Here is a 72,089-nt window from a genome sequence, read left to right as displayed (position 1 = left end):
TAGAACATAGCAGCATGGAAAACATCATGTCTGGTCTCAGTACCTAAGAAGGGCTGACCAAAAGACTTGAATGACTACCATACAGTGGTGCTGACCTCACTCATCTTGAAGACCCTAGAGAGGCTGGTGCTGGCTCACCTCTGATCCCCGGTCAGGTCAGCCCTCAATCCCCTGCAGTTTGTCTACCAGGACCACATTGGAGTTGACGATGCTGTCATCTACCTGCCAAATAGAGCCTACTACCATTTGGATAACAGGGCAGCACTGTGAGGATCATGTGTTTTGATTTCTCAAATGCCTTCAATACCATTGCCCTCATTGCTGGGGGAAAAACTCCATTCAATGCAGGTTGGTACTTCCATTGTATTGAATTGACTTTATTTCTTTCAGCCTTCACGTTCATGAGGAGTAAAAATCTTTATGTTACATCTCCGTCTAAATGCGCAATGTGCAATTTATAGTAATTTGTAATAAATAGTACGTACAACACAACAGTCAATACAGCATAGAAGCACAATTGCATCAGCGTGAATTAATCAGTCTGATGGCCTGGTGGAAGAAGCTGTCCTAGAGCCTGTTGGTGGCTTTAACGCTGTGGTACCATTTCCCGGATGGTAGCATCTGGAACAGTTTTTTGGTTGGGGTGACTTGGGACCCCAATGATCCTTCGGGCCCTTTTTACACAGCTGTCTCTGTAAATGTCCTGAACAGTGGGAAGTTCACATCTGCAGATGCTCTTGGCTGTCGGCATCACTCTCTGCAGAGTCCTGCGATTAAGGGAGGTACAGTTCCCATACCAGGCAGTGATGCAACCAGTCAGGATGTTCGCAATTGTGCCCCTGTAGAAATTTCTTAAGATTTAGGAACTCATGCCAAACTTCTCCAACCGTCGGAGGTGAAAGAGACGCTGTTGTGCTTTATTCACCACACAGCTGGTGTGTACAAACCACATGAGAGCCTCGGTAATGTATATGCTGAGGAACTTAAAGCTGTTTACTCTCTCAGCCCCAGATCCGTTGATGTCTATCGGGACTAGCCTGTCTCCATTCCTCCTGCAGTCCATAACCAACTCCTTTGTTTTTGCAACATTGATGGAGAGGTTGTTTTCTTGACACTACTGTGTCAGGGTGATGACTTCTTCTCTGTAGGCTGCCTCGTTATTATTTGAGATTAGGCCAATCAATGTAGTATTGTCAGCAAATTGAATTCGCAGATTGGAGCTATGGGTGGTGACACAGTCATGGGTATACAGGGAGTAAAGGAGGGAGCGAGGGGAGTGGGGAGTCCTAGATAATGGACTACATGACTGGCAGACCACAGTTTGTGTGGCTTCAGAGGTGTGTTTCAGACATGGCTATAAGCAGCACTGGGGACTGTATTGGCTCCCTTCCTGTTCACCCGGTATACCTCGGACTTTAGATACAACACTGAGTCATGTCATCTGCAGAAATTTTCTGATGACTCAGCAATAGTTGGGTGTATAAAGGGAGGTCGGGAGGATGAATACAAGGTCCTGCTGGGGGACTTTGTCAAATGGTGCAAGTTGCATTATCTGCAGCTCAACATCAGTCAGACAAAGGAGATAGTGATGAACTTTAGGAAGACTAAGCCTACACTGCTCCCTGTTACTATTGATGGTGAAGACGTGGATGTGGTCAGGACCTACAAGTACATAGGGGTGCACCTGAATGACAGACCTAAGTGGAGCATCAACACAGAGGCTGTGTACAAGAAGGGCCAGAGTCACTTCTACTTCCTGAGCAGACCGAGGTCCTTTGGAGTATGCAGACATGTTCCACCAATCTCTTGTCGCCAGTACAATCTTCTATGCGGTGGTGTGCTGGGGCAATAGCATCAACATGGGTAATATCAATAGGCTCAATAACTGATTAGAAAGGCTGCTCTGTTATCGAAGTCAAACTGGACACACCAGAGGCTGCAGTAGAACAAAGGATCCTCTGCAAGATCCTGGCAATTCTGGACAATGTTTCTCACCCTCTGCATGCCACCTTGGTTGAACAGAGGAGCACTTTTAGTAATAAACTAAGACAACTGTACTGCTCCAAAGAGCGCTAAGTGAGGTCATTCTTATCCTCGACCATTAGACTCTATAATGAGTCAACCTATAACAGGAAGATCCCTTCCTGTTTGAGATAACTTCTTTTTTTATTCTTTCTTACTTCTCTTCTAATATTTGTATATCTGTGCAAGTGTAATGCTACTGTGACACTAATTTTCTTTGGGATTAATGAAGTATCTATCTATCTATTTCAGCTTCCTTATAATGCATCAGATACAGTCATAACTACTAGCATAACAGCAATAACCAGCAAAGACTCAGATAACAAGCTTCACAATAATAAACCTCACCTAAGCGTTCACACACAATCACAAATAGATTCCTCTCTTACATGATGGTCTGCATTCCAGAGTGAAAGGAGTGCTCTATCATTGGCAATGGAATAGAAAGTGCAGGGGACTTAAGGGAGATCGAAAAGAAGTAAAGGCGTAGGGTTGCAGCACGTGGTAGTGGTAAGATGAACTGAAGTTGTGACTGAGGATGAGAATTTAGAAATGAATGTGCTGGAGAAAAGCAGCCAGGAGAGCTTAGGATGCAGTCACATCACCGCCGCACTGACAAGTAAAATTAAGCAGTATTCTGAGTTTAAAATGTAGAAGTCCATCTTGTTCACCATCAAAAACCCATTTGAAGGCTCATATGATTGCAAGATGAAGTATATTTCACATACCATTAGTTAGCACACTGATCTGTAAAAGAGACAACCAAGAAATTATAAGCCAGTGAGCTTTAAATCAGTGGTAGGGAAATTACTGGAGAAGATTCTTATGGATAGGACCTCCTCACATCTCTAAAAAGATAGACTTATAAGGATTAGTCAACATAGCTTTGTCCAGGGGAGCTCATGTCTTACAAATTTGATTGAAGTTTTTAGAGAAGATGACAAAGCTGACTGATGAGAGCAGTGCAGTGGATATAGTATACGTGGACTTTATGGTCCCTGCTAGTAGGCTAATAAAGAAATGGCAACTTGGATTAAAAATTGGCTTGGACATAGAACACTCAGGGTAGAGGTGGAGGTGGTGTTATTCTGAATGGAGGTCTGTAACCAGTGGTGTTCCACAGGATCAGTTTTGGGATCTCTGGATGAAAATCTAGATGGGCTAATAAGTAAGTTTGAAGATCATCCAAAAATTGGTGGAGTTGTGGATGCTGAGGAAGATTCAGCATGATATAGACCAATTAGACATGTAGGCAGAGAAATGGCAGATAGAGTTTAATCCAGACAAGTATAAAATACTGGACTTTAGGAGATCAAGTACAAAAGGAAAGTATACAGTAAATAGCAGAATCCTTAGGTGTATTGAAGTACAGAGGGATCTTGGGGAGTGGTATTGCTTGGAGTTCTGGATACCACATTACAGGAAATAAAAGAACCCTTAGGAACCAGTGATTACAATATGATTGAGTTCAACTTGAAATTTGATAGGGAGAAAGCAAAGTCTGATGTAGCAGTATTTCAGTGGAGTAAGGGAAATTACAGTGGTGTGAGAGAGAAGTAAATTGGAAGGAGCAGCTGGCAGGGATGTCAGCAGAGCAGCAATGGTGTGCGTTTCTGGGAAAAAGAATGAGGAAAGTGCAGGACATATGTATCCAAAAATGAAGAAATGGTAAAATAGTACAAACATGTTTAACAAGGGAAGTCAAAGCTATTGTAAAAGCAAAAGAAAGAGCATACAATAAAGCAAAAATTAGTGGGAAGTTAGAGAACTGGGAAGTTTTAAAAAACCTACAGAGAGCAACTAAAAAAATCATTAGAAGGGAAAAGATGAAATAGAAAAGCAAGGTAGTAAATAATATCAAAGTGGATAGTAAAGGTTTTTTCAAGTATGTTAAAAACAAAAGAGAAATGAGAGTGGATATAGGACCACTAAAAAAGGAGGCAAGAGAAATAATAGTGGGGGACAAGGAGATGGCTAATGAACTAAATGAGTATTTTGCATCAGTCTTCACTATGGAAGACACTAGCAGTATGCCTGATGTTGTAGTGTGTGTAGGAAGAGAAGTGGGTGCAGTTACTATTACAAGAGAGAAGGTGCTTAAAAAGCTGAAAGACCTAAAGGTACATAAGTCACCCGGACCAGATGAACTGCACCCTAGGGTTTTGAAAGAGGTAGTGTTAGAAATGATCTTTCAAAAATCATTGGATTCTGGGATGGTACCAGAGGACTGGAAATTTGCAAATGTCACTCCACTCTTTAAGAAAGGAGGAAGGCAGCAGAAAGGAAATTATAGACCAGTTAGCCTGACCTCAGTGGTTGGGAAGATGTTTAGAGTCAATTGTTAAGGATGAGGTGATGGAGTACTTGGTGACACAGGACAAGGTAGTACTAAGTCAGCATGGTTTCCTTCAGGGAAAATCCTGCCTGACGAACCTGTTGGAATTCTTTGAGGAGATTGCAAGTAGGATAAATAAAGGGGATGTAGTGGATGTTGTATATTGGACTTTCAGAAGGCCTTTGACAAGGTGCCACACATGAGTCTGTTTACCAGGTTAAGAGCCCATGGTATTACAGGAAAGTTTTCCAGGATGGTTAGAGCATTGGCTGTTTGGTAGGAGGCAGCAAATGGGAATAAAAGGATCCTTTTCTGGTTGGCTGCCAGTGACTAGTGGTGTTCTGCAGGGGTCGGTGTTGGGACTGCTTCTTTTTATGCTGTATATAAATGATGTAGATGATGGAATAGATGGCTTTCTTGCCAAGTTTGCAAACGATACAAAGATTGGTGAAGGGACAGATAGTTTTGACAAAACAGGTAGGATGCAGGAGGACTTAGACAGATTAGGAGACTGAGCAAGAAATACAATGAAATACAATGTTGGAAAATGCATGGTCATACACTTTGCTAGTAGAAATAAATGCGAGACTATTTTCTAAACGGGGAGTAAAACCAAAAATCTGCGATGCAAAGGGACTTGGGAGTCCTTGTGCAGAATACCCTAAAGGTTAGCTTGCAGGTTGAGTTGGTGGTGAGGAAGGCAAATGCAATGTTAGCATTCATTTCAAGAGGTCTAGAATACAAGAGCAAGGATGTGATGCTGAGGCTTTATAAGGCACGGGTGAGATCTCACCTTGAGTATTGAGAACAGTTTTGGACTGCTCATCTTAGAAAAGATATCCTGGCATTGGAAATGGTCCACAGGAGGTTCACAAGGATGATTCCAAGAATGAAAGGGTTATCATCTGAGTAATGTTTGGGTCTGTACTCACTGAAATTCAGAAGGATGAAGAGGGATCTCACTGAAACCTTTCGAATGCTGAAAGGCTTAGACAGAGTAGATGTGGAAAGCATGTTTCCCATGGTGGGAGAGTCTAGGACAAGAGGGCACAGCCTCAGGATGGAGGAGCGCCCTTTCAAAACAGAGATGCGGAGGAATTTCTTTAGCTAAAGGGTAGTGAATTTGTAAAATTTGTTGCCATATGCAGCTGTGGAAGCCAGGTTGTTGGGTGTATTTAAAGCAGAGATTGATAGGTTCTTGATTGGACATGGCATCAAAGGTTAAGAGGAGAAGGCCAAGAACTGGGGTTGAGGAGGAGAAAAAAAAAGGATCAGCCATGATTGAATGGCAAAGCAGACTCAATGGGCCAGATAGCCTAATTCTGCTCCAATGTCTTATGGCCTTATGTGAAGGCATTGGAGAGAATAAAGAAGAGTTTCATCAAGATATTGCCTGGATTACAAACTATGAGCTACCAAGGAGAGCTTGGACAGACTTGGATCCTTTTCTCTGGCACTTTGGAAGATGTGTCGACTTAATAGAAGTGTATAAAATTATGAGAGTAATTGACATGTTTGATAGATTCCTTTTCCCAAGGTGGGAATGTAAAATTCCAGAGGGCACCTTTCTCCTTTCCTATCAGATACCTTCTTCTTCAGCCCTTTACCTTTCCTACTTATTACCTCCCAGCTTTTCACTTCATTTCCACTCCCCCTCCACCAGCTACCTTTCCCCTTATCTGGCTTCACCTATCACCTAGCTTGTATTCTTTCCCCTCTCCACTTTTAAGTCAAGTCACTTTTTATGGTCATTTCAACCATAACTGCTGGTACAGAACATAGTAAAAATCAGACAACGTTTTCCAGGACCATGGTGCTACATGAAACAATACAAAAACTATACTGAACTATGTAAGAAAAAATAAAAACTACACTAGACTACAGACCTATCTAGGACTGCATAAAGTGCACAAAACAGTGCAGGCACTACAATAAATAATAATAAATAATAAACGAGACAGTAAGCACAGTAGAGGGTGTAGTAGGTTGGTGTCAAGCCAGGCTCTGGGTATTGAGGAGTCTGATGGTTTGGGGGAAGAAACTGTTACATAGTCTGGTCATGAGAGCCTTATTTCCTCGGTGCCTTTTTCCAGATGACAGGATGAGAAGAGTTTATATGAGGGGTGCGTGGGGTCCTTCATAATTCTTATTCTGGCTTCTTTCCCCTTTCTTTCCAGTTCTGATGAAGGTTCCCACCCCATAATATTGACTCTTGATTCCTTTCCATAGATACTGCCTGGCCAGCTGAGTTCAGCCAGCACTTCATGTGAAATACTGGAGGGTATATCTTTTAAATTTTGAGGGGGAAAGTTTAAAGGAGATTAATGAGACATATTTTACATGGAGAATGGTGGGTGCCTGGAATGCTTTGCTTATGGAAATGGTAGAAGTAAATACAATAGTAAAGTCTTAAAAGCATTTAGGCATATGAACAGGGTGGAAATAGAGGAATAAAGACAGTGACAAACACAAGAAAATCTGCAGATGCTGAAAATCCAAGCAACACACACAAAATGCTGGAGGAAATCAGCAGGCCAGGCAGCATCTATGGAAAAGAGTAAACAGTTGACGTTTCCTGCTGAGACCCTTCAACAGGACTGTACTGTATTTGGAAAAGGTAAAGGGCTGAAGAAGAAGGAATCTGATAGGAGAGAAGAGGGGTATCCTTTCGTGTTTGATACTTCCACCCTGGGATAAAGGCAATGTGCAGGTAGTTTGGATTGGCCTATTCTTATGCTGTTCTGTTCTATGTGTATTTTACTCTACTCTAAATTATAGACTCATAAATTCCTGAAAGTAGATGTGAGGCAAACCGTGTGTGTAATTCTCTTACTTTCTCTTGATTTTTTCTTTATTAATTAGTCGAGTGAATTATGCAAATTTTCAATCTAGAGGAATAGTTATCATATCAAGAAAACTATATTTGGTTGTGATGTGCTTGTGGAAAAGCCTTGAGTGGAAATCCTCAAGTGCTGAGGATTTGTTAGATCATACTGTCAATGTTTTCTTCTTCGCCACTTTATTTTGTAATGTAAATTTTGGCAGCTGCCTCACGAAGAATAAGTGTACTAAATCACACTGGCTCAGCAGTTTGTGGCTCAACATGCGTCGGACTTGTGTGCTCATGTGGACAAAGATGGAAGCAAAGCATAAATTAGATGTCAGGTGCTGGTGCATCTGATCTTCTGATCCACCACTGAAGTGTCCGCAGGGTTCAGGAGAGCAGAGGCATGCAGCAGAGAGGGTTTAATGCACTTTATATCCAGCCCTCAGCTTTATCCCAAGGAGGGCCAATAGATAGATAGATATACTTTATTAATCCCAAGGGAAATTTGGTTTCGTTACAGCCGCACCAACCAAGAATAGAGCGTAAATATAGCAATACAAAACCCCCCAACAATCAAACAACAAAGTGCAAACTATGCCAGATGGAAAATAAGTCCAGGACCAGTCTATTGGCTCAGGGTGTCTGGCCCTCCACGGGAGGAGCTGCACGTTCAATGGCCACAGGCAGGAACGACCTCCCGTGCCGCCAAGTGTTGTATCTCGGTGGAATGTGGCCGAAGTCCAACAGTAAAAAGTTCAATATCCAGTCTGCAAACACGTTTCTCGATTGTAATATACCCCGGATTGCACCATCTGTTGTTAACCAGATCAGTAAGCACCCAACTCCTTTACGCTTTAATGCACCAATGGCAACTTGTTTCATTTGTGTAACACACATAAAATGCTGGAGGAACTCAGCAGGCCAGGCAGGCAGCATCTATAGAAAAAAGTAGAGTCAACGTTTTGGGCCAAAACCCTCCAGTATTTTGTGTGTTTTGCTTAGATTTCCAGCTTCTCCAGTACTTCTCTTGTTTGTGATTTGATTCATTTGTACCAGGTTACCAACCCTATTGAGAAAGATAAGCGCTTGACTTATTTTGTTTCAATTTATTTTAACATTTTTAAGTTAAGTAAAAGTAAAACAGTTAAAAAGCCCTTGATAGCCACTGAGCTGTTAATCTGAACTCAGTCATATCCCCACTGGATCTGAATGATCTCCTCACTTGGCCATCTGCATGTTGAAAATGTATGTCAGCTGAGGTGAGAACTATGGGTAGAAGGTTTAGCAGGTGGCTGGGTCAAGTCCATCGGGCATAATACTAATTTTGTCAGAATGCTGTTATATCACTGTTGTCCATTTTAAAGGACCCATGGTGTTTTTTCCTAATATAGTTTAGTTCTCTCTATGTTGACTTTGCTTCATCTTGAAATTTTTACAACTATCCCCTTTTGGTACCTCTCAATATTTGTTTTGTCACCCTTTGCTTTATTTTTGTGTTTCTCTTAACTACTGGAATCAGCAATCTGTTTAGTTTTTTGAACTTATTTTAGTTTTCTTTTTTAGTTTTAAGTTGTCCCTTGTCTGTATCACTATCTGTGGATATTTTATTGACAGCATGAACAGTTGTCAGGTGTACAAGGCTTTGCAGGCTCCCACATAAAGCTCTCAGTAATTGTAGCAGGAAGTTCTTCTAATCCCTGGTGTCCACAGATGGCATGTGATAGTATGTGGAGTATCCTGCACATCAAGACACAAAGTTGGAAAATATTCTACTCCATTCATTCTCTTTAACCTCCAGATCTCTTCTTAATTATCAATTATTCCAGACAATCTTTAAATGTAAGATTTATAACTGATATCATTACTCTTCATGGAAGAATGGCTTGTGCTTCTTCGATATCATTTTGGAGAATGGCCTTCACATTAACCCTTCTCAAATGATTTTTTTCACTAGAAAACATAGATTTATATTGAGAAAGGAAAGTTTACAGGAGATATGTGAGGCAAGTATTTTACATAGAGAATAGCAGGTGGCTGGAATAGACTGCCAGGAATAGTAGTGAAATCAGATACAATAATCCTATTTAAGAAGCTTTTGGATACACACATAGATATACTGGGAATGCAGGGTTATGGAACATGTGCAAGCTGAAGAGATCTAGTTTAATTTGGCATTGTGTTTGGTGCCAACAATTCAGGCTGAAGGGCCTGTTCTTCTGCTGTACTGTTTAGAAAATAGTCAATCCATTTCGAAAATAGTCAACTCTTTCACTTCTTCTACCAAATTACATGATCATCCACTTCCCAACACAATATTCCATCTGCCATTTCTTTGCCCAGTCTCCTAATCTGTCTAAGTCTTTCTGTAGCCTCTCTACTTCCTCAAAACTACCTGCCCCTCCACCCATCTTCATATTGTCTGCAAACTTTGCAACAAAGCCAACAATTCCATCACCCAAATCATTGACATATAGCATAAAAAGAAGCCGTCCCAACACTGACCCCTGTGGAACACCACGTGCCACTGGCAGCCAGCCATAAAAGGCTCCCTTTATTCCCACTCTTTGCCTCCTGCCAATCAGCTACTGCTTTATCCATGCTAGCATCTTTCTTGTAATACCATGGGCTTGTAGCTTGTTAAGCAGCCTCACGTGTGGCACCTTGTCAGAGGCCTTCTGAAAATCCAAGAACACAACATCAACTGATTCTCCATTGTCTATCCTACTTGTTATTTCTTCAAAGAATTGCAACAGGTTTATCAGTCAAGATTATCCCTTGAGGAAACCATGCTGACTATGGCCTATTTTATCATGGGCCTCCAAGTACCCCAGAACAACATCCTTAACAATCGACACCAACATCTTCCCAACCACTTGGGTCAGACTAACTGGACTATAGTTTCCTTTCTTCTTCCTCTCTCCCCTCTTGAAGAGTGGAATGATACTTGCAATTTTCCAGTCTTCTGGAACCTTTCCAAAATGATCTTGAAAGATCATTACTTACGCCTCCACAATTTCTTCAGCTACCTCTTTCAGAACTCTGTGGTGAACACCATCTGGTCCAGGTGACTTGCCTACCTTTGGACCTTTCAGTTTCCCAAAGACTTTCTCTCTATTTATGGTAACTTCACATACTTCGTGGCTGTTGACACCTGGAATTTCCACCCTGCTGGTAGTGTCTTCCACCGTGAAGAATGGTGCAAAACACTTAATCAGTTCACTGCCATTTTGTTGTCCCCCATTACTACGTCTCCAGCATTATTTTCCAATGGTCTGATATCCACTCTCGCCTCTGTTCTACACTTCATGTATTGAAAGAAACTTTTGGTACCCTCTTTAATATTATTGACTAGCTTACCTTCATATTCTATCTTTATCTTCTTAATGACTTTTTTAGTAGCCTTCTGTTGGTTTTTAAAACATCCCAATCCTCTAACTTCCCACTAATTTTTGCTCTATTATATGTCCTCTCTTTGGCTTTTACATTGGTTTTGACTTCTCTTGTTAGCCACATTGTGTCATCTTGCCTTTAGAGTTCTTCTTCCTGTTTGGGATGTATATATTCTGTGCCTTCCGAGTTGCTTCCAGAAATTCTAGCCATTGCTGCTCTGCCGTCATCCTTGCCAGTGTTCTTTTCCAATTAATTTTGGCCAGCTCCTCCCTCATACCTCTATAATTCCCTTTATTCCACTGTAATATTGATACATCTGATGTTAGCTTCTCCTTCTGAAATTTCAGGGTGAACTCAATCATATTATGATCACTTGCCCCTAAGTGTTCATTTACCTTAAGTTCTCATCAATTCAGGTTCCTTACACAACACCCAATCCAGAATAATTGACCCTCTGGTGAGCTCAACCATGAGCTGCCCCAAAAAGCCATCTAGTAGACATTCTAGAAATCACCCCTCCTGGAATTCAGCACCAATCTGATTTTCCCAATCTACCTGCACACTGAAGTCCCCCATGACTATTGTAACATCATCCTTTTGGCATGCATTTTCTATTTCCCATTGTAATTTGTAGGCCACATCCTTACTGCTGTTTGGGGGTATGTATACCACTCCCATCAGGGTCTTTTTACCCTTGCAGTTCCTTTGCTCTATCCACAATGATTCAACACCTTCCGACCTTATGTGACCTCTTTCTAAAGATTTGATTTCATTTTTTACCAACAGAGCAACGCCACCCCCTCTGCCTTCCTGCCTGTCCTTTTGATACAATGTGTATCCTTAGACATTAAGCTCTCCACTGTAATCTTCTTTCAGCCATGATTCAATGATGCCTACAACATCATATCTAGAAACATAGAAACATAGAAAATAGGTGCAGGAGTAGGCCATTCGGCCCTTCGAGCCTGCACCGCCATTTATTATGATCATGGCTGATTATCCAACTCAGAACCCTGCACCAGCCTTCCCTCCATACCCCCGATCCCTTTAGCCACAAGGGCCATATCTAACTTCCTCTTAAATATAGCCAATGAACTGTCCTCAACTGTTTCCTGTGGCAGAGAATTCCACAGATTCACCACTCTCTGTGTGAAGAAGTTTTTCCTAATCTCAGTCCTAAAAGGCTTCCCCTTTATCCTCAAACTGTGACCCCTCGTTCTGGACTTTCCCAACATCGGGAACAATCTTCCTGCATCTAGCCTGTCCAATCCCTTTAGGATTTTATACGTTTCAATTAGATCCCCCCTCAATCTTCTAAATTCCAACGAGTATAAGCCTAGTTCATCCAGTCTTTCATCATATGAAAGTCCTGCCATCCCAGGAATCAATCTGGTGAACCTTCTTTGTACTCCCTCTATGGCAAGGATGTATTTCCTCAGATTAGGGGACCAAAACTGCACACAATACTCCAGGTGTGGTTTCACCAAGGCCTTGTACAACTGCAGTAGTACCTCCCTGCTCCTGTTCTCGAATCCTCTTGCTATGAATGCCAGCATACCATTCGCCTTTTTCACCGCCTGCTGTACCTGCATGCCCACTTTCAATGACTGGTGTATAATGACACCCAGGTCTCATTGCACCTCCCCTTTTCCTAATCGGCCACCATTCAGATAATAATCTGTTTTCCTGTTTTTGCCACCAAAGTGGATGATTTCACATTTATCCACATTAAATTGCATCTGCCATGAATTTGCCCACTCACCCAACCTATCCAAGTCACCCTGCATCCTCTTAGCATCCTCGTCACAGCTAACACTGCCGCCCAGCTTCGTGTCATCCGCAAACTTGGAGATGCTGCATTTAATTCCCTCATCCAAGTCATTAATATATATTGTAAACAACTGGGGTCCCAGCACTGAGCCTTGCGGTACCCCACTAGTCACTGCCTGCCATTCTGAAAAGGTCCCGTTTATTCCCACTCTCTGCTTCCTGTCTGCTAACCAATTCTCTATCCACATCAATACCTTACCCCCAATACTGTGTGCTTTAAGTTTGCACACTAATCTCCTGTGTGGGACCTTGTCAAAAGCCTTCTGAAAATCCAAATATACCACATCCACTGGTTCTGCCCTATCCACTCTGCTAGTTACATCCACAAAAAATTCTATGAGATTCGTCAGACATGATTTTCCTTTCACAAATCCATGCTGACTTTGTCCGATGATATCACCGCTTTCCAAATGTGCTGTTATCACATCTTTGATAACTGACTCTAGCAGTTTTCCCACCACCGATGTTAGGCTAACCGGTCTATAATTCCCTGGTTTCTCTCTCCCTCCTTTTTTAAAAAGTGCCAATCTGCCAATCTGCAACTGTGCTACAAGTTCAAATGTATCTTCTGACACACTTCCTATAATCTTGTTGATCATTCTTCTCAACACTAATTCAAAATTCTTTCTGCTGTCTGTACTCTCATTTTTTTTTCACCAAATCTCCAACTTACTTTGGTTACTGGTCTACATTGAGACCCAGATAATAATAATATTTCAATTTTTAAATGCTATTCATGTGTTCAAATCCCTTCACAGCCTGATGACGCTCAATCAGAATCAAGTTTAATATCACTGGCATACGTTGTGAAATTTATTGTTTTGTGGCAGTAGTAGATTGCAATATATAATAATAAAAATATAAATTACAATAAGTATATATAAAAAATAAAATTAAGTAAGTTGTGCAAAAAGAGCAGAAAAAGTATTGAGGTAGTTGTCATGTATTGAAATGGTAAGGTCAGATTGACACTTGTCAAGTATGGTGATGATGTCATCAGTCTGGGACAGAACAACACATGACGTGAAGGAGCATGGAAGTGAGAATGAGAAATAAAGGCACGCTCAGAGCACGAAGCGTCGAGTCATGATATATGCACTAATCACGTACTAAGGTGGGTTGCAAATACACATGGGCGACAAGGATACGGACTTTGAAAGTAAGTTTATATTAGTTGATGAGAATGGAGAAATTGGGATACAACTTTTCCAGTGTTTTATGGAGCCAGCTATGCTGGTCAGAGATGGACCAGTGACTCAACTCATTTGAACTTTATGCGACGGTAAAAGACTGTTAGTGGGCGATAATGTAACGGATAATTCAAAACAAAGGAGAGCACTACTTTTGCATCTTCCAGGACCAGATATGCAGGATATATTCTCAACACTACCAAACACGGGTCAAGTCACAAACTGCGGGGCAGCGGTGGATGCGCTGAATGCTTACTTCGTTCCCCAGGTCAACACTATATTTACCCAGCAGCATTTTCATCAGCTTGTCCAAAATCAAGGTGAGACAGGTCAACAGTTCTCTCCTTGCAGGCAGCAAAAGACTGTAATTTTCGAATGGACAGAGAAAACCAAATCAGGGATGCCATAGTGGGAAAATGTAACTCAGACTATGTGTGGACAAAACTTCTGGAGAATATGCGGGGTCTAACACTTGCATATGGGTAAAGTGCTCAACTCTTGGACAGACTTACAGAGGATGCACTGTAAAGGACCACTTTACAAAAATGTGCTGGGCAAAAGGATTAAAGACTAAAAAAGTGAACAATGTTGAAGATGAACAGAAGGAATTTGTATTTATTGTTAATTAGACAGCCATCTAAAAATGACTTTTTGTGTAGGGGATGTAAATCTGTGCATGTTAGTAGATTCAGGAGCCAGGAACATTACTGGAGATTGAGGGGGTGTTTGAATGTGAAAGAAATACTGGACACAGAACAGATCAGGCAGAATTCATCATGGTAAAAAGTAATGGAGAACCACTCCTAGGTAGAGAAACAGCTGCAAAATTGGGTGTGTTAAAGATCGGAGAAAATGTGTCAGTAGTGACAGACTGCAGTACCCAAAAGTGTCTGAAGGGGTAAGAAAGCTGAACACTAAGCAGATCAGTCTGTACATTGATCCAAAGGCAAAGCCTGTGGCCCATCCGCTCAGATGCATACCTTACAACTTAAGGAAGGCTGTTGAGAAAAAAAATTGAACAGTGAATGAAAATGGACATTATTGAGAAAGTTGAAGGCCCAATTCCTTGGGTTAACCTGGTAGTAATTTTACCAAAACCTGACAAAGACATTAGAATGTGCCCAGACATGAGAAGGACAAATTAAGCAATTGTGAGGGAGAGACATTTCATTCCAACTGTAGATGAGATACTACAGGATATGAATGGAGCTGCAGTGTTTAGCAAACTGCACTTGAAATGGGGCTATTACCAGCTAGAACTAACTCCAGGATCTAAAGTGAGAACCACATTTGTTGTGCATGAAGGAATGTATAGGTACAAGACACTGATATTTGGTGTGCATCACCTCGTGAGCAGTACCAGCATGACATAGCAAATGCTTTAGCTGGAATTGAAGGAATTGAGGACATCTCAGATGATGTGATTGTGCATGTGCCTAACCAGAAACTGCATGATGAGAGACTGCATGCTGTCTTAAAGAGACTCGCAGAGTATGGACTGACACTGAGCCCAGAGGAATGTCCATTCAACATGGACAGTCTAGTTTTCATGGGAATTCTTTTGTCACAGAAACGCATCAGACCAGCTGAGGAGAAAGTGCGAGCAGTAATGGAGGCTTGTGAACCAGAAAATACTACAGAAGAGAGGAGTTTCCTAGGTTTTGTTGGCTACAGCAGCAGAACTGGAAGTACGAGACTAGGATGCAGAACAAAAAGGAAAGTACATGCTGTATTCAGACGTTCACATAGGAGCACAAGAGTCTACTGTAAAAGTGGGGGACACTGTGCTTACACACAGAGAGCAAAAGCCATGACCAGACATTGAAAGCAAAAAGAAACCGGTAGAGAGAACTCAACAGGTTAGTAAACAACCTCTGAAGTTTAAGAATTTTGTATTGAAGTAAAGTTTAAGTTGTGGGTTTTGAAACAATGAAAACTATTGTAAGTTGAAAATAATGCTTTCAGTTCCAGAGTTATCATTAAGTTGAAACAGAAAATGTGTTGGTTATAGTCATGCATATCAGAGAAGATGTGTTGAATTGAAATGGTTAAATTGGTGAGTTAAATGTGTTCTTAAACACTGAAGTTCATTTCTCAGGAGAGGAGGGAATGGTAAGGTCAGTTCATGTAGTTTGACACTTGTCAAGTACGGTGATGATGTCATCAGTCTGGGACAGAACAACACATGTGAGGGAGCATGGAAGCGCGAATGAGAAATAAAGACACAGCATGAAGTGCCGAGTCATGATAAATGCTCTATCTAATTAAGTATTAATATAGGTTGCAGATACACAACAATTGTGTTCATGGATTCATTGTCCATTCAGAAATCTGATGCTGGAGCAGGAGAAGTGGTTCCCGAAATGTTGAGTGTGTGTCTTTAGGCTCCTGTACCTCTCCCGTGATGGTAGTAATGAGAAGGGGCCATTTCCTGGGTGATGGAAGTCCTTAATGATGGATGACGCCCAGAGGCAAAGGATTTGGAGCTTATTGATTAGAAATGAGTGTATGATTGTGTTGAATACTGAGCTGTAATCAATAAACAGCAGCCTGATCTAGGTATTGCTGTTGTCCAGGAGATCCACTGGTGAATAATTATTCTATTATGGATTTATTGAGTATGTCCACAAGGAAATGAATCTCGGGGTTGTATATGGTGTCATATATGTACTTTGATAATACATTTATTTTGAATTTAATCTTTAATCTCTGTAATCTTTAGATTACAACCTCAGTTCCTCCAGTACTGATGTCTTGCACACCACTGAAGTTCTTCACTCAAGAATTTGCAACTGTATTTGCAACAGTGAAGCTGTAAAATCTCCTCTAAGAACATTTTCATCTCTCTTCTTGTTTCTTTCTTCTACCTGAGAGTTTCTGAAGCTCAGTTTAGTAAATGTTTGGAATCCAGTAAAAATCAAGGGATATAGGACTTGGATGGGGGATGAAAGATTAGCTAAGGCCTGTTGGATGACAAAGCGGTCTTCTACTCTGAATCCCATTATCTTCATAAGATGCTCCATAAAACATATTTCTTTGACAATTTTTAAACCTCCAAAAATGAACTCACTCATGCTGATCATGCAATTCAGTTCGCTAAAGATCTTACTGCATTGCAGTCATGTCCTTTAATCCGTAATCCTGAGATTTGTTTACACTGCTATCCCTCCCCACCGGCTTCTGATCTTGTATCTGTTAGCAAGCCACTGGTGCCCACCTCTCTGCACATCTAAATCCTTCAGTACCACATTAAAAAACCATGGAGCATGCCCTGTTAGTCATTCAGCCAACATTTAAAGTATCACAGTTTTGTTTCACTCTCCTTCCAACTTCAGGCAGCTGCTGTGCACTTCCCCTTTAAAAGAAGATTCTCTTTAAGGAGTGCTGGCCACTCACCATCCAGAACCACTGCTGATGCAGGCAGACAATGAATCGTGCTGGTCACATGTAGCAGCAGTAACTTAGCCTCCAGCATGCAGTGTAATGAGGAGGCGCAGGTTACTCATGATCACCACACACTGTTTGAGGAGTTAACTAATTTATTCCCTGATATCTGCCAGTTTGGACTCTAAGCAGTCTTGATGTTCCCAGTTTATAATTGGTTGATTCAAGTCTTCCATTAAAAGTACTTTCTTTTTTTCTTCGCAATTCCTCCTTATAGCCTCAAGGAGGAAGTTCTCATTCACTCACCTGGTGGTCGATAACATGCCATGCTGATGGCTTCCAAATACACCATACCAATTGGATTAACAGATGTGCCAGTTGAGAAAGATTAAGCTGCAGAAGCGAATAAAATGAATCTGTATTGCATGGCCACAATAGCCACGAGTTAAAAAATAAACTATTTGTACTGTAGTAAATATATTAATTTTTTTTACAAGTTTCTGGTGGGAGATTCAGATAAGCACAGATATCCGTCAATACATAAGGGGATATTTGGAAGAACTGTTGAAGGTAGAATTATTGTTTTAAAATTAAATCCACTGATATTACTCTTTAATGCTTTGACACTGATCGTTGTTGATGAACTCAAAAAGCTGATGAGCTAAAGATCTAAATGGCAAAGAAATCAAAGCTTTTTTCATTTACATTTCTTGTGCCTTTTTCTATTTGCAGAGGGTGGTAAATAATGCTTCTTTTGCTATCTTGTTTAATGGGTTGATTTATTGGTGGTGTGCAATTGTGGAATAGGCTGCAGAAACTGAGTCCGTTGCTGAATACAACATACCGCCCTATCTTCCAGCTGCGGGCATGGGAAATTGTCAGTTGTCCACGCACGCCAGCAGGCAGTGAAAATAATTGGGCCAGAAATCACGTGGCTGTCCTGAACCAAAGCACTGGCCTAATTTAGAGTAACATGAAAGGACTGCGACTGAAAGTGTAAAGCAGGTATTTTCCTGTCTCTCTTTGACCAGCTATAGGCTGCAGGTGTGTTTAACTGAATGGTTTATGAGTGCACAATGATTGAATATCAGTGCTATCAGGACCTGAGTATTCCTGCAATTGCCAATGACAGTTGCTTTTGAACCAGTGAAGATATAGACTGTCTCAGAGTTCAGGAAATATCTTTTCCTTTGATATTAGTTATATCATTTTACCATTTTTTTCTTCAAGCACTCATCAATTCTCTCTTGAATTTGTCAGATATTTATCAGCTCACTGCCTCCCTTGCCATTTCAGTTCATACAGTCACATTCCTTCTCATAAACCTACTTGATCTAAATGATCTTTTCTGTGTGTCGTATCAGTTTCAGGTTTATCCTTGTAACATCCAGAGGCAGAAGTTATTCAGCCTTTCTGTTGCACAACAGTCATAACAACAGAGGGGCACAAATTCAGCCTATTCTTAGTTCACAGACTCCTTGATCTTTATGAAGAGTTACCAGCACTGACGTTTTAAAGAGAAATAGGGGATGATTTTGCATTCATAAAGGCAATGTCCTCGGCAGGTGCAGAGCTCACTTTAATCCATGCAGAATTTTGAGTTATTTACGGAAGTTGTAAGTTGTAATCATTGAGGCAATTTCTGGCAGTATATAATTACAACAAACCAGTCTAGCTGATGATGTCAAACACCATCATCATGTAACACACATCAAAGCTGCTGTTGAACGCATTACGGAAAATCCTCACACTGGTGCAGGGAAATAGGAACTTTTTGCACCAGTTGTGAAGTATTTCTGCCCATCTCCTATGGAAGTCCTGACGAAGGGTCTCGGCCTGAAGCGTCGACTGTACCTCTTCCTAGAGATGCTGCCTGGCCTGCTGCGTTCATCAGCAACTTTGATGTATGTTGCTTGAATTTCTAGCATCTGCAGAATTCCTGCTGTTACCATCATCATGTGCACAGAAGATGACTGGAGCATGAAATCTGTGTTAGGATAGAAATAGAGGCATACAGCATAGAAAAAAGTCCTTAGGACCACCACTAGCTGACCTTGTCCACTGGTACTTTTTTATCATTCTCCTCTCTTCACATTTCCATCCCAGTGTGAACTACGACAGCAAGTGCCTGGTCCAGTTTCCAGATTGGCTGGTCTTCCGTAGGAGGTGGGCAGAAACACTTCACAACTGGTGCTAAAAGTTCCTATTTCCCCACACCAGTGTGAGGATTTTCCACACTTCTGCCTCTCAGAAGTGGTCAGTGTCTACCAATGCAGGTGCATGTGGCTGCTGTATTACTGTTGTTACAAGAATCACCCCTTATAATAATGATCAGTGAGGCACAGAGAATCTGTATTTACCGGCAAGTAACTTTTATTGTCTCAGCGAGAAAAGCACATAAGTTCACAAACTAGAATCCTTCCGGAATCTAGAATCCCTGACCCTCCATGAACAGTCAGCGAAGAGAAAAGGTGTTACCTGGAAGAGGAGTCTATGCTGGACAGGTGTTTCCTGTGGTCCCGATCTTCACGTATCCGTGGGGTCCTTCTTATCCACGATGGTTGGTCTCTGGTTGCTGGAGGGCTATCGCCCCTACGTATTTGGAGCTCCTGAATCTTAGTGTTTCTTATTAATTGAGCTGATGGATCTCCATCCCATTGACCCAAGGTCACTTGACCTGCCTGGGTCATCTTCTTACTGGTTCTAGTCCAGGGCTACAGCCAACATTGTTTCATGGTTCTGCCCACCCCAGCCTTCTGTATTGTGTCTTTCAACTCTGATTGGTTCAGACCAGTTAAACGAGGTGACCCAAACATATTATAGATTGCTTCGTTGGTAGGTCTGGCATTTTACATAATAAGTAGCTGCTCATCTGAGAATGGTCTCAGGTTTAACAGGTCATTACCTGAAGCTCCTTGTGTGCACATTCAGTTTCTCTAATTAGATTATCTCAGGGAAAGAATCAATTCAGAGTCCACAAAGCAAGGAGAAACAAAGACAATCGGTTTGTCTGCTTCCCCTGTCCTTGATTCATCAAATCCACTAATTGTAGACTGTAGTTTCATCTGGCCAACAATGTAGTTTAGACCACTTGGTGCCCAAAGCACAGAAAATTTAAATTATTTTGTTTTGATTTACTTATTAGTTAAATTGCAGACACCCCTTCCCCATTCACCTACCCTCCCCATGAGTCCATACAATCACCATTATTGAGATCATATCAAATTTCTCCCCTGGCTTCATATTGTGTGATGGATTGGGTAGGGTGGGTGTTAGTCCCTACTGTGCTACTGGAACTGGCAACTTATCCATAAATTACAATGGTAAAGAGAACACATGCTGCACAATATATGTGTGTTACGCAACCTCTAGGTGGACGTACAGTACCTCAGCACTTGTGCTGGGATAGGCCACTCCAATGATTCTTAAACTTATTGCCTTTTACCCCCTCTTCAGGATTATAACCTCCAGGTGGACGTACAGTACCTCAGCACTTGTGCTGGGATAGGCCACTCCAATGATTCTTAAACTTATTGCCTTTTACCCCCACTTCAGGATTATAACTTCCAGGTGGACGTACAGTACCTCAGCACTTGTGCTGGGATAGGCCACTCCAATGATTCTTAAACTTATTGCCTTTTACCCCCACTTCAGGATTATAACTGGCTTTGAAAAATCACTCCCAAATTAGTTATTTCCCCAGTACATGTTTTCAGTTTTCATAATATTATATTTCAACCTAGATGCCCTTTGCTTCAATCTTTTCTCAGTCTAGAAGACGTCATCAATGATTTTAACCCAAACTGTGCAAATGCGGCAAGCCTCAATTGTACAGAAGTTTCAACCAAGTGCAGAACAAAGAAAGATGGACCTGAAGGATGACATATGGTGCCTAGTTTTATTTTCCTAATAATTTTCATTAAATAGTCTTGTAATCCTTCCTGGTTGACAGGAGCCATCATATTCTATTCAAGTGTTATCTTCTGCTGAAGTACAAACGAAGAAGAAAAAACAATCGTAAGGGTACTCTCAGTCAGTCTGGCTTTTGGTGCTGTTTCTCTGTTTTTCTCAATGGCCCTCTGCTGATAGAACAATGGAGGAAGACCTCTATGGAAATTGATCACTAACACTTTTCTGTCTCAGTCTTATACAGTTGAACTAAAGTGTCAAAAATACTGGATTACGAATCACCAAGCATTTAACTCAATTAAAACACAGCAAATCTGGCATATCTGGAACAAAGCATTGTGGGCCAAAGGGCCTGTAATGTGGTGTAGATTTCTAAACAGAAAATATGGGAACTTCTCAGCAGATCAGGCAGCGTTGAGAATTAGAGTAAATATTTCAGTTGAATGACAGTTAATTGGAGGAATGGAAGTTCCTCATCTTGAAGTATTAACTCTTTTTTTCTCCCCACGGTTTCTGCCAGACCCGTTGAGTAGTTCCATCTTTTAATTTTTATTTCAGATTTCCATCACCTGCATTTTTATTTATGAAACTCCTAATGTTCACTGGTGTGGTGTCATAAAAGAGCAGGAACTGCTGAAGAAATACAGCATGAACTTCTTGGAAACAGAATCAAGTTTATAAGATGAAATTTCTTTTGCAGTTTTGAGGTAGCCTACCATCCTGACTAAACTGTGGAAATATAACTTCTCCCAGCCTGCACTGAACTGTGAGATACCCTGTTACTGATAGCAAGAATCCTATAAATGCACAGCAGTTGATTTATGGTCTACATAATCCTGCTCACAAGTACACAGGAATACATTTACACATCTTTGTCGGTTGTCCATTGAAATCCGATGACAACGTCCACTCCTTTATAGGTGAGATCTTTGATGACTGTACAGTCCTATCCTGGACTACAAGCTCTATTGCAGGTGGGACATGTATATGTAGTAGTGGTGTTAGTGATGGCAACCATGGCTGCATTTCTCCTGGCTCTCTTCTGCTGTCTTCTGGTTGTTCTTTCCATCTCCAGAATATGAACCCCGTCCCTACACAGCTGTCGCCAAGTGGTACGGTCAGCAGTAACCTCCTCCAGGACCTCGGGTCTGATCTTGCACTTTCTTAAAGCATTCTTCATCTGATATAAGGCATTGGTGAGGCCGAATTTGGAGTGTTGTGTGCAGTTTTGGTCACCAAATTACAGGAAGCATGTTAATAAGGTTGAAAGTGTACAGAGAAAGGTTGAATAAGTTAGGACGTTATTCCCTGGACCGTAGAAGAATAAGGGGAAGATTTGATAGAGGTATATAAAATTATGATGGGTACAGATAGAGTGAATGCAAGCAGGCTTTTTCCACTGAGGCTAGGGGAGAAAAAAAACCAGAGGACATGGGTTGAGGGTGAAGGGGGAAAAGTTTAAAGGGAACATTGGGGGGGGGTCTTCTTCACACAGAGAGTGGTGAGAGTGTGGAATGAGCTGCCAGATGAAGTGGTAAATGCGGGCTCACTGTTAACATTTAAGAAAAACTATGACAGGTACATGGATGAGAGGTGTATGAAGGGATATGGTCCAGGTGTAGTTCAGTGGGACTAGGCAGAAAAATGGTTCAGCACAGTCAAGAAGGGCCAAAAGGCCTGTTTCTGTGCTGTAATGTTCTATGGTTCTATAGTTCTATGATCCTAATAGTGCTTCTTCGGCCTTCCAGCTGAGCGTCGACCATGATGTAGCTGGCCGTATAACACTCTGTGGGGTAGCCGACATGGGGGCATCCTTATCACGTGCCTCAGCCACAAATATCTGGGGAGCATTCTGTCTGAGGATAGCAGCATTGACAACAACATCCAGAACTGCATTAAACAGGCATCAGCTGCCTTTGGCAGACTTCAGCGTAGAGTCTTTCAGAACAGGAGCCGTTCCTCCACGAAGGTCGCCGTATACCAAGTGGTCTGTGTCTCCACCCTCCCTTACAGCAACACATCAAGTCCTTGGAGCGCTTCCACATAAGCTGCCTCCAGCGCATCCTGGGAATTATCTGGCGTGAGTGCGTGCCTCACACTGAAATACTTGTAAAGACCAGCTGCGGAAGTGTTGAGGCCATGATCACCCAGCGTCAGCTGCAGTGGATTTACACATACAAATTTTCTATATGCAACACTCTATTAGAATAGAACATAGAATAGTATAGCACAGTACAGGCCCTTTGGCCCACAATGTTGTGCCGACCCTTAAACCCTGCCTCCCATATAATCCCCCTCACCTTAAATTCCTCCATATACCTGTCTAGTAGTCTCTTAAATTTTACTAGTGTATCTGCCTCCACCACTGACTCAGGCAGTGCATTCCATGCACCAACCACTCTCTGAGTAAAAAACCTTCCTCTAATATCCCCCTTGAACTTCCCACCCCTTACCTTAAAGCCGTGTCCTCTTGTACTGAGCAGTGGTGCCCTGGGGAAGAGGCGCTGGCTGTCCACTCTATCTATTCCTCTTAATATCTTGTATACCTCTATCATGTCTCCTCTCATCCTCCTTCTCTCCAAAGAGTAAAGCCCTAGCTCCCTTAATCTCTGATCATAATGCATACTCTCTAAACCAGGCAGCATCCTGGTAAATCTCCTCTGTACCCTTTCCAATGCATCCACATCCTTCCTATAGTGAGGCGACCAGAACTGGACACAGTACTCCAAGTGTGGCCTAACCAGAGTTTTATAGAGCTGCATCATTACCTCGTGACTCTTAAACTCTATCCCTTGACTTATGAAAGCTAACACTCCATAAGCTTTCTTAACTACCCTATCTACCTGTGAGGCAAATTTCAGGGATCTGTGGACATGTACCCAGAGATCCCTCTGCTCCTCCACACTACCAAGTATCCTGCCATTTACTTTGTACTCTGCCTTGGAGTTTGTCCTTCCAAAGTGTACCACCTCACACTTCTCTGGGTTGAACTCCGTCTGCCACTTCTCAGCCCACTTCTGCATCCTATCAATGTCTCTCTGCAATCTTCGACAATCCTCTACACTATCTACAACACCACCAACCTTTGTGTCATCTGCAAACTTGCCAACCCACCCTTCTACCCCCACATCCAGGTCGTTAATAAAAATCACGAAAAGTAGAGGTCCCAGAACAGATCCTTGTGGCACATCACTAGTCACAACCCTCCAATCTGAATGTACTCCCTCCACCACAACCCTCTGCCTTCTGCAGGCAAGCCAATTCTGAATCCACCAAACTTCCCTGGATCCCATGCCTTCTGACTTTCTGAATAAGCCTACCATGTGGAACTTTCTCTAAAATCCATGTAGATCACATCCACTGCACTACCCTCATCTATATGCCTGGTCACCTCCTCAGAAAACTCTATCAGGCTTGTTAGACACGATCTGCCCTTCACAAAGCCATGCTGACTGTCCTTGATCAGACCATGATTCTCTAAATACCCATATATCCTATCTCTAAGAATCTTTTCCAACAGCTTTTCACCACAGACGTAAGGCTCATTGGTCTATAATTACCCAGACCATCCCTACTACCTTTTTTGAACAAGGGGACAACATTCGCCTCCCTCCAATCCTCCGGTACCATTCCCGTGGACAACGAGGACATAAAGATCCTAGCCAGAGGCTCAGCAATCTCTTCCCTCGCCCTGTGGAGCAGCCTGAGGGATATTCCGTCAGGCCCTGGGGACTTACCCGTCCTAATGTACTTTAACAACGCCAACACCTTGTCACCCTTAATATCGACATGCTCCAGAACATCAACCTCACTCATATTGTCCCTACCGTCATCAAGTTCCCTCTCATTGGTGAATACTGAAGAGAAGTATTCATTGAGGACCTCGCTGACTTCCACAGCCTCCAGGCACATCTTCCCAATTTTATCTCTTAATCGGTCCTACCTTCACTCTTGTCATTCTTTTGTTCTTCACATAATTGAAGAATGCCTTGGGGTTTTCCTTTACCCTACTCGCCAAGGCCTTCTCATGCCCCCTTCTTGCTCTCCTCAGCCCCTTCTTAAGCTCCTTTCTTGCTACCCTATATTCCTCAATAGACCCATCTGATTCTTGCTTCCTAAACCTCAAGTATGCTGCCTTCTTCCACCTGACTAGATTTTCCACCTCACTTGTCACCCATGGTTCTTTCACCCTACCATTCTTTATCTTCCTCACCGGGACAAATTTATCCATAACATCCTGCAAGAGACCCCTAAACATCGACCACATGTCCATAGTACATTTCCCTGCAAAAACATCATGCCAATTCACACCCACAAGTTCTAGCCTTATAGCCTCATAATTTCCCCTTCCCCAATTAAAAATTTTCCTGTCCTCTCTGATTCTATCGCTTTCCACGATTTTCTATTTCTGAGACATCTAATTTTCTATTAGATGTCTCAGCCTGAGGAACAAGCCTCATGTCATTCTACTTCTCAAATTTTCTATTTGATTACTTTATTATTTCATTCAGTTTTCAAAACATAACCAATCAACTTTAAAATAAGAAAACTTCTTACTCCCTTGGATTCAGTTTGGCACTGTTCCTGAGTAATGCTCATGGAATGTACCATGATTAAATCTAACTGGGGTGGAAGACATGAGATTCTCACTGTAATCCCATGATACTATAATGTTGGAAAGGAGGGAAAGCAGAAATACCCTGGTTTAGAGCTAAATTGTGATAAAGCTCAGACTGTTAAACAGTTCATTATTCACTATTGTTGTTCTTTCTTTCCATTCTATTTTATAATAAAACATGTTTTGATTCATCAGCAAGCTATATCTAATGTGAATGTACTCTGGCTTTTGGTAGTGTCCTTGAACAAAGTTATAATCTTGAAAGCTTTTTGGCAAATCTTCAGAACATTGAGACAGAGAGGCGACAGTCAACAGTACAAAAATTAAACTGATGGGAAAATTCTGAGCTCACAGCACAGAAGACTAAACGCATACAACAAGAAAACTATTTTGAAAATATTGAACTAGGACTTACTGGTATCCATTGGAATGCATACTTTTGTTAAAGTGGTAACATCTGGCTCAATGGTAAGTACAGAAAGAAAATATTATTCAATTATTGAATTAATAGATATGTATCCATCTAAAAGTAAATGCTATCTTTCCAGAGTATGACCTATTTTTTTTAGTTTGTAAAACAGTATGAGATATCTGGCACCATCTGTTGACCTGTCAGTTGTTCATTTCAAATTACTACATAGAAATATCAATAGATTGAAATGTAAAGTTCTGTACCGTATTGTTCTAATCAGCAAAACTGAGCAATTATATGAAACTAACACTTCATAAAATTAGGGCAATAAAATTGAAAAGGCAAGAGTTTTATATTCCACCTTATACTGTTTGAACAATTCTGCATCAAATCGATGTAGTGAATAGCTAATCATTTAAGTATGAGCAACAGCTTCTCTGGTTAATACATTGACTTACATATAAACATATGGTTCTTCTATATATATTTTGTGCATTGATATTTTATCATGAATTCATTAAACTCAGCCTTGAGAGAAGTGGTTTAGTAAGGTTAATCTGTGTAGCTCTTGATCAAATCAGTTGCCCTAAATCTAAGAATTGTGTGTGTTATAAAGAATCACTAAATGTAAAAATATGGAAAAAGAAAATGCAAAAAAGGGAATAAAATGCAATAAATCCCCAACTTCAAAAATATAGTACGTGTACATTTCATTTGCCCCTTGTTATTCTAGAAGAACTTAGTTGTCTATGTAACACAACAACCTGCTCTGTACTTTTATGGAACGTGCTTGAGACCTGCATCACAAAGCTAAAAGGCAGGTGTGTGGTGAATGTAACTTCTGTTGTCTTACACATCAGGCGGATAGCCTCAGGCAAATCCACTATTTGGTAAAATCTGTTACTACCCATCCTGAATAACAGCTGTTGGGGGGGGGGGCAATCGACTGAGAAAACGGCATCTTGTTTTCTAAATAAAGAATCTTGTGTAGGGTCAAAGACTGGCATAATGCTATATTTGGGTGATCGAACGTGATGAATTGTTGAAGTTAAAATAGAAGAGTTTAGATCAAAAGTCAATATCACATATAAGCACTTTTTGTCCAGAATTTCACAGAAACATGCTGTCCAGTGGAACAAACACAAAATGCTGTTAGCAGGACAGGCAGCATCCATGGAGTGGAATGAATTGCTTATGTATCAGGCCGAGACTTTTCATCAGGACGTGCTATCTGCTGTTTGTTTCATGTGAGCCACTTCCCATTCTCTTCAGTATGTCTACCTCTATTAACACCATTTTTTTCTTTCTCCATTACATTTTCAATAATTTTTCACTTAAATACATCTCATCGTAATCAAGCATGTCCACCTTATCTTGCTGAATGCAGCTTCTCCGTTTCTTTACTAGGTTCATCTATTACTATCCCTCGTTTAAGTCCTTTGTTTTAGATTTCCTGCAAGTGTTAACATCTACTCTATAAGCACAAGAGATTCTGCAGATGCTGGAAATCCAGAGCAGTGCACATAATACTGGAAGAGGGGAAAAAACAGTCAATGCTTCAGTCTTGGTGAAAGGTCTTAACCCAAATCATTGACTGTTTATTCCCTTTCATAGATGCTGCCTGATCTTCTGAGTTCCTCCAGCATTTTGTGTGTTGCCCTACATTTTCTGTGTGTCTAATTTATTGAATGGCTTCATAAATTTGAAACCACTATCAGGTCACCGCTTAGCCTGGAATTTACTAGAGGAAAGACCTCAAGCTGATTTAGTTTGCAGACAGTTGCTCATGCTCTATTTTAGCAATCAAACTGGTCAGCCTCTTTCAGAAAGAAATGCCTGAGGAACCCAGTGGGTCATGCAACATCTGTGGAGGGAAATGGACAGTCAAGGTTTCAGGCTGAGACCATGGACAATAGAAAGCACGCACAAAAGATCAGGTGGTATCTATGGGAAACAGTGTTAAGATTGCCTGACCAGGTTGTTGCTGACTAGTATGTCCAATTTTCAAGTTTCTGAGTATCTTTAATCCCTGTTTATTGCACATTCTGCTAATAACCCTCTATGTACTCTGACTTATTACTGAGGAATCAATCAATCCATCACTGATATATATCTGCACTCACATTAATTTCACGTGGCATTCCTATAATTCCTCATATCAAAATTTACAAGGCTTGTGCCTTATTCTGTTCAGTGTGTGATGTGGTCAAAACAGGTATTATGATAATCCTGGCAACACACCATCATCTTCTCCTTTGGCTGACACCAGAGAGAAGGTGTTGTTGTACTGCCAGCATTATCAGTGACAGCTGTCTGCTCGACCACATCACACACTGAACTGAACGCTGGACAAGCAGACAGTTGTCACTGATAATCAGAGCTCCTGAAGGAAGTGCCTACCTTTCATCAGCATCATTTCAACCGGCAGCCATTGACCCCCGACAATACAATTATCAGGTGTAGTGCCAGCATTATCAGTGATAACTTTCCGCTTGACCACATCACATACTGAACAGAATCTCGGTCAAGCAGACAGTTATCACTGATAATCCTGGCGCGTCACCTAATAATTGTATTGTCAGGGTTCAATGGCTGCAGGCAGAAAGCAGGCATTTTCTTTAGGTGCTCTGATTTCCTCCTGCAATCCAAAGATGTGCTGCTTGTTAGATTACTTACCCTTGTGTGTAGGTGAAAGGTAAACTATGAGGGAAGTTGATGCAAATCAAAGAAAAGGAAATCGTGAAGGGTTAGTGTAAATGGGTGATGATGGTCAGTATAGACTCAGGAGGCTGAAGGTCCTGTTTCTGTGCTATATGGCTATGACTGCAAGTCTTCTGGTTCCAGAGAGGCTGGAGGTTAGCATCCAACATGATCTGCATTATTTCCTGTGAAACTCAGTGGCCTTCCACCACCTATACTGCCAGCACCGGGGAAGCATTTGATCTTACACTGAAATCAAACACAGCGTATCTTTCATTAATCGGGTTGGATGATTTCTTCAGTCAGATGGCATTACAAGTGATGACTTTTATGGATATTACAGGCTGCAGTAATCTCCAGGGATAGTCTGAAGAACATTTTCCTGATTTCAGCACGTCTACACAAGTCAGTTGTTCCTAGTCATTTGTAAGCCAAGGGCATGTAGAGACAGGCAGAATATGCAAATCAGTTGTTCCTGTATAGGGTTCTTAGAAAACTGTTCTCCTAACTAAACCTATCTGAAAGATATGTAAAATGACTGTGAATCAATAAACATCACTGAACTGAAACCTACCACTTTGCCAGCCACGACTTCAACCTGAGGGCAGAGCAAGGACTACTTTTCCAGTGACTCTAATTGACTGTGGTGAAGAAACATGTGCTTTAGGCTCCTTCAAAACTAGAGTTAGATACTTTCAATATCTCAGTTTGCTTGCCTTCCATATGCAAAGCTCTTTGTCTAATGAGAGCTAGTCAATCTCTTGTCAAAGACCACCAGGTAGAGAGAGCACAGGGCTTTCCTAGGAATAGTGGTGGTAGGAGCTAATAACCACACATTCTTTTCTTCCAATGTGCCACAAGTAATCTCTACTTTCTATCAAAAGTCAATTAAATCCAAACACTTCGTGTTCAGCTGACGTGTAATATCTGATTGCTCCATCCTGTCACAGCCTATTATGTTCAAAGGTTCATTTATTATTAAAGTACACAACTCTGAAATTCTTCTTCTTCAGATAACCATGAAACCAAGAAAAAAAAGAACAGCAGCACAAAAAAATGAACAGAAACAGAAGAGGAACATCAACTCCCAAATACCCCTCCCCTGCACACAAAAAACCAAGAAAGATCAGGTGAAAAAACAGAATACAGAAAAAAGACTGCAAAAAGTCCATATTCCAAGTCCATATCCAAAACACAGAGAACCTGGGTAACATTCTCCAGGCACAGCGGCAGGTCTTTCCCTCTCTGGCAGAAGAGCGATTCCCCCAACAATGAAAAGGCAGTCTCCTCTGTCAGTAGCAGAGCGATCCCACCAGCGATCAAAATGCAGGTAGCGTCCGCTCACCTTCTGCATTTGCCTCTGTTTCAAACATCCTTATCACATTAGTCTATGAACAATGGAAGTTTTAATTGGCGAAATTGAGTCGAACGTTGGCTCATACCCTGTCCCACAGTCTTCTGGCCAAGAGGTCTGCACAAACTGCCTCTGCCTTCCAGAATCAACTGCCAAGTTAATAATGTTTGCTGGATAAGATACACTGCCAACATGTCTCCGGTCTCCCATCTGAACAATGAAGAAAGACATGACGACAAAAATTTGAGAAAGCAGATTACTCAGTGCCGCAACAATACTTCCACTCCCCACGCCACCAAGAAGCAGAAATGGATAAGGATCAACTTTTCTACATGCTACACAACCATCATGAAAGGATAGTTTTGAAATAAACAGAAAATTATTGAGTAGAAAATGAAAGACAGAGAAGACAAAGAGAAGAAACAAGCCACGTATCTTTGATCGAGCTGTTCATGAAGAATTCTTTCAGATAGAATGGCAGCAATTGATAATTAGTCATGACTGTCTCAACATCTTCCTTTCTCTTTGGAACTGTTGCTGTCAATCCCACCTACTTTATAATGTATACAATCCCTTGTTGTTTCCTAATCTCTAATGGAATATTGCACAGAGACACAAAGTATTCTACAAAGCTGATGTTTCTGTATTTTTGAGGTCCGCCTCAGAGTGTGGACACCTGTAAAATGAGGCACACTTGATGAAATGTATCATGTGCTGGTATCCCACTTACAGTACTCAAGAAACAAAAGGGTGAGACACGTTTAAGAATATTTATAAATTTATGTTTAACCAGTTTCTGTGTTTTGAATTCATTTGGTGTTGGTAATTGTATTGATGTTATTTGTGGTGATCTGTAGCTTCTGATAATGCCCGAAGGTGCTGGATCTGCAATCTATGTGTTATCGCAACAGATGAAATGTCTTTTGTTTAGGATGGGCTCCTATCTCCATTAATGAGATTGCTCTTTTACACTCTTGTGGCTTTCAATTAAGCAGACAGAATTTCACCTTCATATTCAATTTCAACAATAAAACAAAACATGTTGGAGAACTCATCTGGTCAGGTAGAAACAAAGTTAACATTTCAGCTCTGAGGTGCTTTCTCTCCCTCCGCAATTACTGCTGCTAATCCTATCATCTCCAGATGATCCTCTTTCTAGTGTAAATACCTGATGATTCCTGATCATGTGTGGAGTAATGGGCAACAACAGGAAGGATTTCAAATGTGGTTCTTGCGTCTTTTTCTTTTTCCTCAGACGCTGGGTTTGCTCTGCTGAGAATTCCCAGTATTTTTTCCCCGTTATTTAAAATTTCTAACTCGTGCAGTTTTTCAAAAAAAATCTCACCTACAACATTGTTATTTAGCCTGAAGAATATCTCTCTCTCACCTGCGTGAGCACAAAAGCCAACATTCAGGACATAGCTGGATTGTACCTGATCTGCTACCTTCCACCATTTCCCTTTTACCCATTCCTAGCTTTACACTCGGTGATCTGAATGTGCTGCATTTAGGTCTACTCTGCTTGTCTAAACTCAAGATCTATTCCTTCAAGTCTTCAAACTAAAGTCGACGTGATTAAGCGTGAGTTTTCAGATTTACGGAACCCCATAAATATGTGGTGTCTGTTTTGTTTTGTAACTTCAAGGCATTAAACCAATTCAAAGGAAAAGACGGGAATCTGAAAAGTGTGTCTAACTTAGCATCACTTTAAGCAAAGTACACGCATATCACGTGCTAGTATCATGATGTGTGCAATTCATGTATTAAGACATATACCCATACAGAATTATATAAATAACAAAGAATACTTAATCAAACAATATATTTACAAGATTACTGAAATATTAAAAACATAACAATCTCATGATGCATTTGACCACTTTATTAATTCTAACAGTTGTAACTCTCTTCTGTCTCATCCTCTTTGGTAGTGCAACAATGTATTCTGTATGCACCTTAGTTGGTTTTTGGCCTTTACTGGATAACACACAGAGTAATGACTTGTAATGACACAAGAAACACAATGGGCTCCTGATGGTGTGGCTGATTAATTTGAGGGTCTTCATAACCGGTGAATGTGCAACAATGCACGAAAGCTGCCTATGTTATGCTGTGACGTTACACTTACTTCCATTTATAACTCCTTTTAAATTGTACTGCTGCAATTTATCTTTTGGCCCTTTGATTGGATATGCAGCCATGCATGCTAAAGAGAGGGTGCTCACTGCAGCTTTGACCCTCAGAGTGGCAATACCAGTTGATGTTATGATCTGACTGCGCAACTTCCACCCAGAGGACACTCAATGCAGTCACACAAATGACCTCACCGACGTCTCGTGAGCATGCTGCAGATGGCACTTTACAAATGTGAATGCACTCATATTATCAGGCACTACCAGCCCAGTTTCTCACTGATCATGATCTTTTATGGCCCAAAGGAGTCATTACAGCAGCTTTAAGCTAGTATGTAATTTGTTGAAGCCCTAGTAACAACTCTAGTGCTGCATTAGTAGAAGATTATTGATTCCAGATAGGATCCAATTACATTCCCCCCTCTGCCCATTCAATCCCCATGGGGAGGGTGTGAAAGAAAGCCTTGATTCAAGGACTTCATCCAACATCATCGAAACACCACTCACTGCTCTGTATTTCCAGACTACCATTGGATAATATAGCACAGGCTGCGTTGCTCATGATTCTTCCTCTAGGGCTGGAGTACAGGAAAATTGTCCCTTCCTGTATATACCAAATTGTAAAATTTCAGAAGTGAGTTCAAAATAGCAGGTTGTGGAAATATGGCTATTGATCTTTACAATCATGAAATTTCATTAGTGCATTTTGATAGCTTAAATTGTGCCTAATGGACAATGATTTCAGCAGCAGTCTCTTGCTGGTATGAGTGACAGTGCAACAACAAGTGTAAGAAGCTTTGTATTCTTGCATGAATCAAAGGAGAAACTGATGTTGGTTTGTTTATCCTTCCAGTGAATCTGGAGGACTTTGTCGAGAAGGTGAAAGTGGTATCTTTCCAGTGCCTTGAGATGCCTGCTGTCTGCTAGTGTTCGTGTGAGGTCTTTATCTTCAAATGATTGAGTGGAGGCTTTGCTCATGTATTGACAGTGTTAGTAAGCTTCACTATCAGTCTGGCTTTGTTGGGAGGTACGGCAGCTTCCGAGATCTGGAAAGTGGTCTACATTTTGGTGTGTTGTGGATCTTGTCAAAGGGCAGTCTAGTGCAGTTGGGTAGAATGGTGGAAGATCACTGTCTTGCAGATGTTAGGTGTAAGATCTAGCATCTACAGTGTGTCAGTGAAAGTGTTGATGAAGGCTTGGAGCTCAGCCTTTGATAGAGTACTGTCTGCATACCGGAGTTCAATCGCTGTGGATTAGACAACCTTAGTTCTTGAAGTAGGTTGAATAGTTCTAGTTCAAGTTTATCATCACTCAACTGTATACATGTGTACCCCCAAGTGAAACATCATTCTTCCAGACCAAGGTGCATTTCACAGTACACTTAACTCACACACAACGCACAAAGTAATATTACAACAAATAAATTAACAAATAATAAAGTATATTTCAGAAGGTTGACATTTAGCATAAGATGCATTTACAACACAAAGTTAAAAAGTAAACAGCATACTGGTGCTTCCTGTATGATGAGACCTGGGTAGTGGCAAGGAGTTCAGTAGCCTCACAGCTTGGTGGGGGGGCGGTGGAGGGAAGGAGCTGTTTCCCATTCTGACAGCCTTGTCCCAATTCTGTGCTGGTAGGAGGACAAAAAAGGTTGTTGGATGGATGGGAGTGATCCCTGACAATGCTAAGGGCCCTGTGCATGCAGCCCTTCCGATACACATCTCAGATGGGTGGAAGAGATACCCCGATGATATTCTCAGCAGTCCTCTCAATCCTTTGTAGGTCGGGTGCCTTTCAATTCCCATACCAGACAGTGATGCAGCTGGTCAGGGCACTCTCAATAGTGCTCCTGTAAAAACTGGTTAGAATAGAGTTTCGGTTGGGGGGGTGGGGAAGCCTTGCTCCTCCCCGTTAATGAGTAGAATAGCTTCTCATTTATTCTGAAGTAGCATCTTCCACAGTCAGTGGTAGGATATGTGAATCAACGTAAGTGTTCTCTCCCAGGCCAGCATTATAATGGTGTGGTAGTTACACTCCGGCAGCTGTATTCCTCAAATACCTGACACAGATTCCCGAAACAGGCAATTCCGTCCTGTGTCATGGAAAGAGATTACCAGTGAGACACAGGAGAAGATTCAGGGATGTGCTCATTGCCTCCTTGTAGAAATGCAACATCCCCACTGACTCCTGGCACATTCTGACCTGTGACCAGTTCGAGTAAAATTACTCAGGATTGTATTGAGAACACACATTGGGATCACACATATGTTCTGCATAATTAGAGAGGGCCACTGCATAATCTAACCAACTAGCTGCCCCATTTGTCCAAGAGACTGCAGTTCATTAAGCACCTCACAACCTGGTAGTAAAATACGTCTTCATTGACCTCAAGGGATTACCGAAGAAAAAATGAGCAAACTTTAGCAGAAAGTTTGCAAGAATTTGGTTGCAAGAATAAACGACCAGCAACATTAGTAAATCATTGTAACGTAGACAAATGAAAATCTTTTATCATTTTACATTTCAAACCTTTACTTTTAGGCAAAGCCATTTGTCAGTAATTTTGCATCTTTAGCTGTTATTTGAGGAAGGAAATTGCTCGTTATTTCATTCTTTCACCACAAGAGGGATTCCAACACCTCTTCTTCCTCCAGGTTTAACCTGTCTGGAGCCAGCAGTCATACACATACCATTAAACAGTGTTCAAACTTTTCAACTTACCACCAAAAGAAACCCAAAGAAAAGCATTAACATAGATAAAATAAATATGATTATCACAAAATATGTTTAAGCCACACTAAATGCTACTTGTCACAAATAATGTTTGCTTTTGCTCTTTAAGCAGTTTAATCCATCTTTTCACACCCGCTGGAAATTTGAGACGTCTGTCAGATTTTCTACAGCAGCTTGAATTGTTTAAAATCATACCCATTCAGAAAGAATTTTTCAGAAGCTTGGCCCAGTTTAATTATTAGCCAGCAAAAGCAAATATGTAAAATGATGATAAAATATAAAAATAAAAATATGAAGAGTGAGCTGAAGGCACATGCAATGTGGCTAAGTGTTTATTGGTTGGAGAGGTCATTCTTGCAGCCTGCACTATAAACTCAAAATCCACATATTCGTGCAGAATCAGAAGTTAATTTGAGTATTGTAATTAATCTGGACAATTGCCTTATCTGTTCTTACAGCTCTCCTTGAACTCTAATACTTCAATGTCTAAAAGTCCAGTGGATTTATCTGTTGTTTATTAACTCAGCAGAATTACAGTGATGAACCAGTGCTGGAACCTGGTACTGCTAAATTCAGCCAGATTTTGTTCCTTGGCAGACTGGAGCAGTTTTGGATTTAAGCGGCAAGCGGTGTGATAGAATTAATTAGATTTTCTATTGAAGTTGCTCTTGCAGAAGTCAAGTACAAACAGATTATTATTAAATTTGTGGTCTAATCAAGAATCAACAGTGGATATTGCAGTATTTTGGTCCTTATGTCAGAACTGCACCAAAAGTTAAAGTAGCTGCCAAAGCATACAGTCAAATGACATTTCCAAATCCTCCATTTGTAAACGACCAGTTAATGTAAGACTTCTCCCGACAATAAACAGTGGCTTCTATAGTATTTATGTAACCCTTTACGTCCACCTGTAATGTTGTTCACCTCTACTTGTTTAGTCTCTCATTCTCCTTGCTTGAACATACACCTCCAAAATTATTACCTATCATGCAAAGCATCTTACTGCATTCTGCTAAGCAATATCTTACTGTACTGACGTCCATGCAGTTCAAAATATTAACTGTTACAATACAGAAATTATGATAGAGGCTATGGGTAACCTGAAGTAATTTCTAAAGTAAGTACATGTTTGGCACAGCATTGTGGGCCGAAGGGCCTGCATTGTGCTGTAGGTTTTCTTTGTTTCTATTAGAAATTATTATTGCTAATACTTAATTCCCAATAAATAATTAAGCTGCTTGGTTTATATTATTTTAATAGATTTTCACCTCATTTTAAATGAACAGATTCATTTCTTCTTTCACATGGTGGGCAGTAGAATTTTATATGAGTGTTCAGAAAAATAAAGTTACAGAAAGAAGGCAGGAGACTGGGGTTGAGAGGGATAATAAATCAGCCATATTGGAATGGAGGAACAGACTCGATGGGCTGAATAGCCTAATTCTGCTCCACATCTTATGGTCTAAAAATATTTTTTTGTATTTAAGCATTTAAAATTGAATCTTACCTTAACTATGTCAAAAACAAGAAGGCATAGAGCTAAGGTGAGAGGGAGGAGTTTCTAAGAGATCGGAGAGGTAAGATTTTTATACAAAGAATGGTCGATATGCTGCCAAAGGAGGTGTATTTACTATGTTTATGAGACGTTTAGACAGACACTTAAATAGGAAAGGGATTGAAGGATTGGACCTGATGTGGACAAACGGGGTTAGTGCAGCTTGAGAAAAAGATTGGCAGGGATATGATTGTCTGAAGGGCCTGTTTCTGTGCTCAAAGTTTCCACAACAATATAATTCAAATGCAGTACTGGGGACCTCAAGGAGAATGAATTTAAATATTTACTCAAGTTTGCAGCATGGCTTGGGAACAGGAAAATAGTAACAGTAGTCTGTTTCCTTGCTGTATGATTCTGTGCCCCTATAACAAAAAGTAGAATTGTTTTAAACAGACATCAGAATATCTAAGATAAGTTTACGTAAATACACACAACACACTAAACAGGGTTGGTGAGCTGCAGGTACAATAAATGGATTACAACACTTTGGCCTGGCCATCATTCATTCAGGTGCCTTGCCATACGGTGTGGGCGATCATGTCTCTCCATCCATCACGGTCCCTGACCCTCTGAATTGTAGCTGTTGCCTCCCCTGTTTCTAACCATGATGTTATTCCATCTGTCATTATCATTCTCTGTCTGCCTCTGCCTCTTTTTCCTTCCAGCTTTCCAGTTGTAACTAAATGTTCTAATGTCTCTCTTTGCATGAGGTGTCCAAAGAATTTTGATTGCTATTTTCTGATTTTTTTAAGTAATGTACTGTAGTAACTTCTACTTTGAAAACTTCAAGCCCAGAGAAACAACTTTATCTCGAACGTCAAAACCATTATGTATATACAGATGCTTTCAGAACCCGTACGGCATGGCAGGAACACTATATACAATGCACACTGGAAGTAAAAAAGAACGGAAGTAAACCCCCCATTATCCTAATTAGTATTTACTTACTTTTAATAATGCACACATTACAACACTTCTCCCCCTTTAAAATCCAACATCCCCCAAATGTAAAAAACTAGGAAATAAAAACAGTGGTGTTATTAACTTGTGTATGCCTGAAAATTTATACTAGTATCTCAGCAACAGTTTATCAATACAAAACATCTGGAAAACATGACAGATTCAACATTCAATCTAACAACAACAAAGAAAACCCAGTCCCATCAAAGATTCAGTCTGTCAGGAGGTTTATGAGTGAGCTGTGATCTGCGCCCTAACCCGGTGACCCAGCAGGCACCGCTGGTGATGGTGTTTTGGGTGGGTCTGGTGTTGGGGCATGAGAGGGGTCTGTTTGTTTGCGTGAGAATGTCCATCCTCCTCAGGGGACCCCAACCCCTCTGCCAGCGTCTCGGCCTCTGGCAAAGTCACTGGTGGACATGCTTCCACCATAGTCTGTCTCACAAATGGAAACTCCATGGAACTATCTGCCTCTGAGCCGGTATCATGATGTAGGCGCACATGGTCCTGATGCCTGCGGAAAACACGCTAACAACATAGGAGACGGGACCACTGTGCTTAAGAATAACCCCAGGCAGCCATTGCTAATTGTTTCTCACATAGACATTGTCATCCGGTTTTAACTGCCTCTCTCGTGCATGTTGATCATGTCCCTCCTTCTGCTTCTTCTGCTTTTCCTGCTTTCTCTCCACTTTTGCCTTCATGTCGGGGCGCAGCAGGTCCAATCTTAACTTGGGCCTATGCCCCATCAGCATCTCTGCTTGAGTGCGGGCAGTCGTAGTCTGTGGTGTGAGGCGGTATTTAAACAGGAAACGTGAAAGCAGAATGCTGAGAGAGTCCCCTGTCATCTGATTCAGGCCTTCCTTCACTGTCTGAACAGCGCACTCAGCTAAACCATTGGAGGCTGGGTGGAAAGGGGCCGTCCGAATGTGATGAATGCCATTCTGCTGCATGAACTCACTGAACAGCTCACTGGTGAACGTCGGGCCATTATCAGCGACCAGAGTGTCAGGCAACCTGTGGACTGCAAACACTTGCCTGAGTTTGTCTATGGTTGAGGGAGCTGTGATGTTGCTCATGATGTGAGCTTCGATCCATTTAGAATGCGCATCTACCATTACAAGAAAAATCTGCACCATAAAAGGGCCAGCAAAGTCCAAATGTAACCTAGACCAGGGGTGGTCTGACCACTCCCATGGGTGCAAAGGTGCTGGTGGTGGCATATTCTGATTAGTCTGACATTGCGTTGCATGATTTTACCTTGTCCTCCAGATCCTGATCCATTCTTGATCACCAAACATAGGATCTTGCAAAGCTTTTCATTCGAGACACCCCTGGATGAGTCTCATGAATTTCCTCCACAATCTGTGAATGGCCAGGGGGGAAGCACGATGACCCTCACTCCCCAGAAAATGCAGCCATCCTGCAGACTGAGTTCTGTCTTGCATTTGGCATAAGGCCTGAGTTCCTCTCCTTCCACGACACTGGGCCAACCTTGTAAAAGAAAAGTCTTGACTTGGGACAGGACTGGGTCCCTCTCTGTCCACTGCTTGATCTGGGTTGCCTTTTCAGGTGTCTCTGACAGCCTCTCCAATGAAAACACAGTCTCTGGAGGCACATATGTAGCAAGAGGTGTCTCAGGTAAAGGTAGCCGACTCAGTGCATCGGCATTTGCATCATTCCCACCCGCTCTGTACACTATAGTATACTGGTAGGCTGACAACGTGAGAGCCCAGTGCTGTATCCTGGCTGAGGCTAGCGGTGGGATGCATCTAGTCTCACTGAACAGGCTCATCAGTGGTTTATGGTCCATATAAATTGTAAATACGTGTCCATAAGGGTACTGATGAAAGCATTTGACTGCAAAAACAATGACCAGACCTTCTTTGTCTAGCTGTGAATATCCCTTCTCAGCAGCTGTCAGGGTACGTGAAGCAAAACCAATAGGCTTCTCTGAACGGTCCTCCATTACATGCGAGAGAACTGCCCCGACTCCATGGAGCGAGGCATCGCATTCAAGGGTGATCTCCTTGTCTGGATCATAGTGAACAAGCAGCTTCGCTGAGTGGAGGAGTTCTTTCACTTCCGTGAAAGCTTTCTCCTGCTCTTCACCCCATTGCCACTTAGTGTCATTATGAAGCAGCTTATACAGGGGGTCAAAACCCTTGAGAGGTCAGGAAAAAACTTCCCATAATAATTCACCATGCCCAAAAATGACCTGAGTTCCGTGACGGTTTTAGGGCTTGGGGCCTCCTTAATAGCTCTCACTTTGTCCTCCACAGGGCAAAGCCCCTCAGCTGTGATCCTGTGTCCCAGGTAAGTCACACTCGATGCCAGGAACACACGTTTTTCGCGTTTCAACCGCAGCCCTGCATCTGAGAGCCTCTTCACCTGTTCTAAATTAGCCAGATGCTCCACCTCTGTAGCCCCCGTGATCAAAATATTATCAAGGTACACTGCTACGTGCGGAATCCCCTTTAGCAAAGTGTCCATTGTCCTTTGGAAAATGGCAGGGCTGGACGCCACTCCAAACACCAGGCGATTGTTCTTGAATAATCCCTTGTGCGTAATAATTGTGACGTACTCCTTTGAATTCTCATCCAGCAGCAGCTGTTGGTAGGCGTGGCTCATGTCCAGCTCTGTGAACAGCTTACCCCCTGACAGGGTCGCAAACAGGTCATCCACCCGTGGCAATGGGTACTCCTCCAGTCTAGAGACCTGATTCACCCTAAGCTTATAATCCCCACATATCCTCACCGTTTTGTCTGCCTTCAAAACTGGAACAATGGGAGCCGCCCACCTTGAAAACTGGACGGGCTCAATAATGCCCAGCCTCTGTAAACGTTCCAGCTCCTCCTCGACTTTGCCTTTCATGGCATAGGGTACTGACCAGGGCTTAAAAATACATGGTGTAGCCTCAGGGTCAACATGGAGTTCCACTGTCATGCCCTTCAGTGTGCCCAGCTCGTCCCTGAAAACTGTAACGCTGCAGAATATCCTCCATCGTGTGCGCATACTTAATTTCATGCCAGTTTAGCCGGATTTTGTGAAGCCAATCGTGACCCAAAAGACTGGGCCCCCTGCCCTTAGCTATCACTAGCCTGGCTTCAGCCTTCTGACCCCCGGCTGAAATGTCCACATATAACACCCCCAAATGAGGTATGGGCTGCCCCATATAGGTCCTAAGTTTGAGCTCTGACGGTCTAATGGGAGGCAGGTTGGACCCCCATGTCCTCCTGTATGTTTCCTCACTAATGACCGATGCAGTAGCCCCTGAATCAATCTCAAACTTAATGTCCTTTCCCCTGACAGTGACTGTGGCATAATATGGTTCAGGTGGTTCCTCATCTGTTTCCACTCCAAACATGTTGTAGGCACACGTTGCCTCTTCTAGATGGTGTGTGGCTGCCTAAGCCTGTTGAGCTTTCCCTGGCCCAGGCTTATCTTACTCTTTGAACTTCTGCACTTTTTAGCTAAATGTCCCTTTTTGCTACAAGCATGGCAGACAGTGTCTTTGAATTTGCAATTATTTGCATAGTGCGCCCCTCCACACTGGAAACATTCTACCCGCTTTGCCTGTTTACCAGTCTCCCTCCTGACTTGGTGCACTGCCACCAACTGTGACCCCTTATGTCCTTTCTGGATATCCTTGAGATTATTAGCAGCCATCTCCATGCCTTGGGCAATCTCTAAGGCTTTCTTGAAAGTCAGTGGTGGGTTTCCCCTAACATGCGGCGTTGTATGGTGTCATTATTAATGCCGCATACTAACCTATCACAGAGCATGTCTTCCAACACCACTCCGAAATCACAATGCTCCGACAGCTGCCAAAGCTCGGCCACAAAATTGGTCACAGACTGACCTGGCTTCCTGAAACGGCAGTGAAACTTACACCGTTGGACTATCAAAGAAGGATTGTAGTGTTTCCCCATGAGCTCGACCAGTTCATCATATGGAATGTCCCCCGGTTTCCGCGGTGTGGCTAAATTCCTTATTAGCTTGTAAGTCTTCGCCCCACACACACTCAGGAGAATAGAGCACTTCTTAGCCTCCTCAGTAATTCCATTAGCAGAGGAAAAGTGTCCCAACCTTTTCTCATACTCCGGCCAGTCCTCCATTCACTCCACAAAATCAACAATAGCCCCAATCGTAGCCATCTGAACGTGAGGCCCCTTATCAGTTCTGCTGTTCCTGCTCGAAACGTGCCGACACATCCACAAAACAAGTTTATCTCCTCGCCAAAAATATGTAGTAACTTCTACTTTGAAAAAAGCACACTCAACAACTTCGTGCCCGAAGAAACAACTTTATCTTGAACCTCAAAACCGTTATGTATATACAGAGGCTTTCACAACCCGTATGGCATGGCAGGCACACTGTATACAGAGCACACCGGAAGTAAAAAGAATGGAAATAAACCCCCATCATCCAAATTAGTATTAACTTAGTTTTAATAATGCTCACGTTACAGCATGTACATTTTGTTTTCGTTCTCTGTAGGACTTCTTCGTTGGTTATCCTGTCCGTATATGATATGCATAACATTCTTCTGAGGAACCACATCTCTGCTGCATTGATTCTTTTTCCATTGTATTTGTGATGGTCCATGACTCGCAGCCATACATCAATACAGGAAGAAAGGAGCAGCTGAGAGTTCCAAGGCAGATGTCAATTGCTATTTTCTTGTTTGTTAGGATATTTCTCATTTCCGTAAACTCTGTTCTTGCCATTGCTATTCTTGCTTTTATGTCTGTTTCGCATTTGCTATCAGATGTTATCCATGATCCAAGGGACTTGAAGTTGTGAACTTGTTTCAGGATTTCATTTCCCAATACCATCCTACAGTTTGGGATATCAGGTTTCTTTGATATTACCATTACTTCAGTTTTCTTTTTGTTTAAGGTTAGGCCGAGTCTTTCGCTCTCTGTGTTGATGGTAGATACTAGTTTCTGTAAATTTACTTCACTGTTTGCTATCAGTACTGTATCATAGCGGAGGTTGTTGATATTGTATCCACTTATACTTATTCCAGGTAGGTCTTGTGTGGTTCTCATGATGTTTTCACTGTACAGGGAGAACAGGTCTGGTGATAGAACACAACCCTGTCCGACTCCTCGCTTTATTGGCTGATATTCACCAATTTCGTTGTCTATCTGTATGGCTGCACTTTGTTACCAGTAGAGATTCCTGATTATTCTTAGATCTTTTCCGTCGATAGAAAAGGAAATAATAGATTCTCAGTAGTCTAGGAAAAGTTGTGCAGGAAAGAAAGGGAAAAGAAAACTGGAAGGCAGGAGACAATATTGATTGCTGTGTTAGAGAGAGAGGATGTCCTGGAACTATCAAGGACAGAATCCATCTGTTTCATATTAAGAAGTAATAAAGGTGTTATACAGTACTGGGATTATTCAACAGGCTGCCAACTACTGCCAATTTATTCTGCAGTCTGTTATTATTTTACCTTGTACAGACTCAATATGCTATTGTAATGATTGATCTGTATGGACAGTATGCAAGACAAGTTTTTCACTGTACTTTGGTACATGTGACATTAATAAATAAATTTGCCAAATTGCAAGGAAATAAGGAAAGAAAACAGAGGAGTAATCATGAGAGACTTTAATATACAAATGTACATTGGAGTAACGGTAAAATAAGGGAAGAGAGAGGGAGAGGGAATTTTCTGGTGTGTGTGGGAGAAGATTCTTGATCAGTATGTTTTGGTATGGGAAAGGTGGTTGATGTATCTATGGTCCACCAATGGGCATTTGGTAAGATACAGAATAATTGCTTTTTCATCTATAATGAAGCCCGTAATATAAATAGGGCGGTAGCAATATGGATAGACATCAATCAAGCAATAAAAAATGGGGAAAAGTAGTGAAGGGTGGTTTTTCAGACTGGAGGGAGGTATCTCAGGCAATGGCCCAAGAGCCATAGAGTCATAGAACACAGAAACATACCCTTTGGCCAAGATGTTGCCCATTGTACTTAACTACACTAATCCCAACTATTCTCATTTGGTCCATCGTCTTTTGGGTCTTGGCAATTCAAGTACTTGTCCAGGTGCATCTTAATTGCTACGACAGTATCTAGCTCCACCTCCTCCTCAGCCAGTGCATTGCAGACCCCAATCAACCCCCATGCTGAACAACACCTCTCAGATCTTCCCTTGTACTTCTATCTTTCAGCTTAGCCCTATGAGCCACTGATTTTCCCAATTTTAATTAAACAAGAGTAGACTGTGGAGTACATGATACGATTCCTCAATTTGCCCATGGCACAGAACTTAAAGGTGCAAGGACAGGAAGGTGGAATAGTTAGTTAAGTGACAGAATAAATATAAATGGAAAGTTTTACATGCTGGGAAGTATAAGAGGAAAGTAGGTAAGCTTGAGAACATACTTCTGAAAAGAGCACAACAGCAAAGGATAAATGTGAATTGGTCATTAAATTGGTCATAAATAATGTATCATTTCTTAATGCATGCATTACTAAATGACAATAACAGAGGACTGCATGTCTTCATAATCTAAAAAAAAGTGACAGGACAGTCTGAGTATGTTGAGATTGACTATATGGTTAAAAGGGAGCAGACAGGGTCCTGAGTTCCATAAACAGAGGTACAGATTACAAGAGAAAGGAAGCCAGTCAGAACTTCTATGAAGCACTGGTTTAGCCACTCCTGCAGAATAGTATTCAGCTTTGGCCAGCACACTTTAAGAATGATGTAAAGACTTCGGTGAAGATGTGGAAAAGATTAACCAAAGTGGTTGCAGGGATGAGAGTTATGAAATTAGACTTCTTGAAAACGTGTGGATCTGATATATAATGCCATGGAGAGTATAGACAGAGTAGACATAAGAAATGCAGAAGGAATTATTCAGATGGAATCACAAGCAGAATTAGCTTCACAATATCCCAAGGAAGTGAAGACTCATGATTATCAGAGTGTCTTCTGTAAAATATCATAGAGAATTAAAGAGACCTCTTTATGTGTTATATTTAAAGATGAAAGGGAACAGAACGTTAAGAGAAATATCAGATTAGTATGTGTATGGTGGAGGAACTCAGCAAGTCATGTAAGACCTATGGAGGGGAATTAACAGTCAACATTGACCCTTCATTGGTATGTTTCAGCTTGAGACCCTGACTTGCGAATTTCCTCCACTGTTTTGTGTGTTTTGCACAAGATTTCCAGCATCTGAGGAATCTCTTGTGTATAGTATCTGTAAGTACAATAAACCATTAAGAATCTGAATGTATTTCTTTGCAACTTTGAGATTCAAAATGAAATAAAGTATTACATATCAGAGAGGAGGTGAGGGTCACCTACCTCCAAATTGAAAACAGACCCTTGGTTTGTATCATAGTCATCTTAGTTCACTTTATCTCTGACTGCAGATGATACAAGAACTGATTGCTTACTCTGTCAGTGGCCATAGAAAGGCACCTTCAGTGAGGATATTGTTTTTAGATAAGGCATAAAATATTTGGTAATTTGCCCCAAACTAATTGAAGAGCTCTTTATGTGTTAGAATATTAACATGAGATTAGTTAATTTTGCCAAGACTGGAATATGCCTAGTCCAGAAAGCTCAGGTAATTACTGCATAAGGTAATATATATCTGTAACAGTGACTGGAAAATGAAAGGACTTTAAACTGTGCACTATTAAATCTTCTATGAGTTGACTTGCCCTCATGTACTACCACATCTTTGTCAAGCTTCAAGCTTGTTTTTGGCTCTGAATGTTAAACTTGTACAACCTTTCTGTGGAGCAGCACATTAGTTTTTCAATGTCTGCACCCTGGCAGAAATTTTCCTGTGATGGCTCCATACATTACTGCTGTAAGAATCATCAGTAATTACACATATGAACACATAACATTAGACAGAACTTAGAACATGTTCATTAATCAATATATATATATATATCAAGATATATACCTATCTAGGAAAAGAGAAGCACTCTGAAGCCCTTCAAGCTATTCAAATCATTGTTTTCTACTTTTTTACATTTAGAGATCGAGCATGGTAACAAGTCCTTCATACTTAACGATCCTACACTACCCAATTACACCGATGTGACCAATTAACCTACTAACCCATACATCTTTGGACTGTGGGAAGAAACCAGAGCACCCGGAGGAAACCTACGCAGTCACGGGGAGAACTTGAAAACTCCTTACAGGCTGAGCGGAATTGAACCCCGGTCATTCGCACTGTAATTCTGTTACGCTAACTGCTATGGTACTGTGGCCCCCCTACGCGGAATGCTACCGAGTTTGAGTAAATACCACCATTTCTGGAACAGAAAGAGAAAAGGTTATTAATGATTTAAAGTGACAAATAGCTTTCTTAAAGTCACATCGATAATATTTGAAACAGCGAATCAAGATATCAATTCTCACATGGTCAAAGAGGCCTAGTTGTCTTAACAACAGCAAATTGGCTGTTACCATAAGTTTCCAGGCTCCTGATTCTAAATATCCAGATCATGAAATCAGAAGCAGAATCCAATTTATTATCACTGACCTATGAAGTGAAATTTGTTGTTTTGCAGCAGTACAATACATAAAATTACTATAAATAGCAATAAAATATATACAAATAAATAAGCAATGCAACAAAGAGCAAAGTAGTCAGTTAGTGCCCATGGATTCGTGGACTGTGCAGAAATCCAATGGCGGAGGGAAGGACACTGTTCCTGAAATACTGACTGTGCGGCCTCGGGCTCCTGTACCTCCTCCCTGATGGTAGTCATGAGAAGAGGGCATGTCCTGGCGTTTTCAGTGATGAATCCTGTCTTCTTGAGGCACTGCCTTTTGAAGACTTCCTTAATGGTGGGGCTGCTTGTGCCCATGATGGAACTGGCTGTGTCTCCAGCCCTCTGCAGCTTTACTGGGGCCTCAGTGCCATGCAGTGATGTAACCAGTCACTCCATCTATAGAAATGTTCTAGTCTTTGGTACACAGGATCATAGAGGGCTGTGGAAGTTCCTGATGGTTCCTCCATGTTTTGATGGTCAAAGCGATCACAGAAGGTATTGAACTCATCTGGAAGTGAAGCCATGTTGTCGCCCATGTCACTTAATTTAACTTTATAAGAGGTGATAGTATTCAGGCCTTAACACGACTGTCGAGCATCCTTCGTTGATTCAAGTTTCGTCCGGAATTGCTGTTTCATCTATAAGGTGGCTTTCTGGAGACCGTACCTGGACCTCTTGTAACTTTCTTGGTCACCAGACTTGAGTGCCTCTGATCTGCCCTTCAGCAGATTGCGAATCTCATAGTTCATCCAGGGCTTCTGACTGGGGAAGACTGAATGATTTTGTGGGGACACGCTCATCTACAATTGTTTTTATGAAGTCCCCGATAACCATAGTGTTTTCATCCAGATCCACAGAGGAGTGCTTGAATACGGCTCAGTCCACCGATTCGAAGCAATCCCATAACCGCTCCCCTGCCTTCTGCAATCACCTCTTGTTGTCTTTCTCTCTGGAGTTTTTCTCTTTAGCCTCTGCCTGTATGCAGGTAGGAGATTTCATCAGAGGCAGTCTGGGCATAGAATTCCTTATCTTAATATAACAGTGGTCTAGTGTGTTGCATCCTCTGGTGCTGCAGGTTATATGCTGATGATAATGGAGTATGGAGGAGAACTTCCTTAGAAAATAAAATGGATGGCATTTGACTGTTAGGTGTTCAAGATCGGCGGAACATGAGTTCGACAAAGCCGCCACATAGAAGCATCCACAGAGTTTATCAGGAAATACACACCTCTACATTTTTTCCTTTTCTGAATCAGCAGTTTGGTCCATGCTGTGTATTGAGAAGTCTTTGGGTCTGTTCACCTTGTCAGGCATGGTGGGAGTAAGCCATGTCTTGTTAAAATACAGAACACAACAACTTCGCATTTCCCTTCAGTACAGCAGTCCTCAGTTTTGTTCTCCAAGGACTGCACATTTGCTAATAAGATGCTGGGTAGAAGGGGTTTTATTCCTTTGTGTTTTAGCCTGACTTGGAGTCCCCTCCCCTACTCCTGCCCCGCTTTCAGGCATGGTGATGTACCCTTGCCTGCCTAAAGGTTCCGTATTTGCTTTCCTGAAAGTTAAGTCCACCAAGTGCTTCAGAAGATCATGAAATCTGTAGTTCATTAAGTCAATTTAAAAGTACAGTTTTAATGGGAAATTACATGCTGCAGATTGTAGTGAGAGTACAGTTGGCCCTCCTTATCCGCGAGTTCCGCATGCTCGAATTCAACCAACCGCGAATTGAGAAAACCCAGAAGTGCTGTTCCAGCACTTGCTGCTCGAACATGTACAGACTTCTTTTCTTGTCATTATTCCCTAAACAATGCGGTATAACAACTATTTACAAAGCATTTACATTGTATTAGGTATTATAAGTAATCTGGAGATGATTTAAAGTATACAGGAGGATGTGCATAGGTTATCGCGGATCAGGATCGAAAAAACCGGAAGTTCTCTTACGAAGTAAGTCGGAACAGGTACATCCAGTATTATTTAGCGTCAGTTAGTCAAAATGTTCGTCTTAGTATATAGTATATATTTTAACTTTCTATGCATATAAAACATTTAAGAAACGTATGTTTCAGTGCTGGGCTCGGGAACGGAAATTCCCAAGTTTGATCCAGCGACAGAGCGCTCCTGAGCTCGCTCTCCATCCGTGCCGGGTTGATGTAGAGGATCAAAAACCCAAAACCCCAAAACCCAATAATTAAACCACTGCGTTGCTTAGTAGTAATTGTAGCTTAATTTGGGGCAGGGCTTTTCTCACTTTATCCTTTAAAATTGTTCCGATCGTTGACTGACTGCAGCCTAATGCTTTTCCAATGACCGATGGTGTTTCACCTTTTTCTGATCGCTTTATTATTTCCACTTTATTTTCGTGAACAGAAACACTGCGGATTCAGAGCTCTGCTGCCGGGTCCTAATGTCCACTGCACTGAGACAGGCTAAATAGGGTCCGGGGTTCCTCTGGGTCCTAAGGTCCACTGCATTTGGACAGGTTGAATAAGGGACTTGAGCATCCACACTTTTTGGTATCCGCGAGCGGTCCCGGAACCAATCCCTCGCATATAAGGAGGACCGACTGTAATTCAAAAGAGGTATATGTAGAAGTACTGCACGTAGCCTGCAGAGTATCGCATGGTTCACTGGCGCCATCAGAGAAGTTGTGCAATTAGTCAGATACATTAACAAGATATTTAGACAGAAGCTTAAGTAGACATGACAAAGTTTATTGTTATTGGCATACAAGCACAAGATATAAATACAATGGAAAAGTATCTTCATGGTGGCAGTGAAATACATTATTTAAACCTAAATTAACATAAATTATACTTTCACATGCATGAAAGTGAACAACAAAATGCATATAACAACATCAGGACAAATTGAGAGAAAGTGAAAGAAATTTAGTCTGAGGTAGTGTTTGGGTTTTCAAGGTTTGTTCAATAACCTGATTGGAGTGAGGAAGAAGCTGTTGTTGAACCTTGCACTGTGGGTATTCAGGTTCCTGCACCTCTTGCTTGAGGGATTAAATACTAATGTAGGCAAAGGGAATTAGTGTAGATGGATGAAAAGGTTAGCATGGATGTGATGGGCCAAAGGGCCCTTTACTTTGCAGTATATTAAGATTCTATGATTACTCATACTTTGCCCTAAGCTAGCCTCTCTTTCCTATTTTATTTCACTTTTTCTTCACCTTTCATCATACATACTACATACACAAGCCTGATACATTTGCATTCAGTTGCTTGAAAGTAACTGAGTCTTGATGAAGGATCTTAGCCTGAGACATCAATTGTTTTTCCTGTCTATTGATGTTACCTGACCTGCTGAGTTCCTCCAGTATTTTGTGTGTATTGCTCTGGATTTCCAGCATCTGAAGAATCTCTTGTGTTTATGGTCATTAACTCTTATTTTTTTTCTGCAGGAGAAGCCAGAGCACAAAATGATGGAACTAAGCCCCGAGAGAAGCTGTGCACTCTATCCCTTTCACTCAGGACACGAGAAAGGTTCAGGACCACTTGTCCAAAGCAATAGCCAGTGTTTACCTTAGCAGGATGGCTATTTAATGCACATAAATTAGTGTGGCATTACTGTATGGTGTATGAGATCATGGGTGCATTACTGTGCACATATGCACTTTCTGAGAAGAGCCGCGAATAAACAGCGTACAGTTCCCTATGTTTACATGTAGCTACACCTAATTACTTCTGAACTATTTCCAGCTACAGCTAAGTTTAGGAATCCATGGCGGCATATGCACTACAATCTACGTGTTGCTTGTCTTTGTGGTTGTGTTGCTGTTGAAAAGGAATGTTGCAAGCTGCAGAAAAATATCAGTGATCTGGGCTGGTGAGCAAAAAAGTGGCAAAGAGAATTCAGTCCTGAGAAGTAGGAGGCATATCAGCACAATCAGTAGAGCTGCTACCTCACAGTCTCACGGTCCCACGTTCAATACTGACCCCAGCTGCTGCTGGCCCAGAGTCTGCAAATTTTACTTCATGCTCCACTGCTCTGATTTCCTCACACACCGCAAAAGGTAAGTAGCTTGGCGTGTTAGCTGACCGCTACTAATTGCCCTGAGTATGTAGGTGAGCAGTAGAATCTGGAAGGAGTTGATGAGAATGGGGGATAATAAAATAAAGTGATTAATTCAGGAATACGGTGATGCTGGGTGCAGAGGCAAAAGGTTCAAGGGCCTCTATGACTTTAATGCATTTAGGGAGGACAATCAAACCAAGCGATAAATAATAGATGGTCAGTACTGTGTGTGTGTGTGTGTGGCTGGGACTTTGTTGTGCACTTCCACAGATCTTTGAAGATAGCACAAGTGATAGATTAATTAAGTGCATTACTTAGTGTGTGTAGTTATTTAACCGTAATGACCAGAGGGTTGAGCTATTGATCCAGACATAGAACCTTAGCATGACAGCTGAAGAATTTGAACTCAAGCAATGATGTAAACATGAAATAAGTGCATGAATCAGAAATGGTAACCACAAAACAACTGGATTGTGGCAAAAGCTCTCCTGGGTCTGCGCTCTTGAAAGAAGGACATGTGCCGTTGTGGCCTATAAGTGGCTTCAGGCCCAGAAATGTAGTTAAAACTTAACCAAAACTTAACCTCAAATTAAGGGGCAGTTGGAATTGCGAACGCAATGCAAGTTATTTCCAGCGACAGTCCCATGAGTGAATGTATTAAGTACATTAAATATGATATGGTGTAGTAACTTAGAGCAAAGGAGGTCATGCTAAAACTTTGCACAACGAGGTATGGCCAATAGAGTCCGCTTTTGGTCAGCACATTACAGGGAGCACCAAATAGCACAGCCCTTTCCTAGGTCTGCTGAGCAGGACTGGGTTGTGGACATGACACTCCAGATATAAAAGGAAAATTTGCACGATTTCACACATGGCTGGCTGCTGAACTGGATGGCCCGCACACGTGCATTGGCTGTAAGCTAAGGATGTCTGTAGTCTACACCATACATTTAATGGAATGTCAACATCTGGCAACTTGGCCACCAGCTTTGCAGCTGGATGCACAGCAGGGAAGGAACTTGCATCTGCTGATTCAGAACAGACTTTGGCTGAAGCGGATAGAGCTTCATGTTGAAGATGATGGTAGGTGTTGGTGGAGCAGATAATCAGGTTTTCAATGAGTTACTTAAGTTTGACTAATAAATATGAAAAACCCAGACATGTGGTGGAAATACCGTGGGAGGAGCATTAATATGTGCGGCTCTTCAAGATGGCAACATATCTGTTCCTTTGCCACATCCTTGACCAATAACTGCTGTGGAGGCAGAAAATTGGCTAACTTACTTTGTTCTTATTGAATCCAAGGTGCAGGAACTGAAAGGAATTCACAAGCTCGGGAACCCAAGTATCAACAGCCTTGAGCATCTCAAGATTCCTTCCAGTAGAATGTACACCACCAGTACTGCTCAGGCCTTGCAAGAGTAGGAAAGTCAATCCCACAATGGATGCTTATACCCTGTTCAGAATTATGGCTTTGCAAACTAACTTATCATGTGAATATACAAATGAAGAGTAGGATTAGGTCTCTTTCACACTACCCATCTATCTATTTGTAATTATTTAATCTTGCAGCCTCACAACAATAAATTTCATGACGCATATGGGCGATAATAAACCTGATTCTGATTCTGAGGTTGCAGCTCCTCAAGCTTGCTCTGCTGCTTGATAAGATTTTAGCTGATCTGATCGTTATCTCAACTCCACATTCCAGACTAACCAAGGTAACATTCCACCTCCTTGTTAATCAATTATCTTTTCACCTCTGCCTTAAAAATACTCAAGCCTCCATCATCTTTGAGAAGCCATGTTGATAGATTTCTTTTGCCCTTGTTTGAAATGTGCAAATCTCTATTTTTTAAAGTGTCCCCAAATTCTAAGTGGCCCCCATCACTGTCAGGCTGAGTAAATCCTCACGTTGTTGATAGGCAGAACAAGTCTGAAATACTCTTCACTGGTGGTGATCTGACTGACTGCAAAGGGTTGCCAAGATTTCATGTTCGCACATTAATTTCTAATATCTGTTGATCTATGTATGACATTGTGTATAGATTATGATCTAATCTTGATTTTATGTTACCTTTTCAATATCCTGATTATAATGCTGCCTTGTTATCATTCCAATCATTCATTAAATAAATTACAAGCACTTCCCTTTAATCTGCCTGTGTGTTTTAGTTTGCTAGTCTTTCTGTGAATTCTTACCTATTGTTGGTCTATATAAAACAATTCATTCTAGATACATCTTAATATGGTGTCATTGAAATTAGACCAGTCAATACATGTGAAGGTCAGGAACTAACTCAATCAATTGCACTTATATATAAGTACATCTTGGACTCAGAACATTGTCAAAAGTCATATAAATCATGTTCTCTAAAGCGCTGACAATATAGTTGAAATTATATGAAGCTCCACACTTAAGTAGAATACCTAGCATGCCTGGTTTATGAGATATTTGATTTCCCAATGGACACTGAGGGCAGATCTAAGAAGTTCTTATGATATTGGTCACCATCTATCCCAGATAACCCAGATGGAATCTCCTGGAATTAAAGATTGATGGGCACAGGTAGGGAAAAAAGCAATGGGCATTTGTGACTGACTCTATTCTTATTTTGCTCAGATGGATGTCCTCAAATCAGCCCCTGCCTTCACTCTTATTGGCCAATCAGATATCTTGAAGGCTTGAAAGTGTAAAATCATTTGATAAGAAAAATATCAGGCAATTCTAAAATATGTAACATTAATATCTGTTTTTTCTATTGATTGTTATGACACAGGCGTGTCCAGGTTATGACCGGGTTCTTGAGGACTGTTCATAATCCAAACTGTCTGTATGTTGGAAATGATGGGAGAGGACCACAGCAGAATGAGCAGGCAGGGGTCGAACAGCTACCAGCTCAGTGCGCCCAGCTTTGGTGGGCTTGACCTGTTTGTTGTGGCTCAGCGGCAGACAGGGAACCAGATGGGGGAGGGCCAGAGAAGTCACCTGGCAGAAGAATCTTACAGTTCTGCAGCGGTCAGCCGTCCCTATCTGCCACACAGGTCTCACAAATGCTGGTTTGTGTGTTATGTACAGGGTGTCCATGAATCAGTCATTCGTAACCTATCAAGGACTTGAACATCGACTGTTCACTCTTTTCCATAGATGCTGCCTGACCTGCTGAGTTCCTCCAGCATTTGCTTTGTGCTGCTTTGGACTTCCAGCATCTGAAGATTTTCTCATATTGATGCTTAACTTAGTTGATTTCTCCAGCAGTATGTTTTTACTGTCAAATCCCTTTATCATTTTAAACAATTAGTTTACCTCTTAACCTTCTAAACACAAGGGAGTGTATGGCAAAGATTACGTAAACTGCACTTGTAATATAATCCCTTTAAACCCTTGTATGATTCCAATAAATCTGAGGTCTTTACTTCAATACTAGTAAATCTCTTCAGAACGTTTGGCACGCAGAATTAAAGATGTTTGTCCAGATGGTGTCTTCCACACTAGATTCGCTCTTTCCTTCTTTCAGAGTCTTAACTCCATTGAAATAAATTGTGCCCAGTCTATTATGGGTGGACTTTTATTGCATACGTTTATTTAGAAAAATATGTATCTTTACACTAGGATCAAATATTTTAATAATATTATGGCTGAAAACGGCTTTTCTTTTATTCTGAGATGGTTGATCATGAAACTTCCCTCTCTAAACCTTGCATTGCTGTAATTAAAGTACCTGGTGTGGCAAAGGAACTGCAGGTAACTCAGACACTGAGATTTATTGTTCAAATGAGAATTCACCAGCCTGAGACATTCATTCTGTTTCTCTCTTCACAGATCTGCTGAACAACTAAATGAAGTATTTTCAGTCTTTATTTTAGATTGCCTGTATCAGCATATATTTTGATTTTTTAACCACATTTCTGCTCCATTGGTTTATTAATCAAATCATTCTGATTGAATAGGTTTCTGTTGCTCAACTTGAAGCAGTTGCCTGACTGAATAATTCAACTCCTTGGCAACACACAGAAAATGTTGGAGGAACTCAGCAGGCCAGGTAGCATCTATGGAAATGAATAAACATTCAGTGTTTTGGGCCAAGACCCTTCATCAGGCCAGAAACATTGACTGTTTACTCTCTTCCACAGAAGCTGCTTAGCCAGGTTCTATCTGTGGAAGCAAAGGGCTGGTCAAAGCTTCAGTTCAAGACTCTGCATCAGGACAATTTCAATGTCTGTTTTCAATAAAGTAGTCATCATGCTTCTTTTGTGGAGTGCTCCACGTTTCACATACTAATTGATGGGGAAGAAACGTTGGCTGGCCTTTCCAGACTCAATGGTTAATCCTTGTGCCCATGTGAGCTTTCTCAGGCATTCCTCGCAACAAAGAAAAACATTGTCTTGAACGCTTTATTGAATGGTTACAGCCACTCAACCTTCAACAATGGTATGCCTTGATATTCAGACACATCTGTATAAAATAAAAGATTGTGCTCATTGTTTAAAGTAGCTTCTTGATAATCATCCATAAGTATCCCGACATTCTTTATACTTGATAGTCCCCGTAAAAAAAATATGATTCAAAGTGGACAATGCGCTCATCCCATCCTTGTCTGAAGGCCAAATTCTGCTCCTGTACTTCATGGTCTTATGGTATTGTTAAGAGCATAGCAGTAGTATAGAAGTTCACCTAATGCTATTACAGAGACCAGCGACCCGAGTTGAATTATGCTGCTGTCTGAAGGAGCTCATACGTTCTCCCTGTAACTGCATGGGTTTCCACTCAGTGCTCCAGTTTTCTCCCAAATTCCAAAGATGTACGGGTTAGTAGGTTAGTTGGTCATGTGGTTGCACAGACTCGTTGGGCCAGAAGGACCTGTAACTGTGTTGTATCTCTAGGTAAGTAAAACTAAACAAATTGCATTTCTTCTTCAAGGTCATGAATGATTGCATTGACCTGATCAGTTATCATATTTCATGCAGCTGATTTGTAGGAAAGCTTTATGTGTTACAGCACCATTGAGAACAATGCCTTCTCTTACTGACACCGCCAACAGTCAGTCCATGTTTAGTCACCACCAAGACTTCTAAAGGAGATCGTTGAAGAGTTTCTCCCCTGTTGGATTTCATACTGTATATGTGCCAAAGGGTTTCCATGCAGTCTGACTGTGGAGCAGATGAAGCATCTCAAAGTTCAAGGTGGCCCGCCCATTGCATTGGGGGTTTGGGTGTTGGTGTTCATTTTATACTTGTCCTCTGCTTAGGATCAAAATACACATTGTGAATGAAAAACAAAACACAGTACTTACATTTATTTATTATAGATACGCAACGGTAACAGGGCCTTCCTGCACAATAAGCCTGTGTCACCCAATTACACTCATGTGACCTACAAATCTGTATGTCTTTGAAATTTGGGAGGAAACTGGAGTACTCAGTAGAAATCCATATAGTCACAGGGAGAACGTACAAATTCCTTACAGACAGTGGTGGAATTGAATCCCGGTTAATGGTGCTGTAATAATGATACGCTAACTACTACGCCACTGCAGACTCCTCCACGATATCATGAGGTATAGGAGCAGAGTTAGGCCATGTGGCCTACTGAGTCCACTCTGCCATTCAATTATGGTTAATAATTTTTCAACCCCATTCCCTTACCTTCTCCCCATAACTCTTAACCCCCTGACCAACCAAGGGCTTATCAATATCCCTCAAATGTTCGAGGGTACAGGAGCTTAAAGGAAGATGAAGGCAGAGGAAAGATTTTTGATTAAGAGGAATGTCACAGCAGTAGTCAGAGATGAAATTACTGAAGGATAATTCCATAAGGTTTTATGGGTGGAGCTGAGAAATATATTCATTTATTTAGAGATACAGCATGGAGTGGGCCCTTCTGGCTCTTTGAGTCACATCGCCCTAGCAGCCCCCATCAAACCCACTTAACCCTAATCTAATCATGGGACAATTTACAATGACCAATTAACCTAGCTGCTATGTCTTTGGACTGTGGGAGGAGACCAGATCACCTGGAGAAAACCTATACATTCCATGGGGAGGCTGTACAGAGACTCCTTACTGAGGACGCTGGGATTGACCTCAAACTCCAGAACTCCCTGGACTGCAATAGAACTGCGCTAAGCAGGTAGTTCATGCAATTTAAAGATACACTGCGTAACAGGCTCTTCCATCCCTGCCCAGCAACCCACCTATTTAACCCTTGCCTAATCACAAGACAATGACCAATTGACTGGTACATATTTGGAGGACTGTGACAGACACCTGAGTCCCTGGAGTTAACTAACACGGTTATGGGGAGAAGATACAAACTCCTTACAGACGGTGCTGGAACTGAACTCTGAACTCCAATGCCCGGAGCTGTAATAGCATCGTGCTAACCACTATGCTACCGTGGTGCCTAAATAAAGGGGAGGGGTGGGGAATGATTATATTATTGGGATTATTCTATAGGCGTCCTAACAGGAATTAGAAGAACAAACATGCAGGGAAATGGTGTGGAGTTGAAAGAATAACAGGGTTGTCATAGTAAGGGATTTAAAATTTTTGAACATACATTGGGACTGCCAAACTATTAAGAGCTTAGATGGGGTGGAAGTTGTCAAGTGCATTCAGTGAAGTTCTTCTGGGCAACATATAGAGGGCCTTTTGTGGCAAAGGGCAAAGTTAGCAAAGCTGGACACTCTGTGGTAATAGGGTGGGGCAAATGACTGAGGCAATCTTTGGGACCGGTGCCCTTAGTTCTATTAGTTTTAAACTGGTTATGGAAAGAGATAAAACTGGTCCACATTTTCAAGTTCTGAATAGGGGCAATGCAAATTGTGATGGTATGAGACTTCGCGAAAGTTGATTGCAGTAGATTGTTTGTGTTTGGGCTAAAGCTAGGTTTAGGGTTAGGGTAACAAACCACCACTACTACATATACATGTCCCACCTGCAATAGAGCTTGTGGGTCCAGGATTGGACTGTATAGTCATCAAAGTTCTCACTGTTAAAGGAGTGGATGTCGTCATTGGATTTCGATGGACAACCGAAGAAGAAGAGAAGAAACAGACTTTTAAAGGTGGGATATTGAGAGCTCAGGGTCTGCATGTTCCTGTTAGAGTGAAGACCAAGACTGGTAACAAGTGGGGAACCCTGTCTGCTGACAGATATTGTGGCCCTGGCCAGGAAAAAGAAGGAAGCATTGGTCAGGTACAGGCAGATGGAATCAAGCAAAATTCTGGAGGAGTGTAAAGGACGCAGAAGTGTACTCAAGTAGGAAGTCAAGAGCGCAAAAAGGAGGCATAAAACAATTTTGACTGAGGAGGTTTCATGTATATGAATGGAACATAAGTAACTAGCAAGACAATAGGGCCTCTCAAAGACATTGGAAAACAATATGAAGACTTCAAAACAAGAAGCAGTAAATAGGGAGGTCTCGGAGATAGTCTGCCTTACAGTAGAGGAGGATCATGGTGTCTTAAAAGGCATGAACGTAAACAGATTTCCAGGGCCGGACCAGGCATATCCAAAAACACTGTGGGTGGCTTGAGAAGAAACTGTAGGAGCCCTGGCTGAGATAGTTGCATCACCAGTGGCCATGGGACAGGGTGGTAAGGAGAAATCTGGGAACTACAGACCAGTAAATCTAGCATCAGTGGTAGGTCGTTTGCTGGAGAGGATTCTGAGCAGTAAGATATATGTACATCTGGAAAGATAGATTGATTAGGGGTAGGAAAAAAACATAGCTCTGTGCATGAGAGATCATGGCTTATAAACTTGATAGGGTTTTTTGATGGTATGACCAAAAATGTTGATGTGGGCTGGACAGAACACTGCATATGGTTACATGGACTACAGTAAGGTCTTTAATAACGTTCAACATGGTAGGCTTCTCTGTAAAATCACACCACATGGAATCCATTGGGAGCAGGCTAATTGGATACATAATTGGTTTGATTGTAAAAAACAAAGGGAGATGGTAGAAGGTTGTTTCTCTCACTGGAGGCCCATGACTAGTGGTGGAGTAAGCGCACAACATACAACAAAGCAGCAATAGCAACAACAAAGAGACAAGACAACAGCAAAACAAGTGCCTTTCAGGGGTTGGCACTAAATCCATTGTTGTTTGTCATCTATATCAACAGTTTGGATGGGAAGGTACTGTGCATGGTAAGTAAGTCTGCAGATAGTAGTTATAGTGAACAATGAAAAAGGTTATTAAAAATTACAAGGGGATCTTTATCACCTGAGTACGTTTGCTGAGGAATGGAAAATGGATATGGGAAAGATGCTGTATTTTGGAAAATAAAATCCAGCCAGGACTTTTAGAGTGAATGCCGGGAGCTTGGAGAGTGTTAAGAGTACAAAGGGGCCTGGGGTACAAGTACATGGTTCACTGAACGTATAGTCACAGGTAGATAAGGTGGTGGAGAATGCTGGCCTTCATAAGTTAGAGCTCTGAGTATAAAATCCGGGAGATCATGATGCAGTTGTACTGAATGCTGAAGCCACATTTAGAGTATTCTATTCAATCTTGGTCACTGGTACAAGAAAGATGATGTATGAGGGGTGATTGATAAGCTCATGGCCTAAGGTAGAAGGAGTCAATTTTAGAAAACCTAGCACATTTGTTTTTCCTACACTTACACACATAGTCCAGCGGTCGTGGAGCATACAGATCCCTTCTTTGTAGAAGTCGGCATCTTGGACCTCCAGAAATGGTCCACAGCAGGGGTGATTGATAAGTTCGTGGCTTAAGGTAGACGGAGATGAGTTACTAACTTCAAACTTTCTGCATTTTCACTCAAAGAGTTGAACTGCACGTGCATGTAACAACAGCTGTATAGTGCATCTCCTTCTACCTTAGGCCACAAACTTATCAATCATCCCTGCTATGGACCACTTCTACAAAGAAGGGATCCGTATGCTCCATGACGGCTGGACTAAGTGTGTACATGTAGGAGGGGACTATGTTGAAAAATAAATGTGCTAGGTTTTCTAAAATTGACTCCTTCTACCTTAGGCCAAAACTTATCAATCTCCCCTCATAAAACTGGGAATACCGCAGAAAAGATTCACAGGATGCTGCCAGAGTTCATAGGGCTGTATTATAGGGAAAGGCTGAACAGCTGGGACATTTATTCCTTAGAGTGTAGGAGACTGTTGGGTGATCTTATGGAGGTGTAGATAAAGTGACAGACTTTGTCTTTTTCCCAGAATTGGGTAATCAAGGACTTGAGAGCACAGGTTTAGGTTGAGAGGAGAAAGACTTAAGAACTTGCGGGTCAACTTTTTTTACACAAGGGGTGGTATCTATGTGGAATGAAGTTGCAGGGGAAATGCAGTTGGACAGGTATGTGGATTGGAAAGGTTTGGGAGCTTATGGGCCAAATGTTGGAAGGTAGCTCTAGCTTGGATGGGGCATCTTAGTGGGCCTGGAGGCATTGGACCAAAGAGTCTGCTTCTGTGCTTTATGATTCTCCAACTATATCTCTACTTCCCCATCGCACAACCATTTATCACAGTGATTCCCCTCGTCACCTCCTTCACTTTATTCCATGCTCCAACTTTCTCTCCTGTAAGATTCTACTACCTTCATCTTTTTGTCACTTCCGCCTATTGCCTCCCAGTTTCTGACATCATTTCCACTCTGCCCCTTCTTTCATCAGCCTATCAACCCCCATACCTGGGCTTATCTGCTACCTATAAGCCCTTGCTCCATTCTTCCCTTCACCATTTTATTCTGGCAATTTCCCTTCCTTCTTTCAGTCCAGGTGAAGGGTCTCAACCCTAAACATTGACAATTCATTTGCCTGCATAGATGCCGCCTGACCAGCCGAATTCCTCCAGTATTTTGTGTGTTGCTCCAGATTTCAGCATCTGCAGTCTTTTATACCCCCACATCAATATCTTGTGATTAACATTAACATTTAAGTTTTAAATTATCTGTAATCATAACTGTCAAATAGCTCTTACATTTCTTTTAGATGTGCCAACATTTTTAAAGGAAATTTTTTAGTCTGTTTTTTCCTATTTCAGTTGATCCACAGATCACTATTTGGAGAATTCTGCTGAATACTTAGGCATAAATGTTATTGAACGTTATCCCAAACAGTTTAAAATGGTTACTTAAAAGCAAGAATTCTGTTAGAAGAGTGTTTAGTGATTTTAAGCCTCTCCATCCAATGGAAACTAAGCAATTAAAATTACTGAGGCTTCTAAGGTACCAAAATTTCCCAATTTTTAAGTTGCTTCACAGAGCAAGATTTGATGCTACCTACTAAATCCTGTTAGCTCCTTTTTCTTTACAAATCCCCAGTGGCTCATCGTAACCCTATTGGAATCCACTGCACAGGAACATGGCACGTTTAGGCCTTGAGGCAATTCTGCCATTCAGTGAAATCGTGCCTGATATAATCAGACTGCACATACCTACCTTTAAACGTGTTGCATTTTTATCCCTGTTCTGAGCAGGGTTGTGACCTGACTAACATGAGTCTGCAAACAAGAGCCCTTTCTTAAGGCAGAGGGGAAATCTATTCTCTTTGTGAAAGCAGGAAAGTCGTGGTATTGCTCTGTGATCCACAAGGAAGCGATGCTCCCTCTAGGCAGGTAGCCTTCCCATCACCGTCCACACCCTTTACCTCCCTCTGAAATAGAACTAGATCCTGATCCAGTCAGCAGAAGGCCTCCAGGCTGCAGGATTTTCTAATGTTTACTTCTGTCTTCCAAATTGTAGGTCAAGCAGCAAAGTTTAGAACAGAATCCATTTCCTGATGTTCCTTCCTGCTGACAGATACAATACAAGTCAAGGTTTCATGCAAAATAAAAACATCCATAAAATAAGTAATTATATAATAAGAGTGAATTATCAATTGCTTCCTTTAATAGTTTCATTTTTGCAATTTCCTTCAAGGTCTCATGATCTGATCAAAATAGCAAATAGGAGTATATCTTTAAAATATTTGGTAATAAGTCACAGAAATGAACAAAAGTAATATGTTGCCATTGTGTTTGCTCAGCTGGTACACACTCATCCTCACTTTTTCTCTAAACTTGCATTCCCTGTGTTACCAGTAAGCTTGATTAAAGAAAAATAAATAATTATTTTTTTCACATGGGTCTTGATAGCAAAAACATCCTCTTTAACAGGATCATTTCCAATTTGAATAGAATGAGCTTTGGCGTAGTTTCTCAGCATTGAGTCAGACATCGAAAATCAAGCTTCACTGCAGACATCTAGTAATCGGAGATTTGAGTTTGGTCTCTAGCTACTTGCTGTCCACATCCAGCAGAATGCTCTCAACCAAGATGGGTGTGCACCCTGTCAATGGTAATATTCACTGCAGAGTTCAATCCTATTCCAAACAGCCCTAGAAAGAGAGCAGAATAAAGCACATGTCCATCAAATTCATGAGCAGAACTCTCAAGACTTAGCTGAAATCTACCTCTGAAAGCAAAGAGAAAAAGTCATGAGGAAGGCCTGGAAACCGTTATGGTGTGACTAAGTGGCCCATGAATCTACTGTGGGACTTAACTTTGCATATTTTCTAGGTGATTGTGCATTATGTAGGTTGACATCCCCTCTGTTATTGTGAAAGAAGTATGCAACATTCAGCAGGTCATTACACACGCAGAGGCCACTTTATTCGGTATTTCCTGTATGTAATAAAGTAGCCACTGAGTGTAAGTTTGTAGTCTTCTGCTGCTGTAGCCTACCCACCAAGGTTTGACATAGTGTGCTTTCAGACATCACAAACAAGAGAAAATCTGCAGATGCTGGAAATCTGAGCAACACTCACAAAATGCTGGAGGAACTCAGCAGGCCAGGCAGCATCTATGGAAGTACAGTCGATGTTTCAGGCCAAAACCCTTTGGCAGGACTGGAGAAAGAGAGCTGAGGAGTAGATTTAAAAGGTGGGGGGAGAGGAGAGAGAAACACCAGATGATAGGTGAAACTTGGAGGTGGGGGTGGGGGGAAGTGAAGTAAAGAGCTGATTGGTGAAAGAGACAGAAGGCCGTGGAAGAAAGAGAAAGGTGGGGAGGAGGAGTACCAGAGGGAGGCAATGGGTGGGTAAGGAGATAAGGTGAGGGAGGGAAAAGGGGATGGGAAATGGTGAAGGAGGGGGGTGAGGGTGGGAGGCATTACCGGAAGTTAGATAAATTGATATTAATACCATCAGATTGGAGGCTACCCAAACGAATCTGAGGTGTCGTTCCTCCAGCCTAAGTGTGGCCTCATCACGACAGTGGAGGAGGCGAAGGATGGACATATCGTAATGGGAATGCAGCTCCATGGCCTCCTGTATATTGGTGAGAGCCAACGTAGATTGAGAGACCACTTCGCCGAGCACCTATGCTCTGTCCGCTAGAAGAAGCAGGATCTCCCAGTGGCCACCCATTTTAGTTTCACTTCCCATTCTCTTATGTCCATCCATCCCCTCCCCCACCTTTTAAATTTACTCTTCAGCTTTGTTTCTCCAGTACTGCTGAAGGGTTTTGGCCCGAAACGTGGACTGTACTTTTTTTCCATAGATGTTACCTGTCCTGCTGAGTTCCTCCAGCATTTTGTGTGTGTTGCTCATGCTTTCAGAAATGCTCTTTTGTGCACCGCTATTGTAATGTGCGGTTATCTGAGTTACTGTCACCTTCCTTTCAGTTTGAACCAGTGTGATCATTCTCCTCTAACCTCTCTCATTAACAAACTCTGTCTACAGAACTGCTGCAGAATGGATGTTTTGTGGATTTTCATACCATTCTCTGTAAACTCTAGAGATTTTGTGCATGAAAATCCTAGGCAATAAGCAGTTTCTGGGATACTCAAACCACCCCATCTGACACCAACATTAATTCCATAGTCAAAGCCACTTAGATATCATTTCTTCCCTAATCCGATGTTTGGTCCGAACAATAATTGAACAACTTAACCATACCTGAGTGCTGTTATTCATTGAGTTGCTGACACATATATGGCTGATTAGATATTTACATTAATGAGCAGGTGTACCTCATAAAGTGGCTACTGAAAATATATTATCCTTGTTGAGCAAGGCTACTGCCCTTTAATCACTCAAATCACACAGGCCATGAATATTTGCACGAACGAACAGTGTACAGGTATACCGAATAGCGTGGCTATTGAGTGTAAATAGGTTAAAATTATTCTTCAAGTTTTGTAATTCTGTGCTTTGTAATGAAATAAGGAAAACCTGATGGGCAGGTAATCTACTTCCAGGAAAGATTTAACCCCTATAACTCAAGAACTGATTTTGGTGGTGCTAATGCGTGGAGTGGGTAGTGGATGTGTTGATGAAAACCAATTTATGAATAAAGTAAATCCATGGTCTAAAACTCCCCCAAAACGTGGATATACTGTAATGCTTTACTTAAGTATTTGTTATCAGGAGATAGTTGGATGACACGTGAGTTAACTTTTTATATTCACCTGATGTGAGACTAACTACCTTGAATCAGCTTTATGTTTAAGGAGGAATCCGAAATATATGGAGTTCCTAATTAGCTTTACAATGTAAGGGCTTGCATGTGAAATGATGAATATATAGTAAATTCTATGCATATATTCATTTCTTTAGGTCTCCTGTTGACACTGGATGAAGGACAAGGATCATTTTGGCCCTTAGTCAGGAAATTGTGTTCTTATTAGTGAATAAATAATATGAAAATACATAATTCATGATAGCATATGATTTATAATTAATTTCATGTTGATGTTGAATATGACTGGCTCTTGAGACCATCTGCATATAAAAAATTCCTGGAACCATGTATACACATTCTATTTAATATACTTACATAGAAATTAACAAATGTATGCCAGACATCTGTGGACATGGTTAATTGAGAAAATATGCTTGGACTTCAATCAAGTTTTGCCTCAAAGGAAGCACTGTGAATGTAATATTTTAAAATGTATAGATACAGTGAATTCCAGTTAATTGGAACACATTGGGACCAGTACTCTTTGGACCAATAAGTGGCTGCCCCAATTAGCTAAAGTTTCATGGAAATAATTATAAAGGCAAAGGAAGTCAAAATGAGTAACAAATTATACACTTAAATGAAATACAGAACAACTTAGAACACTAGCAGTAGTCCTGCAGTACTATAAGGCTCTGTGGGATTTGCCTGGTGGCCGCTGATGGAGTAACAGCTCTCTGCTGGTGTTCCTAACTTACTTACTTTTGTCTCCATCCTTTTGAAATACTACTGTTGGATGGGTTATTACATTACTATGACTACCAAAGCAGCTTTGGAAGCTATTCAAAAGCTTACTGAGGAGTTTCAACAGTTCAGAAAAGAAGCGTCAGCTGATTTGCAACAAATCAGCACTGAAATCAAACAAGTAGGTACGAAATTAGATGATATTCAAGCAATTCTAACCGAGCATGGTAAGAAGATAAAGGAACATGAAGAGGTTATTACTATACTGGATGAGAGAATGGATGATTTGCAAAAGCTGTATGAAAAACAATCCAAGTCCAACGAAATACTGAGACAGAAGATTATTGATTTGGAAAACAGGAGTATGAGAAACAATTTATGAATCTTGGGACTTAAAGAGCAAATGGAAGGAGATAATCCTAAAGAATTCTTTGCAAACCTTTTGATGGAATTATTCTCTGATATTATAAAGTCTCTGCCTTTGATTGATCGTGCTCACAGATCGCCTATCTATGGATCAACTTCAAAATCAAAACCAAGATCAGTCATTATATGTTTCCATGAATTTCAAGTAAAGGACCGTCTGATTCGTGATGCCCATGGAAAAGGTATGATTGACTACCAAGGTCAGAAGATTCGTATTGTTGAAGATTTTTCATCAGAAGTTATGGCAGAACATGTTAAGTTTAAAAAAGTTATGGTGGAGCTATGCAGCCAAAATTTTAAGCCTTCTCTTCGTTTTCTAGCTCGACTGAGAATCACAATGGAAGATGGATCATTTAAATGGTTTTGTACGAAGGAGCAGGCACAAGAGTTTTTAGACTCAAAAATGACTGTATATATATATATATATATATATGTGTGTGTGTGTGTGTATTGAATAGATTAAAAATCTTGCAAAAACAGATATAGTATACAGGTGTCCCCCGGTTTTTGAACATTCGCTTTACGAAACCTTGCTGTTACGAAAGACCTGCATTAGTTACCTGTTTTCGCTAACAAAAGGTGTTTTCACTGTTACGAGAAAAGGCAGCGCGCGAAAAGAGCACTGTGTGAAAAAAGGCAGCGCATGCCCCGAGCTGCCAAGCTCCTCCCCTGGAACAGCATTTTAGCTGGCATTGCTTAAACATGTGTCTGTGAGCAGCCATTAGCAAGATGAGTTCTAAGGTGTCGGAAAAGCTTAAAAGAGCTCGTAAGGGTGTTACACTTAGCGTAAAACTGGACATAATTAAGTGTTTCGATCGTGGCGAACGAAGTAAGGACAAAGTGAGTTTGGCTTGTGGAGGTTGACGAAGATGATGTTGAAGAGGTTTTGGCATCCCATGACCAAGAACTGATAGATGAAGAGCTGATGCATTTGGAAGAGGAAAGGATAACAATCGAAACCAAATGCAGTAGCGAACGGACCAAAAGTGAAATCGTCCAGGAACTGAACGTGAAGAAGATGACCTGCCTGCCCTGATGGAAACAGACGACAATGAGATGACACCCCAGTGTCCCACCACCTCAACACCCGGGCCGCGGACCGATACATTGCCATGAAGAATGCAGCGATAGCCGGGACGCACCCAACACATCTTTAAGAAAAAAGCTGAAATAAACAAGCTAATTAATTAGGTGCCACCTGGCACGTAAATGTCGGCCCAGATCAGAGGTGATTGCTGATTGCGTCGCCTCTGATCCGGGCTGACATTTATGTGCCGGGTGGCACCTAATTAATTAGCTTGTTTATTTCGGTTTTTTTCTTAAAGATGTGCTGGGTGCGTCCCGGCTACTGCTGCATTCTACGTGGATTGGTATCGGTTCACTGTCTGGAGGGTGGGGACCACTGCACTACCCCAACCTTCGACGACTCAGCCTAACACACCATCATCAGTGTGCTCGATGTCTTCCCAATTCCGGTAAGTGATACTACACTGTACATACATTATTTCTACTTTATATAGGTTGTGTATTTTTATGTGTTATTTGGTATGATTTGGCAGCTTCATAGTTTAAAGGCTACTGGAGAGAGTGTTTCTGCCGAGAGCGCTTGCACCGTGTTTCTGCTGAGAACGCTTGCGTGAGGTTTTCGCTATGGACAACAGTGCGACAATGATTGTGGAAAAGTATTTCTACTTTATATAGGCTGTGTATTTATCACATCATTCCTGCTTTTACTATATGTTACTGTTATCTTAGGTTTTATGTGTTATTCGGCATGATTTGGTAGGTTATTTTTTGGGTCTGCAAACGCTCACAAATTTTTCCCATATAAATAAATGGTAATTACTTCTTCGCTTTACAATATTCTGGCTTATGAACCGTTTCATAGGAATGCTGTACCTTCAGATGGTGGGGGAAACCTGTATATTAAAAAAATGACTGTTTAATATTTTTTCAGTATGAATAATTGCTCTTTCTGTTTGATAAACCTGTCTAAGGTTGTTTTTTTTACTGTATATTATACAGTACCAAGTCTGAACCAAGTCTTGGTTGGAACAGTAAATAACCTTGAATTCTTTGGAGCGGTTCCAAGAGGCTTTCTGAGGGGATGTTTTCAGTGGGGGTAGATAGTGGTTGTTCTTTGACCGAGTTTCTCTCTTTGGGAGGAGGGAAGGGGATGGGGAGTTCTTTTTTCTTGAAGCTGATATGGGAACCTAGTCAATTCTGTTGCTTAGTTAATATATCTCAAGGTATATTATTTGGGTTTAATATACATTTCTCTGGTTGCTACTTTAACCTTTCTTATAAATAGTTTTAAAATGGATCAAAGTATTAATTTACTTAGTTTTAATGTGAAAGGGCTAAATCACCCTGTGATAAGAAATAAGATTTTTGCCTATATTAAAAAACTTAAGGTACTAATTGTTTTTCTTCAAGAAACCCATGTACGTAAGTGTGACAATTCACACCTTTTTAATCAATGGAGAAAGTCTCATTTCCATTCCTCATTTCAGGACAAAGCCAGAGAGGTTTCCATCCTTATAGATAATAAAGTTCCTTTTGTTCAACATAAAGTAATTTCTGATACTAATGGGCATTTTTTATAGTATCAGGGAAGTTAAATAACAAGCTAATGGTATTTACCAATGTGTATGCTCTGAATATAGATGACCCAGGTTTCTTTGAGCGTTTCTTTTCATTTTTGCTAGATCTAAGTCTGTACTCATTGGTGATGGGTGGAGACTGTAATGGTTGCTTAGATACAGCTTTAGCTCGTTCATCTTCTAAACTAATGATACCAAATAAGTCAGCTGTGCTTATTAAATCTTTTTTTAATGAAATGTGGTATTGTTGATGCTTGGTGTTTTTTTCATCCAGTAGACAAGGAATATTTATTTTTCTCTTGTGTCCATCAAACATATCCCAAGATTGATTTGTTTTTATTGATAGCCAAATGATTCCATCAGTTTGATCCTGTGAATATAAAGAGAATGCTGTCTCAGATCACGCTCCTGTGCTCCTATCTTTAAATCTCCCTGGTCTTCTTCAAACAAATACATTTTGGCAATTTAATTTAACTTTGTTATCTGATAAAGATTTTTTAAAGTTTATGGAGAGACAAATTATTCCTTTTTTTGAAGAGAATATATTAGAGGAGCCTTCTAGTCTTATTAGATGGGATGCATTTAAGGCGTATATTACAGGACAAATTATTTCTTATACTGCAAGTATTAAGAAAAAAGCTAATAAAAAGAAACAATTAGACCAAGAGTATGCCTTGGCTCCAGAACCTGCCTTATATAAAAGATGTGTTGAAACTAAAACTAAATATGATCTCCTTTTAACCTATCCAATTGAAACCCAACTCCTAAAAGATAAAAGTCAATTTTATATTCATAGAGATAAAACAGGTAAATTATTGGCTGATCAAATTAAAACCTTTATAGTTAAACAGCAGATTAAAGAAATATGCAAAGCTAATGGTGATAGGACAACTGATTATTTAGAAATAAATGATACTTTTAGAGAATTTTATTCTAAATTCTATAGTTCTGAATCTTCTAAGGATAACACTGTAACGAACAATTTTTTAGACCAACTAAACATTCCTACAATTTCTGCTGACAACAGAAAGTTGTTGGAACAACCTATATTGTTTTGAGGAAATTGTTGAGGCTGTGCACTCATTACATTTGAGGAAAGCTTCGGGTTCAGATGGATTTCCTGGAGAGTTTACAAGATCTTTTCCTCACTGCTTATACCTCATTTATGTTCAGTTTTTTCGGATTCATTCAAGTCGGGCAGACTCCCTCAATCATTTTATGAGGCTTCCATTTTACTTATCCTTAAAAAGAATAAGGATCCAACTGAATGCTCTTCTTATAGACCAATTTATTTACTTAATGTTGATACTAAGATCCTATCTAAAGTTTTGGCCCATAGGATTGAAAATATTTTAACCATCTGTCATTTCCGATAACAAACTGGATTTATCAACAATCGATATTCTCACTTTAATATTCGTTGGTTATTAAATGTTATTTATTCTTCTTCTATCGTGATATCGGAATGTGTGGTATCCCTAGACGCTGATAAAGCTTTCAACAGATTTGAATGGAATTATTTATTTAAAATTTAAGAAAAATTTAATTTTGGACCCATTTTCATTCAATGGATTAAATTACTTTATTTAGCTCCTTCTGCTAGGGTTATCATTAATTCTCATAATTCCAAACTATTTAAGCTTCAACATGGCACTAGACAAGGCTGTCTGTTGAGCCCTTTGCTTTTTGATCTGGCCTTAGAACCTTTAGCCATTGCCTTTCAAGAATCTAATGACATTTTCTGTATTTTAAGGAGAGACACTATTCACAAAGTCTCGCTGTTCACTGATGATCTGATGCTATTTATTTCCAATGTTGAGACTTCGTTACCCCATGCACTTTCTTTACTCTCCTGTTTTAGTCGGTTCTCAGGATATAAACTAAACCTACATAAAAGTGAACTTTTCCCTTTGAATAATTTGATACCAATAAATTCTAACTTTCCTTTTAAAATTGTAAGAAACCAATTTACCTACTTAGGTGTAACAATTACTAAGAACTATAAGCATCTATTTAAAGAAAATTTTCTTACCCTATTGAATCACATAAAAAGGATACTATCAAATTGGTTGCCTCTTTCATTATCGCTGGTTGGCCGAATTAACCTATTAAAATGAATATATTACCTAAATTTATATATCTTTTTCAGGCATTGCCTGTTTTTATTCCTAAATCTTTCTTTGATTCTCTTGACTCTATTGTATCTTCTTATATATGGAAGAATAAACATTCTAGATTAAATAAAATTCTTCTTCCGAAAGATAAAAAGAACAGAGCATTAGCCTTACCTAACTTTAGATTTTATTATTGGGCAGTTAATATAAGCAATCTTACATTTTGGTCATATTACATTAATCGTGAGGATTGACTGATGCGGGTTTTTTTAGAAGCTAAATCTGTCAATAAATTTTCTATTATTTCTCTTCTTGGATCCTCACTTCCTTTGTCTCTGAGTAAGTTAACTGATAATCTGGTAGTTAAACACACTATGAGAATTTGGATACAATTCTGAAAATACTTTGGCTTATTGAGATTTTCTCTTTTGAGTCCCATTTTTTCTAATTATTTTTTTAAACCCTCTATGATTGATATGGCTTTTAAAGAATGGGATAGATTAGGTATTAAATGCTTTCAGGACTTGTTTGTAGAGGGAAGTCTCTTTTCGTTTGAACAACTGTCAACTAAATATAGTTTACCCAAAACTCATTTTCTTCGATATCTACAAATAAGAGATTTTTTACGTTCTCAAATAAGAACATTTCCCAAAAGTCCTGATAAGAATCTATTAAATGTAATTTTTAATTTGAAAACTTTTTATAATGGATCTATATCTAATACTTATAATATGCTGTTGGGAATGAGAAGTGTTCCTTTAGATAAAATTAAAAATCTTTGGGAACAAGATTTACAGACTTCAACTTCTGAGAAAACTTGGAATCAAATTTTTAAATTGGTTAACACTTCAACGTTATGTGCTCACCGCTCTCCCCTACAATTTAAAGTGGTCCATAGGGCCCATATGACCCAGGATAAGTTGTCCTGTTTTTATTTAGATAGTCATTGTAGTCATAGTCATAGTCATACTTTATTGATCCCAGGGGAAATTGGTTTTCATTACAGTTGCACCATATATAATTAAATAGTAATAATAAAACCATAATAGTTAAGTAGTAATATGTAAATTATGCCAGGAAATAAGTCCAGGATCAGCCTATTGGCTCAGGGTGTCTGACCCTCCAAGGTAGGAGTTGTAAAGTTTGATGGCCGCAGGCAGGAATGACTTCCTATGACGCTCTGTGTTGCATCTCGGTGGAATGAGTCTCTGGTTGAATGTACCCCTGTACCCAACCAGTACATTATGTAGTGGATGGGAGACCTTGTCCAAGATGGCATGCAACTTGGACAGCATCCTCTTTTCAGACACCACTGTCAGAGAGTCCAGTTCCATTCCCACAACATCACTGGCCTTATAAATGAGTTTGTTGATTCTGTTGGTGTCTACTACCCTCAGCACACAACAGCAAATATGATCGCACTGGCCACCACAGACTCGTAGAACATCCTTAGCATCGTCCGGCAGATGTTAAAGGACCTCAATCTCCTCAGGAAATAGAGACGGCTCTGACCCTTCTTGTAGACAGCCTCAGTGTTCTTTGACCAGTCCAGCTTATTGTCAATTCGTATCCCCAGGTATTTGTAATCCTCCACCATGTCCACACTGACCCCCTGGATGGAAACAGGGGTCGCTGGTACCTTAGCTCTCCTCAGGTCTACCACCAGCTCCTTAGTCTTTTTCACATTTAGCTGCAGGTGATTCTGCTCACACCATGTGACAAAGTTTCCTTCCGTATTCCTGTACTCAGCCTCATCTCCCTTGCTGATGCATCCAACTATGGCAGAGTCATCAGAAAACTTCTGAAGATGACAAGACTCTGTGCAGTAGTAGAAGTCCGAGGTGTAAATGGTGAAGAGAATGGGAGACAAGACAGCCCCCTGTGGAGCCCCAGTGCTGCTGATCTCTCTGTCGGACACACAGTGTTGCAAGCACACGTACTGTGGTCTGCCAGTCAGGTAATCAAGAATCCATGACACCAGATATATCTCCATATTGTGATAAATGTAATAATGGAGAAGCTTCACTCATCTATGTTTTGGACATGTCCGAGTCTTGGAAAATATTGGAAAGAAGTATTTCAAACTTTCTTGATACTTTTCAAAGTAAACTTTAAGCCTAATCCTTTGACCGCTTTATTTGGTATTGCTGGCGGAAAGGATATTATTTTGGAGTCACCTGACTAGCACATTTTGGCTTTTATTTCTCTTATGGCCAGAATGCTTAAATGGAAAGATGTGGCCCCTCCTATCACGCTCAATAGTAACGTGATGTGATGTCATATTTAAATTTAGAGAAGATTCGATGTTCAATCTCTGAATCTAGCCAAGACTTTCAAACATTGTGGGGACTTTTTTTGAATTATTTTCAAAACCTTTGATTTGCTGTTAAAGCACAGATGATGACTAATATTTTTTTTTCCTTTTTTCTTTACTAATCAGCTTCGGTCTTGGTAGTGGGTTAGATTTTTTTTATATAATAAAGTTACTATATTTCAATGATATGAATTAATTAATCTGTACAAAGGAATCTTTATATGCGATTTAGTATAATGTATTGATACATTTTTTTTCTTGTACTCTGTATTCTTATATGTAAAATTAATAATAAAAATATTGGAAAAGAAAACTGTATTAGTTCCTATTAGTTATTGATGAAGTAATTCATCCAGCATATGCAAAGAACAAAATCAGTGCAGATACCTTGTGCAGATAATGGACAGCCTTCATACAATGTTATCAATGATTGCTTCATCCAAATCTTCATTTTCATTGTGACATTCAAGATAATTGTAAATACCTTCAAATTCTTCATAGTTTTTAATTTGTTGAAGTAGTGAAATCACATCATTTTC

This window comes from Mobula birostris, chromosome 4 (assembly GCF_030028105.1).
Source record: "Mobula birostris isolate sMobBir1 chromosome 4, sMobBir1.hap1, whole genome shotgun sequence".
NCBI lineage: Eukaryota > Metazoa > Chordata > Chondrichthyes > Myliobatiformes > Myliobatidae > Mobula > Mobula birostris.
Note: the sequence above shows the minus strand (reverse complement) of the source record.